The sequence below is a fragment of the Arachis ipaensis genome, chromosome B7, assembly GCF_059453495.1.
Source record: "Arachis ipaensis isolate K30076 ecotype BB chromosome B7, ASM5945349v1, whole genome shotgun sequence".
Taxonomy (NCBI): Eukaryota; Viridiplantae; Streptophyta; class Magnoliopsida; order Fabales; family Fabaceae; genus Arachis; species Arachis ipaensis.
In genome coordinates this window covers 122,826,903-122,898,991 of record NC_142442.1, presented here as the reverse complement: position 1 = coordinate 122,898,991, position 72,089 = coordinate 122,826,903, and the positions used below count along the sequence as shown (strand labels likewise).

The 72,089-nt window shown below is 34.2% G+C and overlaps 4 protein-coding genes across 10 annotated transcripts; 1 reads left to right on the top strand and 3 right to left on the bottom strand.

Moving 5' to 3' along the window:
* Positions 1-18,203: 18,203 nt before the first annotated feature.
* Positions 18,204-20,851, bottom strand: CYP722A1 (cytochrome P450, family 722, subfamily A, polypeptide 1). Its single transcript, XM_016309957.3, has 7 exons — positions 20,176-20,851; positions 19,934-20,083; positions 19,616-19,867; positions 19,378-19,546; positions 18,867-18,973; positions 18,663-18,781; positions 18,204-18,555 (listed from the first exon to the last, which is right to left on the bottom strand). Exons 1-7 carry the CDS (start codon positions 20,758-20,760, stop codon positions 18,447-18,449), a joined length of 1,491 nt encoding a protein of 496 aa, XP_016165443.2. The 5' UTR covers positions 20,761-20,851; the 3' UTR covers positions 18,204-18,446.
* Positions 20,852-30,482: 9,631 nt separating this feature from the next.
* On the top strand, positions 30,483-34,449 carry LOC107610102 (inositol-pentakisphosphate 2-kinase-like). 7 transcript variants are annotated; one of them, XM_021106169.2, is made up of 10 exons: positions 30,483-30,733; positions 30,822-30,952; positions 31,046-31,249; positions 31,340-31,487; positions 32,089-32,129; positions 32,235-32,345; positions 32,509-33,105; positions 33,339-33,538; positions 33,868-34,015; positions 34,096-34,449. In XM_021106169.2, exons 2-8 carry the CDS (start codon positions 30,830-30,832, stop codon positions 33,480-33,482), a joined length of 1,368 nt encoding a protein of 455 aa, XP_020961828.1. In that variant the 5' UTR covers positions 30,483-30,733; positions 30,822-30,829; the 3' UTR covers positions 33,483-33,538; positions 33,868-34,015; positions 34,096-34,449. The 7 variants fall into 7 exon arrangements, with proteins under 7 accessions (XP_020961828.1, XP_088349285.1, XP_088349286.1 ...); XM_088493159.1 differs by having other exon boundaries at positions 30,546-30,733; positions 33,877-34,015; positions 34,116-34,449; XM_088493160.1 differs by having other exon boundaries at positions 30,546-30,733; positions 33,877-34,015.
* On the bottom strand, positions 34,450-38,842 carry LOC107610101 (phosphatidylinositol/phosphatidylcholine transfer protein SFH6). Its single transcript, XM_016312174.3, has 14 exons — positions 38,592-38,842; positions 38,178-38,460; positions 38,001-38,100; positions 37,650-37,916; positions 37,484-37,561; positions 37,284-37,385; positions 36,589-36,638; positions 36,402-36,501; positions 36,211-36,309; positions 35,988-36,101; positions 35,758-35,899; positions 35,166-35,566; positions 34,904-34,978; positions 34,450-34,787 (listed from the first exon to the last, which is right to left on the bottom strand). The coding sequence occupies exons 1-14, from the start codon at positions 38,605-38,607 to the stop codon at positions 34,767-34,769; spliced, it is 1,848 nt and encodes a 615-aa protein (XP_016167660.1). The 5' UTR covers positions 38,608-38,842; the 3' UTR covers positions 34,450-34,766.
* A 29,692-nt stretch (positions 38,843-68,534) lies between these two features.
* Positions 68,535-71,654, bottom strand: LOC107610099 (bifunctional nuclease 1). Its single transcript, XM_016312173.3, has 11 exons — positions 71,155-71,654; positions 70,714-71,045; positions 70,435-70,605; positions 70,262-70,311; positions 70,074-70,130; positions 69,903-69,968; positions 69,728-69,802; positions 69,297-69,415; positions 69,051-69,142; positions 68,794-68,848; positions 68,535-68,718 (listed from the first exon to the last, which is right to left on the bottom strand). The coding sequence occupies exons 2-11, from the start codon at positions 71,012-71,014 to the stop codon at positions 68,703-68,705; spliced, it is 1,002 nt and encodes a 333-aa protein (XP_016167659.1). The 5' UTR covers positions 71,015-71,045; positions 71,155-71,654; the 3' UTR covers positions 68,535-68,702.
* Positions 71,655-72,089: the final 435 nt, after the last annotated feature.

The window sequence follows — 72,089 nt, the reverse complement described above, 5'->3', positions numbered from 1 at the left end:
CAATTTGAGTGGTGAGGTTAGTGGGCAGCATGCAAGCAAAAGTGCGAAACTTTGCTACTATTAGGGTATGTAACGAGGCAGCAGCTTGGTAGACAGAAAGAAATTGCACTTCATTACTACACCACACGAGAGACAGTATGGATTAAATAAACAAGTATGCAGGGTATAGTTGCACGTAACATGCCATATATTTTCATGCCGGCTTGAGCATATGGTATTGTTGTTGTCCAGAAAATTATCCACCTAACAGTTAAAACCTTTGTTAGGTAATGCTCAGAAATGTCTTCCCCGTTTAAGCAAACACAAGATTGACAATGTATCCATTTACTAAAAAAGGCTCACCAATTCTAACTTTTCTCAACTAACTTCAAAACAAAAAATAACAAGCTATACACCATCTGAACCATCGACGTTCAAACCAACGGATCACAAGAACCTACCTGGACACTCCAACAAAGTGCTTTCTCAACAACTATGTTTTCATTACCATGCCTACCAACCTGCTGGTACCCATAGCACCCTCAATTTCCCAAAACCATCAATCATCATGCATATGATCACATTTAATTCTCTATACTTGTTTATGTTTTACTTGTAGAACTTATCCCATGATTTCTTTTCCTCTTCAATCATATTATTTTCTAAACAAAAAAATAATCTTATAATCGGATTCTCTAATTAACTACTACAACAGCAAAAAATTACTTATCTTAACTAACCTTACATGGATTATTTTAACACACATAAACAATGACAAAACAAAGAACAAGAAATCAATTACGTTCCAAAAAAAAAAACTATACATGTTATGTAATCCTACTCTAACAAACCTAGATGGAGATAACCTTCCTGTATCTCTTTTGAAAGGACGCACAATGGACTGTGCCCATGATTAAAGCAGAATAAATGAACATGAGTCAAGGGAGGGGTCAGGAAGCTCGCTACTTATCGGGATGAGGGATCGAAGGACCCCCACTCCAAGCCTGCGACGAGGAATCTGACGCTTGGCGCACTAGGGCAGCACCTTTACCTCGTCGGACCACTTCGACCACAACCAGACCACGCGCCCCACCCACGGCGGCAGTGAGAACACCCGCGGAGGCGTTCCTATAGGCTGAACCCAGGGGTTTTCTTCAATGTTAGGAGAATATTGTAGAGAAGACCCAACTCCTGGCCTCTGTTCTTTTTTTCCCTGGGCCTCACCCAATGGTGTGGTGAATTTGGATCACGCACAACTTGATTGGCAAGTGCACCGGGTCGTCCAAGTAATAACTTATGTGAGTAAGGGTCGAATCTCACGAGAATTGTCGGTTTGAGCAAGCAATGGATATCTTGCAGATCTCAGTCAGGCAATTAGAAAAGATGATTGTTGGTTGAAAGCATAAACAAATAATAAAGCAATTAATAAAGAAGTGATGTGAAATTTAGAATGGAAAACAGTTAAGGTTGCAGAGATGCTCATCCTTCCGGATTAATACTTCTTACCATCTACCTTTAACTATGAATGATTCTTTCTATGGCAAACTATAAGTGATCGAATGCCACGCTAGTGGTCACTCAATTTCCTCTGCTTCAGATCCAACGCCACGCTAATGGTCATCTAATCTGAACGAGGGGGAAGTGCTGGCAAATCAATCTCTGATGATCCTACTCAAAGCGCCACAGTCAAGGTCGGATCTTCTAGATCAGAGAATGATGCTCATGATTTTAGTTTATACCACGAAGGCCCTAATCGCCCCATGCCTCGGCTGAACTGATATCTCGAGAAGTCTCCAACGAAGCTGTGGATTAGCCATCTAAGAGATGTGTCCTCAAGCTCTAGTCCTGATGATCCCGCTAAGGACTCATCAGAACCCATGTAGAAATAGGGGTCATACGCTAGTTCCACCCCAGATTCATTGAGATTACGAACGAGTCACACCTTAGAAATTGAATCAGACATAGATTAAGAGTAGAAAAGTAATAATATTATTCCATAGAGATGAACAGAGCTCCTAACCCCAACTTGGGAGGTTTAGTTGCTTATAGCTTACATAAAATATGATAGAATTCAAAAGTGGGGAAGAAGATCCTAAAACAAGGGTGATCTGCTCCTTTTTATACTAATCTAATAACCTAAAAATTACATAAATGAGATAGACTAGGCTAATGGTGCAGATTTCCACGTTTTGGGCCCACTTAATGAGTGTTTGGGCTGAGCTTTGGGTGAATTCACGAGCTGGGACTCCTTTTGGGACGCTACTGTACGGACAGAATCTCAGTTGGGTCTTTAATGCTCATTTTGGACCCTCAATTCCGAAGAAAAGTATAAACTATTATATATTGCTGGAAAGTCCAAGAAGTTATCTTTCCAATGCCATTGGGAGTGCGTCAATTGGACATCTGTAGCTCTAGAAATTGCAGTTTGAATGCACAGAGGTCAGAATCTGACAGCATTTGCAGTCATTTTTCTGTCTCTGAATTGAGCCTTTTTCTCAATTTGCTAAAATCACCCAAAAATCACCTAAAATCATAAAAAATCACAAAAACTTCAAGTAGCTTCCAAAAAGTGATTTTTTGCACAAAAACCTATTAAAACTTAATAAAACTAAACAAAACATAACAAAAATAATAAGAAAATAGCATTAAAAAGTATATAAAATATCCGCTCATCACCCAACAAGGCCCATCTCGCGAACCTCAAGCAGACGGAACCTGGCACATTCAAAACCCCGTTCGATTTGGCGCCACCAAGTCGGCTCCATCGCTCTTCCCCTGAGCGCCCACAAATCCCTGAGAGCCAGCCACATTCTGCAACATTGGGCAACACGTGTCTACATGAGAAATACAAACAACATATCTCTGTATCTCTGTATGAAGTAACCTCTGTACACTATATATATATATCTTCCCCTTTAATTTACCCATGGGGCAATAAAGTACTATTTATATATGAATTTCGCAAGCTGGAAGCGTAGGAATTTGGACATGGATATATTAGGCATATTAGTATAGGAAGTATAACCGTAAACAATCCAATGAATTTACTAATAAACTCACTTGACATTATATTTTTTTTATTATCTAAACAAGTGAATGTGCTGGACTTCTAACTGAACAAAAGTTACATTAGGCCTTCGCTACTGATATTTGGATAATAGTTTGTGGGCTTAATTCAATTTTTTTGAGTTTCTATTCATTCAACCCAATATAGAACAATATAATGCATGCAGCAGAAGTCTAACATAGATAGCATGAGTTAAACACCAAAGCAGTCCCTGAGATTCACAAAATGCACCGATTTGGTCCCTGACTTTCCAATTGCACTATTTATGTCCTCGACTTTGGAAAAAATACACCTAGTCAGTCCCTCTCCCCTTTTCCGTTGAAACCCCTTGCCGGTGGCAGTGATGTGGTAATTTTTTTGCCATGCTGGAGCAACTAATGGTTACATGACGTGGCCAGTGAAAGTTTGTAATCCAATGTGGTCCTTGAGTCCCTTTTTAACCCTAGCTGCTGATGGAGGAGCGTACGACTTCTTCTTCTTCTTCTTCTTCTTCTTCTTCTTCTTCTTCTTCTTCTTCTTCTTCTTCTTCTTCTTCTCCTTCTTTGTTCGTTTCATTCGTCGTTGCTGTGCTGGGTTTAACCATGGTTGGACGTGCAAATGAGGGAGACGGGAGCTCTATGCAATCGACGACAAGGACGCCTAGTCGCAGCAGAGCCTCACGAGTGCCAGAGCGCTGTGGGTGTGTGAAACGCCCTGTGCTCCGATGGTCTGGAACGGATACCCACCCAGACAAGCCATTCTTCGGATGTCCGAATTACAATTTGAGTTTGAGCCTAAGAGATGTTGTTTCTATTTTTTAATGTCAAAAACTGAATCCCTAAATTTACTGCTTACAATGTAGTGAAAAACGGTGGTGTGGATTTTTCCGATGGGCAGACGTTGTAGAAGATTATAATGGCAATTTTGAAGAAGTTGCAGCATATAACAATGAAGAGATGAGCGTGAGTCTTGCATTGAGGATTGGCAATTTGGAGGCTGAGTTAAGGAGCCAGAAGTATGTAATACAAATGTTAGGATTGTTGGTTTTTTTCTTGTTAGTTGTTGTACTAGTTGTGATTGTAAAAATGTAACAAGTGTGTATTGTTTATGAATAAATGGGCAATCTTTGGATTATTGGTGTGGTCTGTGTAAATAGTTTACAATGGTAATAACAAAACTGAATAAATAGAACAGAACAGAACAAGTAAATTGATCAAACCATATTTTGATTATAATTAAGATATTGTCAAACACTGTCAATGGAGTATCACCTGATAAACACCATAATATGGCACCAAAAAAGAATACAGTAAGAGCTCCAAGTTTAAACGCTTATAACTACCAAAAGTAAAAGTTAACCATTACAATCTGGTTATGTGCTATTCCTAAATGAAAATAACAAAACTAAGGAAACAACTAGTGCCCAAATTTCATTTGTAATCAATCAAACTTCAGCAGCCACAGCATCCAATTACTTAGTGTTTTTCTTCCTTATAGGTTTGAACCCTAGAGTTGGAACAAACTTCAAAAAGTTTGCCAACCTAGAAGACGTTGCTGCACTTGCTCCTTGCATGGGATCAACAGAAGTAGTCACTAGTGTTGGTGAGTTCCTCCTTTTGGTTGGTAATTTATCTGGCCTTTTTGTTGGTGGTGGTGGTGGTGGGGCCTGAGAAAATTTAGGAAAATAGTGTGAAAAAGGAGCAAGTAAAAACATGTCAGAAAATATTATATACCATACATGTACCTCATCTTGTGTTCCACCATAATTTGGTTGGGACAAGTCAATCTCCGTAGCTTCATCTACTTGTGTTCCACCAAGAGGAGCTTCATCTACTTGTGGTGCCACATTGGTGGTGTTCATAGCTTCAGCTGCAGGTGTACTCCCAACTGGGACAGTTTTGGACTTGGCTGCCACCACAGCAGCTGCTGCAGCAGCAAACGCAGCAGCAAGCTCATCAGCTCTTTTCTTTTTACATCCCCTCTTGGTGTGTCCCTTTATTCCACAGTAGGTGCATGTGAACGGCTTCAGCTGTCTCTTTAGACTAACGGTTGCCTTAGGTTTCTTGTTTCCACTAGTACCCTCATCAGCATCCTTTTGTCTTTTGGTTGTTAATTTTCCAGGTCTACGTTTAATGTTAGGAGCTTGGGGCTGATTGTAGACTGATTTTTTCCATAGGGATTGGCCTGGGAGAGGATTGATGTGATGTTCATATGTCTTCCTGTATGAGTCCATGGTGACCAAGGGATGACAGAAGTCCTCGGGTCTCTTGTTCACCTGTGCAAGAGCAGCACAAGCATGAACACAAGGAATGCCTATAATGAATAAACCAAGAAATGATCAACTCCACAGCAGCCAATATAATGAATGAATTAAAGATATTTATATTGAAGAAGAGAATAAAGTTGGTGTGAAGGCATATAATATCACCTGTTAACATCCAGAATTGGCAGGTGCAAAGTCTCTTGCCTAAATCAACAACCATATTAATTGGGTGTCCATGAACCTCAAATTTTTCATATTCTTGGTCTCCAGTCCATATAGAAACCCAATTCTTTGATTCCTTACAAACTTTTTCCAGTCGGCTCTGAATAACAGAGGTAGTTTCCCCACATGGTTGTTCAACTTGACTTTATTCTTTGCAATCGATCGCATAACAAATATTCTTACCTCTTCAAGCAATGTGATGATTGGCTTGCTCCTAGCCTCCTTGATCCGTGCATTGAACACCTCACAGGCATTGTTGCAAATATTATCCAACTTTGACCTGTGGCTAAATTGAGACTCTGTCCATGAATGCCTTGGCCACTTGTTCAGGTATGTTCATACTTCCTCATTGACCCTCTTTATTTTGTCCATATTCTCAATAAAGTCTTGAAATATGGTTGACCTAGCAGCATCCTAGAGGAGTCTCCTTAGCTCAAGATCCTTCCACTGTTTGTTGAAATTTTGCCATAGGTGCCATACACAGAAACGATGATAGACCTGTGGCATGACCTCTTCTACAGCAGAAATCAATCCCTATTTATGACAAACACATGTAGTACAAACCAAACTACTTAAGTAGGATCAACCAGTATGAAATATTCACACAATATCAAGCAATATCCATGAATCAGGAAACTACTTATAAAAGAATGAACCAATCTCATATAGCATCATGTAATCCAAACTACTAAAGTAGGATGAACCAATCTCATATAGAATCATGTAATCCAAACTTCAGTTAATTTATGTTAAATGCAGAATCAAATAGTTTGTAAAGTCCAAATATCTTCAACCAGTATGAAGTATTCACACAATCAAGCAATATCCATCAAACAACTACTTATAATAGTATGTACCAATCTCATACAACCACATACAATCCAGAAAATGAAGACTTTAACAAATGTGTAACTAATTGAATAACACAACATTTTATATTTAGGAATTGCTTACCTTCTGCATGTCAGAAATGAAACACTATCCGTTCGCCTTATAGTCTCCTAAATCATCATGGAGTAGCTCTAGAAATCACTTCCAGTTCTCCTTATTCTCAACATTGACTATAGCCCAAGCAATCACATATATGTGATGATTTGCATCTTGGGCTACAGCTGATAATATCTGGCCTCCAATCTGTGTCTTCAGAAATGCACCATCGAGACCAATTAATGGCCGGCACCCTGATCTGAACCCGTTCTTGCAACCACTCAAGCATACGTACATTTTCTCAAACATGACTTGTCCGTCAGGCAATGGAATCACACCAATCTTCACAGTGGATCTGGGATTCGTCTTCAGAAGTGTTTCAGCATAATCCCTTAACAAGGCATATTGTGCCTTCTTATCGTCATAAACAACATTCCTTGCATCGGCCAAGGCTCTAGCTAGTGAGTTTCTATGCAGAATCAGATCACATTTTGACCTAAAGTACACTGCAGCCTCACATTGCTTGAAATTAGGATACTTTTTAACCTTTTTAACTAACTTAGCAGTCAACCATGCTCTGTCTGTAGCCCTATTTAAATTTTTCCTTGGACATGTATGATCATCATAAAATGTCTTGATCTGCCAGCAACAGTCCTCATGATCTCTTGAGCATACACAACCCATGAGCACTCTTCCACTTGGCAAACTGCCCTACACCTGATATTATCATTCTTAACGAACTTAATCCCCCTTCCCTCCTGTATGGTAAACTCTCTCACAGCATCCCTGAATTCTTGTTTGGTATTGAACTTCATCCCCACTTGAAGTTGCAGCTCACCAAACCTCTGGCCACCTTGAAATATGGGAAATTCATCTGAATCCCCATCGAATTCCAGCTCATCCTCAAAGTTAGGAGGAGTTTTCATCTCCTCCGAGTGCCACGAGTTGGCCCCATCAGATTTTGCACCAGGGTCGAGAGCTTCATACCAAATTCCTTCCCCTGGAGTTCCTTTAAAGCCTATGTCCACCTCTACATCTGAATAATCCTCAACAATTGCATCATCTTCTTGCATTATTTTATCTTTTCCTATCTTCTCCTTCCCTTTAGCCATGCCTGCCTTCTTTTGAACCTTTTTGACCTCTTTCCTAATTGGTTTCGAAACTCTTGCAACCAATTCTTCATCATTGCTAGAGCTGACCTCTTGTACTGGGACATAAGATGTATCTTCTGAGCTGCCATCATCACTTGTTGATTCATTTACAGTTAAATCCACATGAAGAGGTTGCTTGCCTTTGTTAGTACTCCTCCCCTTTGCATGAAATCTAGTAATTCTTTTAGCTGGGTTAAATTTGGGTTTGGGTTTGGGCTTGGAAGTGAAGTTGGACTTGGGCTTTGATTGAGTTTTGTTGGGCTTCAGAAGGTTCTTGGGCTTTGGAGTTGGCTTGTGATTATGTTTCACAATGGGAGCTGGGTTGGGTTTTGTACTGGATTTTGGATTGGGTCTATAATTGGGTTTGGGGTTATCAGGTTCATCCATGGGGTTAGGATCTTCATTGGTATGATTTGTAGTGAGGGGGTCAGCAGCAGGATAGTTTGGAATGGGAGTTGCAATGGAAGGAATTGTGTTTGCAGTTGAGAGGTTTGGAGTTGGGGCTGATTTGTCATCTGGGGTTTGATTTGAGCTATCCACAACTGTTTCTTTGTTAGTCTGTAAGTCTCCATGGCAAACCTCTTCTGCTTCATAATCAAGTAACATCACAACCCCTTTCCCATCCATCAGTTCAGGTGTGGAAACTCCATGTTCAAAATACACATCAACTACTCCATCATTCCTCTCTGCATGGAAGTACATCTCCCTTAGTTCATCATCACTGGTCAGAGCTCTTAGTCCCACCTCCAAGCTCTTTCCGGGAACCAGCCACCAGCACTCAACTACCTTGTCATACCCCAACTCCTTGAAATAGTTTCTTACAAAAAAAACATCTAGGGTATCTTCATCTAAATCTACTAAACAACTTCTATTGTCAGGTGAGTAAACTAATTTACCATCATCATTCTTCTTAAACGTCCCACCATGGTGGAACATAATATCCAGCAATTTTTCCATCTACAGTGAAAAATAGATATAACAATTTATCTAATGTATGCTACTGATAATATAATCAACAAACCACAGTACAGAATAATCCAATGTTATTTAAAATCACATACTTCATCACATTACCATTATAGAAACACCCACATTTCCTATGTGAAAACAGAGCATTCAAAAAATCCAAACCCACACCACCCAGTACCCTAAACCCTACATAATAATATAGCATTCAATGATTTGGCATCAACCAGCACAAAATTTCCAACTCAAACTCACAACAATGGATACCTTAACACTATAAAAGATGAATAAAAAATATTTTATTCACTGCATGCCTACCTCTGTGTCAGGGGGTTCACGAGAAAGCTTTGCTCCTTCCTTCCCCAATTTTGAGCGACTGATGAGCACGTTTCGACCCTCTCCAATTTGCGTCACCACAGAAAATCTCAGCAGGACTAGCGGAACCCAGGGTGTAGAGCTTTCAGTTCAAACGTGATGAAGGAGATGAAGTGGCGAAGTGATCTCTTTGAATATGGGGTTATGACGTTTGGTAACTCCTTCCTTCTTGAAGCGGCGTCGTTTTCATTTTTAGCGCCAAAAGGAGATACAATGCCGTTTGCCTTAGTCCAGCATGGCAAAAAAATTGCCACATCACTGCCGCCAGGAAGGGGTTTCGACGGAAAAGGGGGAGGGACTGACTAGGTGCATTTTTTCCAAAGTCGAGGACATAAATAGTGCAATTGGAAAGTCAGGAGCAAAATTAGTGCATTTTGTGAATCTCAGGGACTACTTTGGTGTTTAACTCTAGATAGCATATCTGTATGTCTCTTTAATGCTACATCCGAGTTCAAGTCCCATTTAAAACTGTAGTTTAAGAATTCATAGTGTGTATGAGTGAAAGGTGTGTGAGTAGTGTATAATAACAAAAAATAAAAAATAAAAAAGAGGTTGAACAAGTTAGAGCTTTGTGAATATGGTTAGCAATCTATTAGTCAACAATAAATCTTTATGTGGAGTGGACAAAAAAAAAGGTATATACAATAACAAAATATATATCTCTTTGAAAAACTCTTTTCTCAATATATATATTTTGGGTTTAAATTATATCCTAATACTTTTTTTCCTTATAAATTTTATATAACTACTTTTTAGTCACAAGTAAAATTTAAATCCAAACACCCGGTGCACTTTTCAGATAAGACACATAAAATATTTTTATATTAAGTTTGGATTTTTTTTTCTATGAAAATAAGATAAGTAATATATTTTAATATTATAATTTTTTATATTTTTTTAAGATTATAAAAGATACAAAAATCAAAGGGTCTGAATTGTGTAACTCGAATTTTTTGAATTTTTTTAAAATAGAAATCAGAGAGTCGAATTTTTGTACCTAAAAAATTAGAAGATTTGATTTTTATACTTCTTAAAAAGTAAAAATCGAAAGATCTAATTTCTGACTCCAAATTAAAAAATTTTATATTTAAAATTAACACCCCAATAATTTACAATAAAAAAATACCATTATCAACACAATATCAAAAATAAAAAGTGCAAGCCTTGCCGTGCTTATCACAATTAATTTCGTGAATCAAAGTTTCGTTTCATGGATTTCATGCCATCATATTGTTTCCTTTTGATCCGTGACTGTTAGTTGTGAAATTGGAGATGTGAAAAGCTTCTTTTTTGGGACATTCATGCAAACGTAGCGTTTCAATTGGATAATTTCACATTCCTGTTGCATTTTGTGCGCTACTTTTAGTCTTTTAGCCTTGTCGGCTCTTCTCTCCATGACTTCAATAATGAATTGCTTTCTTTTTCTCCTACATTGGACTTGGTTTCGAGTTTTTTCTCTTGAAATAGGTCCTTTTTATTAATTACCATTTTACGTACCTTGAATATGCCATAACTAATATCATCATATAAATGGTTAAATGGTAAACGAGCAACGGAAAAAAAATGGTGAAAGGTAATACATGAGTTTTTCAGGTGTATACTTAGAATCCAAAATAAAATTGTAGATTCAATTTAATTTGCACCAAATTATATACTTTGAATTACACAAATTTTCTCTTCAAAATTGATGTAATATATATGTATATTGTTTTAAAAATTACGAAATTTTAACACAATGTTTTATATACCAACAATATGTCATTTTTTAATCAAATCATTAGGCTAAAAAGAGAAAAATAAACAACAGTTGCGTTCACATTTTATTATTTATTTAAAGAATATGAAAATAAATAATTTTTTAAAATATTAAAAACTTACTTTAGAAAGAAAGTTAGCCAAATTCAACACCATAATATCGACAGCAGAGACTTGACCTTTTATTATTTATTTGACTCTTATTTAGAGTTTTGTAGTTCACTCACATTTTCATTTCTAGTTAATATTTTGATGAAAAAGAGAGAAAAAATTTACCATAGTTAAGGCAAGGACTTTATTATATAATGATAATATATAAATGGATAATGCATTAAAAGCGTTATCATAGTTGAAGGCCAAATAAGATTATGAAAAATATATAAATAAAAAATATTATTTACACACTAAAATCAGTTAGTAAAAATAATTATATATATATATATATATATATATATATATATATATAATTAACTTATTTTTAATGTGTATATTATATTTTAATATATATTTTATACTAATAATTAATTTTATTAACTAATTTTAATATATAATTAGTATAGTTAAAAAAATATAATATTTAGCTGCATATTAAAGTTATTATTTTTAGTAAAAAAGAAAAATAAAATTTTTTAGTTTAATACATAAAGGAGTGCTAAGAGGCCGTATGTTTTGTGATTTGTAACCTATCAATTAACCATCATAAGTGTTTTTAATAGTGTGAGATTACAAGAAAGTCTAGAGAGTTAGCACTTTTATTAAAATCTGACCAGTACTTAGCAGCAAGAGAAAAAAATGAGTAATCTCATACTATTAGATGTAATCTCACACTATTAAAAATACTATTGATGGCTACAAATAACAAAACTTGCTAGCCGCCTAGCACCCCTCGTGAGAATATTCATTTTTCTTTTGATGGTTAAGTGTTTGCCAAATTTTAATAAACGGTTCAACTAGGTATCCTTTAAATATGGTACAATTTTCAGCCTTTTCTTACAGTGATTCAAAAAAAAATAAAACTAACACATCTAAAAATTGTAAATAGATTTAGTGTCTTTAAGAATTAAATTCATATTTAAAATTCAAATTAAATCAAACTAACATTTAAAATTTATTATTTAAATTATTGGTTGGATTTTTTCGTTACTTTTCAATGATAACACATCTAATAGTATGATATTATATACAAAATATTTTAAAACACATCTAAAATCGTAAAAATCTATCAGATGTGTTATAATAAAAAAATAACAACACCATTTTAAATTAATTGTTGATTATAATAATTTTGAAAAATAATGATACATTTCACCAATGCAAAATGAGAGAGTGCTTCAGCTGGAAGGTGGTGATAGTCTTCATCAATGAAGACAAGATGAGAATTCAGCTGGCAGCGTCCTTTTCGGTTTGGGATTCACTAATGCGTGTGAATGTTCCGTAAAATAAAGAATTTAAAAAACTGTATCTGTTACGTGAAGTTACGAAAGTAAAGCAAATTCATAGTAACCACCAATAAAGTGGGTGGGTTTTAAAATTTAAATTTAAATTAAAATCTAATTATAGATATGTATCTACAAAATAGGAACATGTTACACTAAAAAAATAATTAAATATTATTTAAATCTGATTAAAGACTGATTAAAAGCTGATTAATATTGTACAACTAGCATTTCTCTTTAATAAAAGTGCAGGTCCTTAGACTTTTTTTAATACATATGTAAAAAATCATTTAAAATTTAAATTTTGTATGAGTTTAAGAAGACATATTAGTTAAAGTTTTTAAAAAATAAGAACAAATTGAATTTAATTATACAAAAACAAAAATATAGGATGTGATAAATGTGAAGGCATTTGGCAAAATTAAAACTTGAATAATGTGCATGGACGAAAATGACCCTGGGCGAGATTGTCTATATAAATGATTTGGTAAGCCATATATTGGTATCGTACATTTACTTGTCTTTGACTTTGCCTTCTTTGTCTCAAATCCGGCCATGGCTTCCATGAAAGTGATGTCCTGGAATAATCGAAATGGTCTGGAAACAGTGTTCCACTTTTTGAACGTGTTAGCCGCTGTGTTCCTGTTATCCCGTTCGTCTCTCTTGTTTTTCACACTCCAAGCATTCTCCTATTCACTCACTCTCTTCAACAACCCTTTCTACGTCTTCCTTCTCTTGAACTCCATCATCCTCTCACTCTACGCACTCTCCAACAACAACAACGACGTCGTCACAACCGCACCGCAGAAAGTTCAAACCGTCACGACGGTCCGTTCCGAAGGGAAACAACCACCAGTGGATTCAAACGGAACCGTGACGACGGTTACTACTACTACTACTACTACAAGGACGATGATGTGTTGCAGGAGCAGGAGCATGAGCGTGAGCAGCACGTGCAGCGGGGTGGAGAAGAATCAGAAGTGTTATCGGAGGGTTCGGTCGGAGCGTTACGAGAGGAGGGTGGTGGCGGTGGGTGGAGGAGGGAGGAAGCAGCAGCAATTGGAAGGGCGCATGTGCCACGTGGAGCATTTGAACAAAGAAGAATTCAACCGCGCCGTTGACGACTTCATCGCCAAGCACAAGAGAATGCTTTGGCAAGAACACACCAAATCATTATCATCATCAGCTTCATCACACTATCTCCCTTTAAAATAGAAACACAATGCAAATATGCCCTTTCATAATATTTTTTTGGTGCAGTGCATGCAGATTTGCAATTAGTAGAAATTAATTAAGGGTTTAGAGAAGGAAAGATATTGTACAGTTACTGATCCCATTATTTCTGAAGAGGGATTATAATTAATAACTTTCATCAAATATGTCTATCTTTTTATTTGTTGGTGTTTTCTTATTAACCAAGCCTTTTAATTTGGCGCCAAATACAAATGTAATTATGTAATTGGATGACCTCAAAAAATATAATAAAATAAATTTTATTAGTAATTTTTTTAAAATAAGACAGATTTTATTTTTAACATATTGATATTTATAGATCTCGAAAAATGGCTAACAATACGAGAGATTCAGCTTAATTTAAAAAAGACTTCAATCTTGTTTAATTTTGAAAAAAGTTTAGGGGGCAACAACTTTGTTAAATTTTGACCAGCATGTAACCAGTAAAGAAAAATAAGTCATTAGATAAAATCTCACACCATTAAAACTAACTATCACTGATGGCTATTTGATGGCTACAAATCACAAAAATTGCTAACCCCTAGCATTCCTCTTGATTTAATTGATGCGTGTAACAGATATTTATATTCTGAAAATTAAAATCACACTTAAGTAGTGTATTCTAATCTTGAACATGACAGATTAAGTAAGAATTATATTAAGTGTATATTAAAATTAGTCACTAAAATTAATTATGAGTACAAAATATATGTCAAAATATAAACGGCTTTATATTATATATCTACTATAATGCTCTTTAGCTATTGGATAAGTGTGTGATGGAGCTCTCATGTACTAATTGTCCATTATTATAATATATATATCTATTATATTTCTGAGACTTGTTCTGTTTTATTTCCTTAACATACGGATCAAGGTTTCCAAGGGAAGAAATACTAGATAAAAATTTAATGTGAAAGGCTGGCAGGTAGTGGTAGGCATATGCAAGAGTTTGTTATGCACTTCATTGCAGAGTGGGGAAAAAACTTACTATCTCTCACAAATTTGTTTCCAATTTCTGTTTCCATGTATGTATGTAGTATCTTTCTTCTTGTGATATTTGCATAGTGCTTTGATTTGGACCCATTAATGGAGAAAAAAAGGGAGATTAATAAAAAATAAACACGTAGAGAGAATATATAAAGAAAGATTAGAATATGCGATAATAGTAGTTGGAAGGAATTAGGAGAACAACAAAATAATGCACCAATTATACTGTAGTATGAGGAAAGCTTAATAACGAGGTAGCTCTCTATTATGAATTATCCATTAGCATAGGAAAGGTTACAACAATAAAAAAGTTTGAGAATTTAGTATATATGGATTTGTTTACTACACCCAACATATTTTCTATTCTGTCTGGTCCCTTAAGGGAACCAATTTATAAGCTTCTATTATTCGCACCATACCAATACTCCACAAGAACAAGTCATAAAATAAGCATTGCATTGTAAATCATTTTGATTAGTGAGCCCCTCCGACCTTACAATACCTCAACTTCACCTACCAATATTTTAAAAATAATCTTATTTTAAATGAGAAAGTCTAGGGGGCAGCAATTTTTATGTTTTGTGGCTAACACTTAACCATCAAAAGAAAAGTGAGTGATCTTCGACCATTAAATATAATCTCACACCATTAAAAATACTATTGATAGCCAATTGATGGTTACAAAATACAAAAATTGCTACCCCCTAGCACTCCTCATTTTAAATACCAGTAAACTTGTAACATAATAGCAACACATATAGTACAACATAATATGAGTCTCGATTGAACCCGTTTTGATTTCAAGGCAGGAAGGAATTTCTTCAGACATTACATATAGCTGATGTGTGCTTTCTTGAATTACAAGTTTTGAATATCATGTTGGATTTTTTTTTTCTTAATTTTTGTTATTTTTATTTTTAATTACAGATGAAGCAAACCCTGGCTCCTGACTCATCCCAGTCGCATGTTTTAATGAGAATTATTGAAAAAAGTGATAGCTTCCCATTTTAATATAATGCTAAGTGTAGAAAAAGTGAAATTAAACTAATCCTAAAATGATGTAAACTAATTTAGAACTCAGAAGTATTATTTTTCTCCTCACTGTATTATTAATTTACAAAGCAGATGTGTTATTCCTCTTGTCTCAGTGTTGTAGTGATTAATCATTACTTTGTCTTGTCGCTTCCCTCTACTACTAACTAGTTGTCATGTAGTCATATATCCAAAATGGGGGCCCATTTCTATATTTCTTTTCTCCAAGTGGGCCGGAAGCCCATTTTTCAGTAGGTAGCAACACCAATATTTTTGGCAGATAATAAAAAAATAACAAAATTAATTTACTACAATTTAAATTTATTAATCAACGTTATATGACAAATTAGTTATTAATCAACTGGTTAGCAGATATTGTGAAAAATAAAAATTAAAATACCAAACCACAGGCAACTGCTCCATCAAATTTCAGTGTGTCCTATTTCTTATGTGCAACAGCCAACAAGTGATTCTCCTCCACCAACCTCACATAATTTATACTTTATTTTATTTTTTAATGAGGATTTTTTTGCTTTTTCATATATTATTACTATTTTTCTTCTCCCACTGTACTATGAACACTATAACAAGAAATCCATTTAGAAATTAGAAGTTGAGAAGAGCATCACTTGTTAGATTATTGTAGGCAGGTGAGGGAGCTATAAGGTCAACATCCTATCCTATAGAGTGACTACTCTGGAGAAATATAATATCCCAATTTGCAACAAATTTTTCATAAAACATACTATATTAGTGTTAATTAATTTGTCCCCACATATATATTTTTTATTTTTTTGCTATCAATTTAATCAAATATGCCGATTCTTGAATGATGCTTTACGTTTTTCGAGTATATATCCATTTGTTCATATGATTTATGTTGTCTGTTTTTCTAATATTGTTTACAATCTGTAGTTTTGTTTGAAATAAATTTCACGGTCACAAAACTGTTGAAGCCTTGAAGACATCGTGACGGAAAGAGACATGATGGAGAAATTTCAAAGAGCTTCGTTGAACGATTTAGCATATCTGAAGAAAAAAGATAGGTGGTCCAAGACCTGCATGCTGACGAGTAGCGACACAGTAATATATATGGGAATTGTATCTTTCTATTTTTCTATTTACGTTGTTGTGTTTAGTTAATCATTTCTGTCTAATTTTTTGACAACTATATGTATTTTTATAGTGAGTATATGAAAGCTGCACTGGATTATGTTATGTTAATCTTTTATCCATTTGACAAATATCTTGATTATTATAAAATAACATAACAAACAGATCAGATTATATTATGGGCTCTTTGGTGTTTATCAAAATTTTGCTTCAATTATCTAAAAGTAAAGATAAGGTAAGGTGAGATTCATCCTTTTATTTTTAAATTTTATAAATATAATTCAGATACTAAAAAATAAAAGACTTTATATTTGCTAAGAATTTAGGCTGAAGCAAAAGCGAAATAATAAAGGATTTTGTTAGGTAGACAATGAATAATGTGGCTTGTTATTTTTTATGTGGGAGAGAGAGAAGTGTATAACAAGAAGCTGTGAGCAGAAGTGTGTTTCACATTGGTATGGGATGTACAAATCGGATGCACCAATTTGTTTGTTTTATTTTTTTTTTCAAACAAACAATCACAAATCGGACGGTCCTATTTGTGAATTCGAAAATAAAAAAAATTTTAATGTTAAAATCGGACCGTCCGATTTTTATTTTAAAAAATAAAAAATGCAAAACGGACCCTCCGATTTGTAGTTTATTTTTTTCTCCAAACAAATTGGACCCTCCAATTTGTAATTTATTTTTCTCTTCAAACAAATCGGACCGTCCGATTTGAATAAAACACCATATAAAAAAAAACACCTAATCTTCCAATAATGATGTATTACACATATATTTAAACAATATAAAAAAAAATTAGCCGAATAATGTGAATGAGGAATGCTAGGGGTTAACAATTTTGGTGTTTTGTAACTATCAATTGGCCATTAATAGCGTTTTTAATGATGTGAGATTAAATGTAAGAGGAGTATTAGGGGAACAATGAAAATTTTGAACAACATGAACAACCACCAATCAAATGAAAATACACTACACTCTAATTTAATACTATTAATTAAATTTACTCTTTTAACCCTATTAATTCACATTATTTACACATTGTTCAAAAATCTTGTTAGTTACTTATACTTTTCCTAAATGTAATGATAAAAAATCACTCACTTTTGTTTTGATAGTTAAGTGCTGACCAACAAACACAAAAATTGCTACCCCATAAACTTTTTTTTTAATGTGAATAATGAACTCTAAAATTGACCCAATAAAGTAAAAACACACTACACTCTCAAATTACTCACCTAAATCTTAATATTAGGATAACCATCCAGTGAATTGAACATTCTATAAATTTATTGTTCACATTATTTAGTATTTTCATTGTCTACCTATACTTTTTCAATAATAAAATAACACAAGTAAAATTAATGTGGTTTAGCTTAGCAGTTATATCTACTTATAAAGGCGACAAATAATTGTGTTATTATGAAATACGAATTAGATATAAAATTGTGATAACTCTATCTAAACCAAAATCTCTAATTTATAAATTATTTTTAAAATAGCTCTTTTTACCCATTATAACACATTTATATTAGAAAAACTAATTCTAAGACTCCAAACTATCAAACCGATTTTGGTTTTGTTAATCGATTTTTAATTTTTTTACTGATTATAATTTATAAATTATTTTTAAAAACCGATTATTTAAAATTTGGTTACAATTTTTTAACCAATTAACTAACTTATGATTTTTTTTATGAACAGCCCTAAAATTTGTAGCTTAACCTTAGCTTGTAATCTCTTATATATTTTATTTTATTTTATTTTATTTTGATATAATGGCAGGCAATATTATTGCACTATAAACTATATAAACTCTGTTACGTTGGTTTCCATCAACTTACATTAGCATAGACCATGACTTTGCTAGACAATTACCCAACGGTTAATTTACAAAGAAAGCCTTAATTATTAATTATCATATATCATGTAATATATTATTACATAATTTTTGTTTAGTTTGAGTGCTGTTTCAGAGATGTCAAACGAACAGGACAGCCACTCTTGAGCTTTGAGAAAAGCGCCCATTTCTGAATACTTGAGTCTGAATCAATCACCTTCCACCTGAATTACATACATACATGCATGAAGCCAAACATTTCATAATTTCATTACTTCAATTAATCAAACACACATAATCAGATTAAAAGATATAAAATAGTCTCACACACTTGTAAGTGGTGATGAGACGGTGGAGGAACACCAGCATCATGGCTCTAGCCATGTTCTTCCCAAGGCACGTCCTTCCTCCCATCCCAAAAGCTAGGAAGCTGTATGGTTTAAACTCATCCTGTTTGAATTCAATCAAACACTTTGATTGTGATGTTTGAATCAAGGGGAAAATCAATCAAGTGCGTATAGATTATTACACTTACAGCAAATCTAGAAGGATTGAATACATGTGGATCATTGTATATAGTTGGATCAAAGTGTATGAATTTAGCATCAATATCAACGTTCCACCCTTTCTTGATTTTAAATCCTGTGCAAGTAACCATATGTTAGTTAATTAAGTAATTATATTATTAGATCGAGTTTAATTTTGATGCGCTAACACCGTAAATCATTTTATACTATCACGCAATTACATCCGTTCTTTTGGATGATTATTTTTTACAACGTAATTGGATGCACGTATAAAACTACTTTACACTGACAGTGCATTAAAATTAAATTCTTATTATATATCTATGAGAGGAGAATAAGAATTTAATTTTGATAATGTAAAGTAATTTTATACGTGCATTTTACTTTTTATATTGATTGCGTAAATGTTCATGTGAGAGAACGGATGTGATTGTAGGACAATGTAAAACACTTTATTAAAATTAAACTCAAGAAAATAATCACATAAAATATATGATATAATATAATGGAAGTAAAAACCTTGAATCTCACAATCTTGGAGTGCTACCCTGGGAAGCCACTGTACCACAGATGCCATCCTTAACGCTTCTGTCACAACCTTAGAAGCATATTGCATCTCATTGAGATCCTCTAATGTAAGATTATCCCTTCTTGTTCTGCCATTTTTCTCAATTTGTAGTTGCTCCTTCTGTTTAATCAATACCAAGAAAATTAAAACAACAGCAAATAGAAACATTAAATTATATCATTCACTGACCTTAAGCGTGTTAAGGACCTCTTGATTCTCGTCCACAAATTTGACCATCCATGTCATTGCATTAGCGATTGTGTCCTGTCCTGCAATCATCATAGTTAAGATGTTGTCTTTGATCTCTTCATCGTTTAATTTGTTATCATCATCTTCTTCTATAAGTTGTTGGAGAAAATCTACTTTCTCATTAGTTCTTCTTATTCCACTTCTTCTTTCACTAATCTCCTTCTCCAATATTTCCATAATTGTTTTCCGAGCCTGCAATTCCATTTCATTCAGTGGAGATCCATCGGGAAAGAAAGAAAGAAAGTATTACATATTTACCTGTAGGCCATTGGAGAATCTAGTCCATGGCAACCTCAAGGGTAATGCAAGCATTGCTTCACATAAATGAGCAATGCTCTTCTGCATGATCACTAGTTCATAGCCATTCTCCATGCTTATCAGCATTTTACACATTGCCTTACATGCTAGCTGCGTTATACACAGACATATATAAGAAACATCTGTCGTGAAACCACTTGTTCCAAAAGTTTAAATTGATAAGAGGAAGTAAATAGTAATACCTTGAATGCTTCATGTTGGATGAGAAGAACGGGTCCACAAGGCCAGGTACTCATGGCTTCAAGAACGAGGACATCGAACATTTGAACAAAGGAGGACAAAGCATCCGTTGAGAACAGAGTGAGGAGACGGCCACGAATGAGCTTGTGATGGTGGTGATCAGCACAGAGCAAGCTATGGTGTCCCAAAAGCTCTGATATAGATTTTATGTACCTCTTTGAGAATCTGCCTCCCTCGTTGTTTAGAATTGCTTTGGCTGAATCTGTGCTAGAAACAAAAACATGTGTTTCTCCGAACAAGTTGGTCTTGAAGCAACTGCCATGCCAGAGGTGGCGGAGTCGGACAAATTCATATACTCCTTTGGTGCTATTGATGGCAGCCATGAACTGCAGTGTCTCTCCCACAAATGGCAATCCTCCGTTACCCGGAGGGATCCCGTCACCGGTCTTCTTGTTTCTGCTCCAATGCCATGATAATAATAGCAGTAACAAGAAGAGAGCCGCACAACAGTAACAACTAGTGTATCCATTTTCAAGCTTTACCATTTGAGAGATCATTTTAATTTGGTTCATTTGTTCAACCAACATACATTTATAATAATATAATTAAGATTAGCGTGTATCCCCACACGCACTAACACCCATTCTCCAGGGTTGCTTCCACTTGGAATTTGAAGTGTCATGATTACTGGGCACATATTTCAAACTTAATGTGATGCAATGGTTAACCTTAGTGAGTCATGCTCATGAGTGATTATATTGACTCAGAAGCTTAGCCTACTAGAATCATCGCTAATCTGTATTTATTGGGTTCAAGGTATGTAACAGTGTTTTTGGATATTCTCTATTATTCTATTTCTAGTTGATAGCGATATGTTATTTGACGGTTCAAGTCGTTTGTTGGTGGGCGGATGGTTGATTTCTTGTTCATGGCAACAGTTCATTCCAAATCCGCTCACTCCACTCGTCACACCAATTGTATTGCAAGTAAATATCATCATTATTAGAGATCTATTATTTTTTATTTTTTGCGGACTCGTAGTGATGATTATACTAATAAAACAGAATCTTAGATGATCAACATTTTTAATAAAAAGAAAACAAAAGTATTATCTAAATATAAAAGATAGGTCACTAATATTGAAAACGAAAAATGTGAGAGTACTATTAGAATTTGTTATTTTTTGTTATTAATATTTAAAAATATGAGATAAAATATACTGATAAATTATTAGACTAAAAAAATTAAACTAAAAATTTACTTTGTGAGCTTATAAATTTTTTTTTTAGTTTTTTTAAAAAATTTTATAGAAAAGTAAAAGTAATTTTATGTTTGGATATCTCATAAAAAATTTTTTTTTTTATCTATCAATTATGTTTGAATATAATAATATAAAAATATTTTTTGTTTATTTATTATGTGAAAGATATATATATTTTTTTTAAAAAAATATCTTTTAAAAAAGATTTAAATTGTAGTTTTTTGAAAAAATATTTTTAGTGTTTTAGTATTTTAACTTTTATTACTAAAAATTTATCAAATACGGTAAAAAATAAAAAAATCATTGTAAAAATATCCCTTTTATTAATTTAATGATACGCCCATACAAGCACTAAATAGATTAAATTGATGGCTAAGTAATGACTAATAATAATAAATTCTGATGGCCTCCTAACATTTTAAAGTAGGGGCATCAGAATTTATCATTTTTGACCACTAGTTAGCCATCAACTCAATTCATTTAGTCTAATAATCCAACAACATATTTTATTCCATACTTTTAAATATTATGGCTAACTGATGGCCAAAAATAATAAATTATGATAGCCCTCTAGCATTCTTCCAATGTATTTATGTGTAAATTTATATTACTAGTGTTTTTGTCCGTAATAACATTACGGGAATATAAATCTTTTGAAATTACATCGACTTTGTCCTGACATTATAGATTATGGCAAAAGCAGATTTATAGAATCAAAATATTTCTACAAAAAGGTTGTAAGGGACAAAAGTTTCCGTCAGCTAAGAAGATCAGGGTCTTCCTAGATAAAAACAATTCAAATAATAAACTTTTTAGTTATTATTTTCACGTGAAAGGAGTTTAATTTTTTTTACTAATAATTAATTTTAGCATTCATTATCCAAAACTTAAAAGAATTTAATGTATATACTTTTACATTTGATTAGGTGTTAAGTTTATTGTACAAATAAAAATAATTAATTTTTATGCTTGTTATTTAAAAATAATATTTTATCTCTCTCTCTAAAATTATAATTAGATATTAGTATAAAAAAAATTATATTAATAGTTATAAAATTTTTATACTTGTGCACGATATGGGCATGATAAATCGTTGTGCATGGAGAAGGAGTCCTTGGAAGGAAACGGGAATTCCTTTGGTGATGAAAAAAATAATGAAGCCCCGACACTAGTGCCACACAACAATCATGAGATTCAACAAGAGGCTGAATCAGAAGTTCGTGATTTGGGTGAGAATCCTCGTAATTTGGGTGAGAAATTAGGAGTTGTTAAAGGGAAGGATGTGGTTACGAAATCATTGGCTCCTCACGTGCCTGATGGTCATGTTAATGAGGCATGCATGGATGATGGAGAGGGCTGGCAACAAGTGCTCCGTAAGGGAAAATTCACAATGGGCCAGTCATCAGGTTTGAAGGACCAAGATGGAAAGCAACACAAGTTTGGTTCGAGAAGGGTTCCAAGACCCAATTTGCATGGTGATGGAGGTAAATCAATTGGCATTAGGATGGGGAAGCGAGAAAAACATGAAATTACGCCATCTCCATCACGCAGAACTCCTGCACGTCGTGGAATTTCTCTACGGAAGCGTCCTCGGCCTTCCTCCTTGCAGAACTCGCCAGTTGATAAAAATGGTGGCACAATGGAGGAAACCTTAGTAGATGGAAGCATGGCAGGTGCAGTGTCAGGAGGTCCGAAGGTGGCAATTATTGAGGATCAGAGTGTGCCAGTACCGCAGGACAAACCACCTATTGAGGTTGGTGATTCTGTTTAGAGTTTTATGTTCTTATTTATTCTGTCCCTATTATTTATGGATAGTTTAAATATGATTGTTTGGAATATTAGGGGTGCTTCTAATAAGTTAGCCCGTGTGCATTGCAAGGAACTTGTTAGGAAATTTAGACCTGTTTTCTTTATTGTGGTTGAAACTCACTCCCCTTTTCAGCATTTAAAATTATTCTGGGAAAGATTGGGGTATCACTCTGTTGGTATAGTAGAAGCAGAGGGGCATAAGGGAGGTATTTGGTTTCTATCCTCTATGAAGGGTGTTTGTTGTAAGTTCATTGATGCTTTTGATCAGGGTGTTACTGTTGAGGTTCACTTTGATAATTTAATTTGGAGGTGTAGTGGTATTTATGGCAGTCCTCAATTTAATAAAAGGGTTCTACTTTGGGATTATCTTGTTGCACAATCCATGGTTTTTCAAGGACCTTGAATTGTTCTTGGTGATTTTAATGAAATCAAATTTTCTCATGAATCTAAGGGCTATCAGTTTTCTCATCAAAGAGCAGACATGTTTGCTACTTCATTAGGGGATAGTGGTTTGTTTGATCTGAAGACTATTGGGAGGCAGTTTTCTTGGTACAGGAGGGTGAAAAATTATGTTGACGTGGCAAAAAAGCTTGATCGAGTCTGTATAAATAATAGTTGGTTATCTATCTTTCCAGAGGTTTATGCAGAAATTTTAAATAGGCTTCAGTCTGATCATTGCCCTATTCTGATGCGTTGTAAAGGTCGTCCTCAGCCTAAAGGGAATCGACCTTTCCGATTTGTTGCTGCTTGGGCTACTCATCCTGGGTATAAGGATATTGTGAACCAGTCATGGTGGTCTGGTAATAGAGGAATTCATGGCAAGCTTTCGGAAGTACAGAAGAATTCACTAGAGTTTAACTCGAAGGTATTTGGTAACATTTTTGTTAAGAAATGTGAATTAGAGCAGCATATTAATTATTACAAAAGCGTTTGGAAGTGGTGGATAGTATTTATTTGCGTCAGAAAGAGCGACAGTTGCTTGATGATTATAATAATACTCTAGTGCAAGAAGAGCTCCTATGGTTCCAAAAGTCCAGAGAGCAGTGGGTAAGGTTCGGGGATAGGAATACAAGATTCTTTCATATTCAAACTCTTGCACGAAGGAAGCATAATAAGATTCATGGCCTTTTTCTCAAGGATGGAGTGTGGGAAACTGATCCAGAGGTTCTGAGTCAAGAAGCAGAGTCTTTCTATAAAAGCTTATTCTGTCATTTGGATGATGTTGATTTGGGTTGCCTTGGTGATGTGCCTCTTCCTTCTCTAAATGAGGAAGCTTGCAATAACCTTACGGCACCAGTTACTATAGAGGAAGTCAAAGCAGCGGTTTTTCACATGAACTCTTTTAAAGCTCCAGGTCCTGATGGGTTTCAAGCTTTCTTCTTCAAAGAATATTGGGAGATCATTGGTCTTGATGTTTGGAAGATGGTTAAGCAGGCATTCTCCGGTGTTCCTCTTGATCCGAGAATGTTGGAGACTTTACTAGTTCTCATTCCAAAGGTTGAATCACCAGTATCTATGAAAGATTTCAGGCCGATTAGTCTCTGCAATGTAGTTTACAAGATCATCACGAAGGTCCTTGTTAATAGGCTTCGTCCTCATCTTGCGGAGATTGTTGGCCCGTTTCAAGGAGGATTTATTCCGGGACGAGGAACTCCTGACAACATCATTATTGCCCAAGAAGTCCTTCACTTTATGAAGAAGACTAAATCAAAGAAAGGCACACTGGCATTTAAGATTGATCTGGAGAAAGCTTATGATAGAGTTGACTGGAGGTTTTTAGCTCATACCCTTAAAAGCTTTGGTTTTCCTATTCTTACACTTAATTTGATTATGAATTGTGTCACTGCTTCTTCCTTGTCTATTCTTTGGAATGGGAGTCGTTTGAATGGCTTTACTCCTAGCCGAGGTCTTAGACAAGGAGACCCTATGTCACCCTATCTTTTTGTGTTGTGTATGGAGCGATTGGCATGCTTTATTAGTCATCAGGTTGATTTGGGCTTGTGGGAACCGGTTGCTATTTCTAGAGGAGGACCAAGAATATCCCACTTAATGTTTGCGGATGACTTGCTTCTATTCTGTAAAGCTACAAAGAGACAAGTGCAAAATGTGATGTTGGTTTTAGAGACTTTTTGCAAAGCATCTGGGATGAAGATTAATGTGGAGAAGTCTAAAGCGCTTTGCTCCAAGAATGTCTCTGCAACAAGGAAAGAGGTTTTCACTAGGGTATCCTCTATCAGATTTGTCCAGGACTTGGGCAAGTATCTTGGAGTTACCCTTAGCCATTCTAGGGTGACTCGTTCAGCTTTCAATGGTGTCCTGGATAAGATTCGGAGTAGGCTAGCAAGCTGGAAAGGAAGTTTACTCAATCGGGCTGGTAGACTTTGCTTGGTTAATTCTGTTGTCGCTGCTATTCCCACGTACCAGATGCATGTCTCTATTTTTCCCAAAGAAATCATTAGTAAATTGGAATCTATGATGAGGAATTTTCTTTGGAAAGGACAAGTTGATGGAAGAGGATTGAATCTTGTTAGTTGGAAGGTACTGGTTACTCCAAAAAAAATGGAGGTTTAGGGATTAGAGATCCTTATTGTGTAAATATTGCTCTTCTTGGGAAGCTAGTTTGGACTTTCTTCCAGCAGCCAAACAAGCTATGGGTCCAATTGTTGGATGCCAAATACCGATCATCTCTATATGACTGTTTTAGTTATCCTAAGAACAAGGACTCTCCCATTTGGAGGTGTCTTTGCAAGGCTTGGGAAGTGTTGAAGGATGGGTTTGCTTGGTGTATTGGAGATTTGAACAAGAATTTTTGGTTTTCTAGCTGGAGGAAAGAAGGATGGTTATCTAATGAGATCGATTATGTTCACATTTTTTATTTGAATCTCCGGATACAGGATATTTGGTCGGTTGGTAGGTGGCATTTGGATACTCTTTATTCTCCTTTATCTCAAAATCTGAAAGATAATATTCTTTCTTACAATCCAGATGAACAAGCAGGTCCGGAAGTGGGTTGGTATTGGAGTGGGTCTGCTGCCAAAGTCTATAACTCTCGCAATGGTTACTTGTGGTTGTGTAAGCAACTGTTTGGTTGGGAGGAGCGGGAGAATTGGCTTTGGCTTTGGCGCCAGCTTGTTCCGGAAAAGCATAAATTTTTGGCTTGGTTGTGTCTTAAGGAGGCTCTTCCTACTGCAAGTTTTCGCTTTAGAAGAGGGATGTCGTCATCGGATAAGTGTCCAAGATGTCTTTCTAGCCAGAAATCGGTTTTACATTGTATTCGGGATTGTCCCAAAGCTCAGCTTGTCTGACATAGGTTGGATATTTCTTGTCATCCTTTGGATTTGAAGAACTGGTTCTTGTATCATAGCAGAGAGCATCCGTTCAAGTTCTTTTCGGGACTTTGGTGGATATGGCGAGCAAGAAATAATGACATCTTTAATCCCGATGAAACTTGGCCTCCGAAAAAAGTGATTTGTCTGGCATTAACTTCAGAAAAGGAGCTTAGGAATATCTTTGAATTACAACGTATGTCCCTTCCCTCTACTCTAAATGGTTTTTGGAATCCCCCATCCATTGGTACTTTTAAGATTAATTGTGATGCTAGTTATTTTGGTTCGGGTGATAGTGTTGGTTTTGCTTGTGTTATTAGAGATTGTAATGGGAGCTGGCAAATGGGGTGTTTGGGAATGATTGAGAGTAATAGTATTCTTCAAGGAGAATTGTTTGCTATTTGGAGAGGATATCTCTTAGCTTGGGATGTAGGTCAACGAGATGTTATTTGTGAGACGGATTGTGTGGAAGCATTTAATCTTGTTACTCAAGATGGTTTTGGGTTTATTGATCCACTGGTGCTCAAAATAAGAGATATCATGCATTGGAATTGGCGGGTTGACTTTCGTTTGATTATGAGAGATGCAAACACGATGACAGATACTATGGCAAAGATGGCGATGAAGTTACAACTTTCGCATGTGGAGCTTCTTTCACCTTGGGAGGAGTTTAAGAGTAGTCTTAAACGGGACTATCCCTCTATTTAGGCAGTTCCTTGTTTTGTTTGTTTTGTTTTTCTTTGTTTAATTTATTTCAGTCACCAAAAAATTATATGTAATAAAAATTTGAATGAAGAGAGATAAAAATATAAATTAAAAAGATAAGTAATAAAAATTTTAAATTAAATAAAAAAATTAAAAAATATGTATATAATTATGATATTTTTTTATGTGAATAATATTATAAAATTAGTTTTTAATTATAATTATATTATTTTATTAATTTTACTTTTTGTATAATAGAAAGGTTGAGAGAGGCCGAGAACGAGAGAGAAAAGGGAGAGAAAAAGATAAAGTAGAAAGAGAAATAAAGTTTGTTAATTTTGGAGAAAAAGATTGTATTTTAATTGTAATAAAAGAATATCTTTGTGACACGTTATGTTTTGTCAAATTAGTAATATAAAATATAAATTATAAGTTATATATAGAGTGTGAAAGGTAAAGAGAAATAAAGAAGGACAGAGAGGTAGATAAGAGGTTGAAAGAAGGAGGTTTATTAATTTTGAAGGAAAATATTTTATCTTAATTTTAATGAAAGAGTGTCATGTGACACATTTTGATTGTTAAATTAATAATATAGTTATATTTTAATTTCAATTTTAATATTTTAATTTTAATTTTAATTGTAATTAGAGAATGTCATGTTGCACATTTTGATTGACAAATTTGTAATTAATCATTGGTAATGATATATAAGAGAAATAGAATGAGTGAAGAAATGAGAGAGAGGAGGAGAGAATATTTTAATTTTGGAGAAAAATATTTAATTTTAATGGCAATGAGAGAGTGACATGTGGTACGTTTTAGTTGTAAAATTAGTAAGATAAGATATAATTTAATTTTAATTGTAATTAGAGAATGTCATATTACATATTTTGATTGACAAATTTGTGTTCATTGATAATAATATATAAAAGAGATATAGTGGGTAAAGGAATGCAAGAGAGAAGTAGAGAATTCTTTTATTTTGAAAGAAAAAAATTGATTTTAATTGCAATGAGAAAATGACGTGTGACACATTTTAGTTGTAAAATTAGTAAGTAAAAATTAGTCATTAATATTAATAATGATATATAAGAGTCTAAGAGAAATAGAGTAGGTGAAGGAATTAGAGAGAAGATGAAAGAGCTATTTAATTTTGGAGAAAATTATTTGATTTTAATTACAATGAGAGAGTGACATGTGACACATTTTAGTTGTAAAATTATTAAGATATAATAGATATAATACAAATACATAATAGATTTAATTTATTTTTATTTTGTATTTTATATTTTAATATATAATTTATATGAGTTTAACTTTGATGCACTGAGAGTGTAAAACATTTTACACAGTCGTATAAATACGGGTGGCAAACGGGCTAGTCTGCCCCGCCAAAAGCCCGCTATTTGGTGGGCTGGTCTGCCCTGCCCCGCCTAGTGAGGCGGTCCCAAATTTCTCCTCCGTCCCGCCTAACGGCGGGTTGGTAGGCTAAACCTGCCAATTCTCTTTTTTATTTTATTTATTTATTTATTAATAAACTATTAAATATTAAATAATATATATAATTTTACAATTATTTCAATAAGTTTATAATTTCTACATACATAAAATATTATAATTTCAAAATTCATAAATATTAAAAGTCTTTATAATTCTAAATATATAATAAATATAATTATCAACCAAGTTTTTTGAAACAAAATAATAAAATTAATACTGTAAAACATAAAATAAACATTGTCCAAAACATATAATTACACATTTTCAAGTCTCTAATTAATCAAAGGAAAAGTCTAGGAGGTTAGCAACTTTTCTAAATTCTGGCCAGCATGTAACCAACAAGGAAAAGTGAGCCATTAGATGAAATCTCACACTAATCTCACACCATTAAAATCATCATTGATGGCTATTTGATGGCTACAAATACCAAAATTTGCTGGTCCCCTAGCACTCCTCTTAATCAAATATATAACATTATTCAAATTATAACTTAGAACATTTTCGATTATCATTTTCAATTAAAAAAGAAAACGATGGGCGCGTCGGAGAAGTCCGTCCTGCCTTGCCGAAACCCGCTAAAGTCTACGGATTAGGCGGTGCGGATTAGGTGGATTTTTTAATTATGGCGATTTTACATTTTTGAAAATAGTTATTTTTTTTCAAAATTAGGAGTGAGACTCGAATCTACGACTTCTAGGTGAGTATGAAAAGACTATACCATTTAGTTATAACTTGTTAACTAAAAATAATTATTTTTGTTAATACAATGTTACATAATTAAATACACGTATAAAATATTTTTACACGTAATATAATTAAAAAAATTAATTAATATTAACTTTTTTTTGGTCATGGACTAAGCCCAAAAACCTTACTCAAATCCCAACCCAACCGTCCACCCAATTCCCAAATTCATTCTCTCCCTTACGGGAGTTATGCTGTGAGCCTCCTTCCATGGCCTCCACGAGAAGATTATGGCTATCCACTCTGAAATGCTCCAAAATTTGGAATTAAGTTACAAATTTGTTGTTGAGGTTTGAATCAGGTTTTTTTGTTGGCTTCACTTCAGTATAAAATTTCACCGCAAAAATTAAGGATACTTCCTTCAGGTTGATACCATGCTTGACCGCCCAGAAGAAGATATTGATGCTTCACTTCAGTATAAAATTTCACCGCAAAAATTAAGGATACTTCCTTCAGGTTGATACCATGCTTGACCGCCCAGAAGAAGATATTGATGCTTCTTTTCGAAAAATGCCTGCAACGGTACGTGGTATTTAATTATAATAAAAAATGTTGGTTATCTCATAAACAAGATGTAATGGTATAGCTAACAACATTTTCCATGGCTAGTGAGGTGTAAGCAATAAACTCAATATTTTTGAAAATGGATGTTTTTAATTGTTAAAAAAAATTAAAATAATAAAATATAATTTTTAATTTTTTAATATGTTTTATATTTTTTTATCTTATTTATAAAATTAATAATAAAAAATTACATTTTATTTTTTTAATTATTAAAAAAAAATAAAAAATCACACTTTATTTTTTTAATTGTTAAAAAAATTAAGAAGATCATTTTCAATTTTTTCTTCATTTGGGCTCATATAAGTTCATTTTGTTTCAGCCGGATTCAATTGTTCTCAGACCAAAGCGAACACAAAATATTGCTACAACTTAAAAAGTGATGCCGTGACAAAAAAGTGTTGATAATCCATTAATCCAAATCAACAATCAAAGTATTCTATGACCCAAAAAAAAAATCACTAATATTCTTCAAAAAAAAAAAAAAAGTAAGAAAAAATCGTGAACCATTGTATTACACTATTACATTACTGTTTCCTAAAGCGTGACCGTAACATGCAAAAGCAACAGAAAAACGTGATCGTTCAAGGATCAAAATTTACCAAGGGCACGAGGACGAAGGATCTGACCGCAATTAAGAAGACGACGAACCTAGTTAGGTTTTACCATGATATAGTGTTTTATTATATTTGGAATGCCCTGATAGTGTTTGATGAAATGCTTGACTGGGCGTTTATTATAGGTAAATAAATGTACGAAACCGATTGTTGGATGGATGTGACTTTAACAAAGAAGGACGCTGCTGGGTGGGTTTACAGAGGCGAAGGAGCTGCCAACATTGTTCTCGCTTACGTTGGATCATATCCTCCTTTTGTGCGTGCATTACTTCATTCTCTTTCTCTTTTTTCATTCAAATTTATGTGTGTTCTGACCCCAACAAATGAAAATTCATGTTGATGAGCTCAGATTGGGAAAGTGATGCGCTTGCGCAAGGCTCCAAGGAACTGTGCTCTTGCTATGAGGAGCCCCTCTGCTTTGAACGCGCACGAACACCTTCTCTGGAAAGACATTGATCAACTCATAGGATCTTCCGACAGCGAACTTGCATGCCATCTATTTGTCGAGCACGTTATGAAGCCATTGCTTGGTTCCCAATATGTTGATGCTGGGGTATGTAGGATAAACTTGTATGTTAACATTTTACTCATAATGATGATGATCTGTACTCTTATCTATATTTTGTTATTACCTCGTTGTTAGATGCATGTCATGGTGTTGAAGGAGTTTCTTGAGGCAGTTGAAAAGGACGTTATTTCTAAGCGTCCTATTTGGCGAGTTGATAATGCCAAGATTGACACGCTTTGTGAATCTGTGCTACTCATGTCCGATTATTCGCTCTTTACTCATGGTACTCACATATCTCCATATGAAATTACTTTTACCACTTTCTGTTAAGGATTTGCTTGCTTCAATATGGTTTTACTTAGATAATTTTCCATCTGAAGTTGGAGAAGTTGGTATTCAATAGTATTGCCTGTATTACTTTGTCTCCCTTGAGTTGCAATACAAACTAGAGAAAATGTCAACTGGGGAATGACCCAAATTAAATATTGCTTTGGGTAGAACCCAACTTGCCATTGATCATTCAAGTATTGATGAGCTGCTTATTCAACTGCAAGGACATAATTAAGCCTCATTTACATCCCGTGGGATTTAAATTTGACTAATGTTATATGCACTATTTTTGTTTACATTACTCTTGTACACTTTTCGTTTTTTAGTATCAAATGTGATTTATAAGAAGTGAGAGATGATAAAATGTTTGTCTTTTATACCATAAACGAAAAAGCGTATAAGAAACATGTATGAAAAGAGTGGTTCAAATATTATTTCTATTTTTCTGTTTACCCCTGTAATATTAATTTGGTAAGATGATTTTAGTCATCCCGCTTACCTATTTGTAAAATATTTGAAATTTCTGTTGCAATCTCCCTTTCATTCCATTTCAGGGGCCCTAGAATCTAGATCTTGCATATCTGTTGAGATAAAGGTACCTGGTCCACAACTTTAACTTGATTGTCTCACCTGCTTCCTTTCTATTTCTCTTTCTCTTTCATTTGGTTGTAACATTTGAAGTCTTCTTCAAAAAATGTAGCCCAAATGCGGATTTCTTCCTCTGTCAAGATTCATATCTGAAGGAACTGCAATCAAAAGAACGATAACACGTTTTGCAATGCACCAAGCCCTGAAATTGCATCAAGGAGAGGTACCTCATCAATGTAATTTGACGTTTGCTGGTATCTTGGTTGCTGCATTGTGCATTCTTCTTCATGTTCTCACATTATGTAGTGACAACATTTTTTTTATTAACCTTATATTTTCTTCTCTTACCTTAAAATTTGAGATACATATTTTTCGAATCATTGTAGATAGCACTGATAAGTGAATATAATCCACTTGATCTGTTCTCTGGATGCAAGGAAAGAATTTATAAAGCTATTGTGGACCTTTTTACTACCCCTCAGAACAATTTCCGGGTATTTTTGAATGGCTATCTCATATTTGGTGGATTGGGTTGTGGAGCAAAAGATACAAATGTTTCTATTGCGAAAGCATTTGAGGATTCACTTAAGTCTGTCATTGTAGCTGATGCTGGTAAATGTACAGAGAACTTAGTCACTCTTGTTGCTGAGGCCGTGCAAAAGTCAAGGGTACTAGATCGGCTCTTGGAGGTTCAGAAGCTTGATAGTGTTGACATTGAAGGAGCCATTCATGCATACTATGAAATTACTTGTCAACAGTGCTTGGTTTGTAAAGAATTGAGTGACGAGCAAGCAAAAAGATTTTCTGTTTTTCATTCTGCTTCTTTGGATGAAAGCTTGAGAATTGTGAAAGACTATTTGATAGCAGCAACTGCAAAAGACTGTAGTTTGATGATATGCTTTAGACCAAGAAGAGAGGGAGATTCTGGATCTGAATACAATAACGTATGTCTTAAGTCAACTAACCAAACCTTTGATTTTAAGGTAGCAGCTCATTGCATCTTATTATTTGTTTAAATTTCTTTGATGAGATAAACATTGGACAGTGCATCACATTATTTATTTATTTATTTTATTTCAGCAGCAAATTAGTAATTTTAGGCCCCATTCTTGGTGATTCTATTATCAGTTTCTTTATCTATGATGTGACAAGAATTATACTTGTAATGCTTGTTATTCCATGCATCTTAGCTTGGTTGCAATTTGTTCTTTGTCAGGTTCATTTTCTCGACCTGGATTTGAAACGTTTGAGTAAAATGGAAGAACATTATGAATTAGACAAGAAGATCGTGAGCTGCTACACCGAAATGATTGAGGGGGATGAAAAAAGAAAGAAAGTCACAAACTTGCAACCTTCATAAAGTGCAAACTGGATTTAATGGATTGTTATAGCTGAGACTTGACAAAGATTGCAGTGGTATGCACGCATAACTAATTTGATTAACATTCTTATTTCCCTCAATGTCTTTTATGTATCTTTTGGTCGAACCCATTAGACCATTATATAAATATACATGGCCCATGCTTGGATCAAATGGTCATGTGAAGGTTGCAGTTCTGGTCAATTGAGACTATGGAATTTTTTATCTGTGCATATATGACTTCTAGGTGCATATAGAATGGATAATGGTATTGAATTTTTTCCCCCTGAAAAAAAGAAGAAACTTTTAAATAATTTGCATTTCCTCCATGATTAGAATTTAGCTTGGCAAACTTCATGATCATAATTAGCAGCTAACTTCCCAGTGTATGCAGTAAAGGGTAATGAGGATTTGACAAAACCCAGCTTATAGGCCGTGTCTTCAGCTCAGATCTGGTTTTTACTTTGTCAGCGTAATTTGGCCATTGCGTGGCTGATGATCTGTGTGCCAATGAGTTTATGAGCTGTTACAAGGTTTTCTCTCTCTCTCTCTCTCTCTCTCTCTCTCTCTGAGACACAAACTAGGATGTATTTATTATCTCATGTTTGAGTAGTACAAAATGGACATATGTAGGTTGAATTTGCAGAAGCAGCTCATACTTTCTCCATTCTGCTGGCACATTCAAATTAAAGCTCATACTGGGATAGTGTTTATTTGAAGCTCTCATTTTCTTTCTTTACGAATTACAACCTTGGAGAGAGCAGTTATGTGTAAAATACCATTGTATCATAAATGTGATAAAACATGATTAGTTTTGGCAAATGTTCATATAGAAATTACTTGATATTGATAGATGAAAATGCTACAGCTCATTTGTAGTTTTGGCATACTTGTTTCCAGAATTCGTTAACATTAAGTCCCTCAACATCTCATCTCACTTTCTTATATTGGAAAATCTCTTTATACATTTTGTTGAATGCGTATCTCATTGATCTGATTATCATATTTACAGGCCAATTCAAATTCCAAGAAAACCGTTCTATTGGGAAAATACATATTTTCTTGCTCCTATAATTTATAGTACTAGTACCACAGATACTTCAAATTGTTGGAATACGTAGAAAACTAGAAATCTGTGACCCGTAAAGAGAAATTTAGATACAAGACCAGTGTGGCAGGTAGAAGAACAATATTCTTTGCTGCAAGTTTAAATATTATTACACTCAAACTGACAAGAAATAACGTGTTACCCACAAAACAAGCTCCTTTGGGTGCAGTATCTCTTCAACAGCAAACCTTTTTCCACTGTAAGTACGGACAGATGGAACATATTTTTAGAGTTTCCTATATCGTGGAGGATGGTAACCAACATCTGTTTTGTAAAATAATATATATATATGGTACAAATATCTTTGACTTACCATGCTTTTGTGTTTGTCCTGTCTTTCTATGTATTCCATTAATTCTTCTTGTTTTATCAAAGCTTCGTATAGAGCCTGTTTAGGAAGCGAATTAAACAGTTTAAAAATACACCTTAAACTAGATGATATAGTGGACTAGCCAATTTGATGGCAAATCATACGTTATAATGTTTCTCTTCAAAATTTGAGAGTAAAGCAGCAGGAGATGCTGCCTTTCAGCTGGAAGAAAAGAATGTGATTTCACAAAACAAACTGCAGTTACCTTCTTTGTAGCAATCAACTCTGATTCCAATGCATCAACTCGATAAACTGCAGCATTCAGCTGCTCCTCTTTCTCATATGTCATCACATTAGATTTTGATTGTAGCATGTTAACTTTCTCTTCAAGCTCGCCAAGGCGTTTCAAGGCTGATGCGGGGAGGTTTGTCTCTGTGAACTCAGGAGCAGGTGAAGGAGTACCAGATTCTTCCATAGACACTGAATCAACAGTCATGCTTGTTATACTTTGAGAAGAATTAGATTCATGCCTCAGTATTCCTTTAACACCACCAAATGCTATCGAACGGGCAAAAGTAACGAGGGCTAAGAAGAAGCTCATTATGACAGTCCAGATATATGCTCGGTTTCCATCAGGACATTTTTCATTACTCGATAGAAATTTTTCTGCAATGAGCACCAATGTGTTAACAGGAATACTAGTCTTGGATGCCAAGAATTTGGATCACTTAAAGCATATTGACCTTGAAAAGATGTATGCAGCTTAGAATGACAAATACTTTTGAATTATCAATTTTCGGTTAAGTATGGCATATCAAAACACTAGAAAATTAAGGAAAGATGTACAACTAAATAACCTGTTGTTGAGGCAGATGAGTTTTGAGATGTTGCTTGCTTTTCCTTCCAGCCAACATCCACAGCCTTGTCAACCATTGGTATATACTCATCATGCTCAGAGAAACCCTTAGCAGCATGATTAGCCTTTCCAACCAGTCTTGCCTGCAAAAACACAAATCAAATTCTTCTTAATTTATTGCAGTGCAGAAATTTATTCTTTTGGAACCTCAAGCTCATGCTGCTAACTTACTTCTTCATGCACTGGAGTCAAGATAGGGTTTATATGATTCCCACTTGCTTTGGGAGATGTAATTTCGTCAACTTCAGACCCTGACTCTCCTGTAGGTGTATCACAACTTCTTATCTGTCCTCTCAGAAACAGAAAATTCAAAGAAAGATCTAATCAATTCTCAACTCTGTATTCTCATTCATGCAATGAATGTCTAAGATTAAGATGATGTTAGAAACTGTACCATTGGATAAGATGTCCTATCGCATTCGAATGCGGTCGCCTTATCGTTAGTATCTGTTACTATTTGTCTAGAGCAATGTACTTCACCATTGAGAACCATCTACATGCCCGGAATGGTTCTAGTTGAGTTACTGTTAGAAGTAAAGCACAATGAAAAACCAGACAACAACATTTACATGATATACAGCAAACCTTTATAATGTTTGGGTCTTGCCATGGCCCTTTATCAGATCTCATACAACCATCCCGATCAGCACAAGTGCAAGTACCACCAAGAAATTCTGGCAGCTCACTGAAAAGTTTCAGTTAATCAGAATTTTCCTAAAAACAATACAAGTTGACTGAGTTAATTAACTAATAGAGTTGAATATAGAGTTACCTCGCATCAATAACTTCAAGTAATTTACTCTGGAACTTGTTTCCGAGAACCTATGCAACATTCATCAATTAATCATACACTGAAAACCGTAGAAAGTAATTACTTCAGTGAAATCCTTAGAAGAATGATCTTAAACGAGTTAATCCCTAAAATAATCTCTGAGATTGGCCGCTTGCATTGAAAAGGTCCCCGAGATTCTAATTGCGTCATAAACACCCGCAAGCCGCAAGATTAAAACAATTGTACTATGTAAGTTCTTCACTCTTTCCATCAAGTTACTCCTCACACTACGAGTAACCTAACACATCTCTTTCACACTAGACTAGACGAAACAATGTCATTTTAGTTTTGGTGCTAAATACCTGATAAAATGATATTGTTTAACCTAAATGGTCATACTATTTTTTTTTTGGCATAAGACGTTTTGTGGTTCATTAAGGTTAAATGACGTCTTTTCATCATACTTTTAGCGTCAAGACGAAACAACGCTGTTGTCTAGTCCAACGTGGAAGGGTATGTGTCAGATCACCCATGGCGTGACCAGCAACTCGACAAAAAGGGAACGAGACCAATATGGTGCAATTTTTTTAATTTCAAGATTTTTAGGGTGCAATCGCAATCTTAAAAATCTTTTCCGTGCAAGGGGTTTATTTCAGCGATCACTTTGGAGTTTAACTAAGAAAGGAAACACGTACTTGAATTTTTGACGTGGTTTTGGGATCTAGGAATGTTTTCACCGTGTTCCAAAGCATCTTGAAACCAGGGCCAGCATTGATGATAAACATTTGGTAGAGTGTCTGCACAGTATCATTTAAAGGTGTGAACTTAGAAGCACCATAAGACATTCAGAAGCCATGAAAAAAAAAAAAAATCGGTGATGTCTAAACAGACATACTTCTGGATAGTAATCACCATCAATCTTCTGCAGGCGCGTGATGAGTTCCCGTGCAGACTTGGTTAGATTTTTGAAACCCTAGAAAACAAAAGAAACAAAGTAATGCGAACTCTGGTTTTAATTGAAGCCATTTTGAGTGACCATTTAGACAGACAACAATGCATACCAGGCCTTGAACATCCAATATGGTTGTGCTTGAATCTATATGTCTCTTAGCAGCTATTGAGCAAGCTGGAAACTTAACAGCAAATGTTTTCTCAAAACCCTGCACATGGTATCTCAAGTACCTTTCAATATTAGTTACTTGCATAAGTTTGCTGGGATCAACTTTGCCTAGTCTTTCAATATAAACAGGTCTTCCTTCCTTATCTACGCCATGATTACCGTGTGGATAGTACTGCTGGACTTCATGCAATTCCTTGAACTCAAAATCCTGCAGAGTGAAAACAACAGTAATATAATGTTCTGATTGTGCAATCAAAGGCTTAGGTATTTTGTTTTGAACAAGGTGTCTCACCTCTATAATTGTATCTGTACCATAGTCTTTCCTCCATTGTATCATGTTGGCCCACATGTGTTTTGCTTTCTCAATGTCAAACTTCCTGGCTTTCAAGAATCTGCAAACATCAATTTAGTTTTTAACAGAATCAAAGTGTACCAAATATAAAAGGAGTGAATGTGTGAGTTGTGTAACCTCAATAACGTGTGATAATCATCGTGTTTGGCGGGAAGCAAGTTATCAGATATAAGTGCCTGTCGAAATACATCGACTGATTGAAGCTCCTTTGCGTCTCGAACATCCTCAATGGACAGGGAATTACTCCGGCTGGCACTCTTTTTGCTTCTTTTCTTCTTAAAAGAATGCCTCAACTTGTTCGATGCATTTATTGCCTTCTTTTTCAGACTGTATATTGCTGTCTTTCTTTCATCCTCTGAATGCTCTCTTCTTTCATCCTGCCCTGCTACTTCTTCAATACCTACCAAATAAAAAGTTTCAGCATAGCCCAATCAGAGGCCACTTCGAGATATGATTGAAATAGTAATAAACAGAATCATGGCATGATACAGTGGCATGCAAAGCCAAAGAGACTTTAAAGGAATCACTTACAAAGGCGCCCTGACATGTTAAGAGTGCTAATAGAACAGCTGCAGAGTGAAGCATCAAATTCACAATTATGTACCCTCAAATCAACTCCATTTTTATATATATGATACCATCATATTGGAATTGTCGGCAGGGAGACGAGAGAGAATCACATGAACTGAATTTGGAATTTATGAAATGTAGTGGTCATGAAATTATGAGCATATTCTCGGGCGACAAAGAATTTAAAAACTAGTACTAGTCTTCAAGATAATGTTTAAGTCTCCATAAATATAGGTGATATGGTATGAAATGATTGGTTGAAATTGTGCTAGATACATAAAAATGAGATATTATATAAACGCAGATAATTATACCTATCAAATAATCATTGTTACTTATATTCTAAAAAAATCAGTGATCAAATTTAGTTACCAATATAAAAATATATATTGAAATATAAATATATATTAATAAATTAAATCACATAGGTATTAACTAATGAATTATAACTCAAATGACATAATCTTTCTATATTTACTTAAAAGTTACGGATTCGAATATCTTATCTTTAATAAAAAAAAATTGGTGTACGAATAATATTTTAATAACCATATTAATTACTATACCAAACTAAAAAAAGATATTTAGATATTTTATGTAAAAATAATAATTTAAATTTATTAAATAAATTTGATAATTTAATTATTTAATATAATATACGTTAATATTTTAGTTATTATTTTCATGAAAAAAAGTGAGTAATCAAATTTAAACAAATGGTCATATTTGATATAAATAAAATACAAATGATATAATATTTTATATTTCAGTGTACTGATCAATTATATTTTAATTTGGTCTCGAGGAAAGATGTACATATGAAATTTCATTGCGGTGGGGGACATCGGACAAGTTGCCACATAGTGCGTTGCTGGGACCCAGTACATTGTCATTAGAGTTTACCACTATTTGATACTTAAAATATTCAAGCGATAACAATTTTTTTTTTAAAAAAATATTATCATAAAAAAAAGTTTTTTTTGAATAATTTAAAAATATGATAAAAATAATTAATATAGATAAAAAATAATTTTTATATTTAACAAAAAGTTTATTTATTTAATTCAAATTTTTGTTATAATATTTAGATAAATATTTAAAAGATATATAAAAAAATTTGAAACAAAATTTAATTTTTAATTTTTTTACTTTTAAAATTTTTGGTCATTGATAATTTTTTAAAAAAAATTCATTTGACATAAAATTATTAAATTTAAAAAATAAAAAATATTATTCCTCTAATAATATTTACAAAAAATTATATTAAAATTTAATTTTTACAATTTTTTAATACATATATATTTAATAAATATTTTTTATCGTAATTTTAATTTTTTTTCAAAATTTATTTTTTGTTAAAATTTTTTAAAATTATTTTTAATGATTTATTCATGATATTATTAACCGAAGTTGGCTTTGGCGGGAATCTGCCCTGCGTCGTACGTTTCATTGTTGGTCCTACGCCATCACTTTCAACGGTTTCTTCTTCTTTTATTTTATTTTCAATTTGATTTCAAGTTCCTATAAGGCTATAAAAAATTTAATTTATCATAAAATTAAAAATAAAAAATATGAAAAAATAATTTTAATTAATCAATATTAATTAATTTTAAAATTATAAATTTATAATTTAAAATTTAAATTTAAAATAAATAAAATAATTGATATTAACGAAAAGAATAATAATTTTTACTCGTTAATTGAAAAAACTGAGTAGTGAGGATGGTTTCGTAAGGGTAACTCCCATTTACATTGGTTTTGCTTTATTAAATTTAAGCATCACTTTTAACCTTAAGTCAAAGAGTTGCAAGAACTCCAAACCTTATAAGCCAAGGCACCCTACCACCGATCATAACACAACAAATATCACCTTTCTCATCATCGCAAAAGTTAGTGTTCGCTTTAATTTATTTTTAAAATGTTACATACTTCTAAATACGATAGCCAGTATAATTATAAAACCACGTAAACGATTTGAGTAGCTGAAATGACGTGTTTTTACATCTAAATATCTATTATCTATTATACATTACTAATTTTACTATTAAAATATATTATATATCACTTTTTTTTTTTTTTTTTCTTATTTCTTCACCCACTCTATTTCTCTTATATATTATTATCAATAACTAATTACAAATTTAACAATCAAAATATACAACATGACATCATTACATAACAGCCCAAACCACCCGCTAGCACGATATTGTCCGCTTTGGCACACAAAGCCTCACGGTTTTGCCTTTGATGATAGGGATGATAGCCGAAGCCCCCCACACTCACTCGTCAAAACGCGTCATGCTAGAGAGAGTTATCCACACCCTTATAAGGCATGCTTCGTTCCCCTCTCCAACCGATGTGGGACCTTACACTCTCTTATTAAATTAAGAGAAAATATTTTCCTTCGAAATTAATAAACTCCTATCATAGGTTCTCTCATCTACCTCTCTTTTTCTATTTCTTTCCATCATTCCCACTCTATATATATTTTATATTTTATATTAATAATTTGACAAAATAAAATATGTCAACAGTCACCCAAATTTTTTCTTCTAAAATTAACAAAATCTCTCTCTCATTCTTCTTTTTATCTTTCTCTCTCTTTTCTCTCATTCTCTATTTTCTCTATCTTTTTATTCTACAAAAAATAAAATTAACAAAATAATATAATTTAAATAAAAATTATTATTATTATTATTATTTTTTAATTTTTTTATTTACTTTTAAATTTTTACCGCTTATGATTAAACTATATTTTCACTTCATTTCCTTCAAATATTTATTACATATAATTTGGAGAGAATACTAATATTATAATTAAAAGTTAGAATCAAGATTTAATTGTTTAATAAAAATTGATTTTGAGTTAATTTTATAATTATCGATATAAATTTTTTTATGCTATTATCTAATAATATTTTTATATATATATAGAGAAGAAATATTATTTTTAAATAGCAAGCATACAAATTATTATTTTTATTCGTGTAATAGGCTTAACACTTAATCAAATATAAATGTATACACGTTAAATTGTTTTAATTTTAGATAAAAAATATTAAAATTAATTATTAGTAAAAAAATTAAACTCTTTCACATGAAAATAATAACAAAAAATCTTATTATTTGATTTTTTTTATTAACGGAGACCCTAGTCTTCTTAGTCGACAGAGACTTTTGTCTTTTACGACCTTTTTATAAAAGTAATTTTGATTCTATAGATATTTTATGCCATAATCTATAATATTAGAACAAAATTGACATAATTTTAAAAGATTCATATTTTTATAATGTTATTACAGATAAAAATAGTAGTTGAATACTAAATTCAACTATTATTTATTGGTCAATTCTATATGTTGAGTTTGGAAAACTTATATTTAATGAAATGATGATCAAACATTATTAAAATGTAATTAAGAAATTATTAAAATTATTATTAAGTAACTTTTAATGGGTTGTTTGATATTTTTATTAGTGTGCAGGAAGAAAAATAAAATTGTTATCTTAGCTCAAGTGATGAAAGTCCAGTTTGGTTACTAAACATGCTTAGCCCAATAATAGTTGTTCTCTTGAAGTGGCTGAATATTAAAAGAGAAAGGAAACCAAAGGAGCCCAAGTCTCTCAAAGCCCAATATTAATTGTTCACTTCATGTGGCTAAAAGGCAAAGAAACTCAAAGTGCCCAAGAATTTCAAAAGCATGCTTCATTGCTCCTTGCCTTGGTTATTTTCAACTCAATTAACTTTATTCTTTGGTACCAAAAGTCTTATACATAACTTTATGCCTTGGTAACCGAAAATCAATTCAAATCAATTTATTTGTATTGAAAGCTCCACAGTTACCTACTACATTGTGGAATGGAATTCAAAATTCAAATTGATTAAATGCATGCATAAATAATTGGAAGTAAGAATTCAATTTTTAATTTCATTTATTGCTTTCAAAGTCTTTTCTCTTTTCTCTCTCCTCTCTCTTTGTATTCTGTCACATCCATCAGAGGAAGAAAAAGCAAAAGCAAGTTATCAGAGATACAATGAAGCTATGAAGAAGAAAAAAGCTAAGTTGATGATGGCCTTTACAAAAGAAAGATCTGAAGCATGGTGTGGCTAAGATCTTTGCCATTGAAGGCAAGATTTCAAGAAGAAGCTTCAAGATCTTCATGCCAAAAACAGAAAGGATCGGTCTCGGTCAAAGAGAAAGATCTCTGTGGCTAAAGCTCATTTCCATTTTTGATTCATCCAAGAGAGATGGTAGCTATTGGAGCTACGAAGAAGAAGAAAATATGGAATTATGAAAAGGAAGGAGCTGTCAAGGATCAAAGAATCATCAAGGGTTGAAATTCATTCTTGGGGTCAAAGTCAAGATGGAAGGCTCAGATTGAAGAAGCTTGATGAGAAGGGTTGAGAGAGGTACATGCATGTTGATTTGATTTGATTTCGGTTTTTCCTCTCTCTTCTCTGTCTGAACCGGCTATGTGTTGGAGAAGATGTTGGTGGCTTGGTTGAACCGGTTTCAACCTTGGAAACTTCCCCTTCTATAATAAGGGTGAACGGCCAAGCGTTGAGACAAGGAGAGAAAGCACAGAGTTCTCATAGCTACCCTAAACTTACAGAGTTCTTCTCCTTCAATGGGTTTTATTTTGTTTTCTTTTCTTTAGTTTTGTCTGTCTGTGTCTCATGGTGAAAAAGACAAACAGAATGAGGTTTGTAAGAAAAAGCCAGTGAGAGAAAAAAGACAGTGAACAAAATTAAAGAAAAATTCATAGATGTCTAGGAGTTCATTTGTACATCTATTTGTTGTGTTTCATGATCCTGTGGGGATTTCCTTGCAAGTTGGTAGCACTTTGCGGTTGAAAGCTTGGTAGGTGTCCAAGTCAAGTTCAGATTTGGTGATAGAATCTGGATTCGTCCCAGATAGGAATGGGTAGTTCCTAGGGAAAAATTGGTGTATGTAATCTGATGATTATAGTGAAATTCTACCACAATTGTGATGGAGACTGGATGTAGGCTGCATTGTACTTAGCAGCTGAACCAGGATACTTCTGGGTGTGATTCTCTCTTTCTCTTCTACTCATATTCTGTTTCTGTTGCGAAGGAGACAAAAATAAAAAATATCTCCTAACCAGTTACGAGACAAAAAGAAAAGGTCTCTTGACTAGTTACGAGATAAAAAAACAAAAATATCTCCTAAAGTTTTTTTGAAAAAGCAGCAATCAATACTCAGCAAAAGAGGGACTAAGATTCAACCCCCACTTCTCTTAGCCACTGATTACCATCAATTGGTATCAGAGCCTGGTCTCAAAGAGATCAAGCTTTGCAGCTTGGAGAGAAGATCCTGATGGTGGCTAACAGTGGCTCAAATTTTGTTGCCTATACTCTGACAGAAGGGCAGTCAAGAAATAGACCACCATTCTTTAATGAAAAGAACTACAGTTACTGGAAAGAAAGAATGAAGATATTTGTTCAATCAGTAGATTACAGACTTTGGAAGATAATCCTGGAAGGTCCACAATTTTCAACCACTACAGGAGCTGATGGTGTGGTTACTCTCAAAGGTGAAGCTGATTGGAATGAGGAAGATAGAAAGAAAGTAGAGCTCAACGTCAAAGCAGTCAACTTGCTCAACTGTGCGGTCTGCTTCGAGGAATACTGACGAGTATCAAGATGCACAACAGCAAAGAAAATCTGGGATAAACTTCAAATCACTCATGAAGGTACAACTCAAGTCAAGAGATCCAGAATAGACATGCTGAATAGAGAATACGAAATGTTCTCAATGAAGGAAGGAGAGACGATATATGAATTGTTTAAAAGATTCAACATCATCGTCACTGACTTAGATGCTATGGGGATCACATATTCTGAATCTGTTCTTGTGAGGAGAATATTGAGATGTCTCACAAAAAAGTGGGAAACCAAAGCAATAGTGATAGCTGAGAGTAGTAACCTTGATACTATGACCTATGATGATTTGAGAGAAAATTTACTTGCCTTTGAAAACACATATTTGAAAAAAGATACAAAAAAGAAAGAAATTGCTCTCAAATCTGTTACTGAACCTCTGGATGATGAATCCAGTAATAACTCATCTGAAAAAGAATTTGTTTTGTTTGCTAAGAAATTCAGAAAAATGGTGAAGCTGAAGGAACGAAACAAAGGAGGCAGCTCAAGGAAGCCAAAGAGGGATCTCAGCAAAGTGATCTGTTATAACTGTAAAGAAGCTGGGCACTTCAAGTCGGATTCTCCAAAACTGAAGAAGGAGGACAAGCCAAAAAAGAGGAAAGAAGAAAGGTCTCATGGCATCTTGGAAAGACTTGAAAAATGACTCTGATGAAGATGAAGAATCAGAAACCAAGTCTCAAACCTGTCTCATGACCGATCACATAGAGCAGGTACTATTTCTTGATCCTTCCACTGAAGACCTTCATCTTATGATTGATCATCTTTCTAAAAAGATTAAATGTTTCTTAAATGAAAACCAAGATCTTGAGTCTCAAATAGAAATACTAAAAACTGAAAATGGTTTTCTTAAAGATAAATTAAGGGAAGCCGAAACTGCTGTTGATCTTGTTAAAGAAAACAAGCGGTTAAAAGCTGAACTTAAGAGTTGTGAATATCATCATTCTATGACTGCAAATCTAAACTATTTTGAGGAAAATGAGTGGCTGCATAAAGAGATAAAAAGACTTAAAGAGGACTTAGCCAACTTTGCTCAAAGTTCTAAAAATTTAAATCAACTCTTGGCAAGTTAAAAACCTCTTTATGATAAAGCTGGTTTGGATTTTTAAAAATCTGAAAAATTCATTGAAAAATCTTCTTTTACCAACATGGCATCCTCCTCAAATGACATAAGGTTTCAAAACCCAACAAGCTTTAGAAAAACAGCAACTCATAAATTTTGTAGATTATGCAATCGGAATGGACATTTTCGTATTCAGTGTTTCATAAGAGAAATGATGATTGGAGATAAAGTTTACAAAATTGTTTGTGATTATAATGGTTTGGGACAAAGAAGAAGGTTTAACATCAAAGGATCCAAAAAGATTTGGATACCTAAGGTTACTTAAGCTTGTTTTGTAGGTTTGCCTAGCATCCAAGAGAAAAGACAACATGTGGTATATGGATAGTGTAACACTCTAATTATCTTAAGCCTTATCTCGTGTCGTAAAGTAAAGGTTAATCAAAGATTACGACAGTTTTAAGCTCATACATATAATATATAGAAATAATTAATATAGTCTAGAAGCCCGATGAAGGATATAGCTCAAAATAGGATTTGAAAAGCGCAAAACGTACAGACGAAGCTACTGACTTAACGCACAAGACATAGATATAATATAACAAAAGATAAGAGTATAATAGCATAAGAATCTAGCCATGGCTCACGGAGTTTAAGCCGGCTAGCTATATACAGACAATATAGAAACCTGATAGTTAAAACAGCTTATACAAGTTTTTTTCCCTCAAAATAAGCCTATAGGCAAAAGTAAAATACAAAGTGAGAGATATAAACAAAATAATCAAAATACTCCCAAAACATATCCATGATCCTCCGCTCTGTCACCATCGAAGCAACTCACCGAGGTGGGTTGCGACCTACATCTGAAAAATAACAATAGAATATGGTATGAGAACCGGAGGTTCTTAGTATGGTAACAGCACCCAGTGATGTAAGATATAGGACCTCGGGATACCAGAGGCAATCCTAAAACTTTATATCCATCACAAGATTCATCTTAAAGCATAACTAAAACATTAAAGAATAAATTAAACCTTAACATAATAAAAGGGGTAGTCTATCTTAAAGGATTTTCTAATCTAACAGTTCTCCGCTGTCCCACAGCCTTCACCAACCTATCCTCCATGCGATCCCATCGCCACCACCTTCTGAACCTCCTCAATCCCAGTAGAAAACACAATTAATATCAATGCAAGTAAAACACAAGTATAGGCATATATGGCAAGTAATTCAAGTAGGCAATTAGGCATGTTATACAAATAGGCAAGCAATTACAAGTAGGCAAAGCAAACAAACAAATAGAAGATGCACATGACGAATGCCTGTCCTATAGGCTGTGATATCACATTATCGGTTCAACTGCCAACCCGACACATCTCCATGGAGATGTCGCTCTTCGGAATCATAATTGGGAACCCCCGAGATATGGTGCTCGGAATACTGTCCAGGATTTTGTGCATGTACACTCTATTGATTCGAAGGGATGCGAGCGGGATATTCTTGCCATGGACCTCACATCTCAAAGCAAGCAGGACAAACCACTGCCCTTACGCTGTTGCCGCTACCTCGACAGGCGGGATCCAACCGCCGTCCCTGCCGGGTGCATAGCGTCTCAACAATCTCAGTATAAAACAGTAATTCAGTGGTTTTCAGAAAACATTTTTCAGTGTATCATGGATCCATCATTTCATTCCGAGTCCTCGACTCATCACCACCACTGTCAATTCAACATTTCTATTCTGAACTCATTAGTTCATATGTTTCTCAATTCATATACCATTCTTCTTTCTCACTCTACCAAACCCATCCTCAGTACACCAGAAACCTAAGCCTCCGTTCTCTAACTTTTCAAAATAATACTAAATCAAATCTCCTAGGACCTTTCCCATGTTCTAATGCCCGATAATAAGCCCAAGAGTCTTAATTAGGTGTCACAGAAGTATACAAGCTTGTTGGGAAGGTGAAATATTTTAAAAACAAAGTTTTAGTTCAAAAACAGGGCATGCGTGTACGCACAGGGGTGTGCGTGCGCACGCCTAAGGAGATTTTCAAAAAGTGTGTGTATGCATAGAGGTGTGCATACGCACAAGTGCAAAATTTTACAATTTTGTTCGCTCGCATAAGGTGTGCTAGCGCCCTCAATAGAATGCACCTTCCAACGTGTGCGTACACACACGGGTGTGCGTGCACACAGCTTGCAGAACTTCGTTCATTATGTTCGCGCACAGAGCGTGCTAGCGCTCCCATCAGTAGCCATGTCCCCGTGTGTGCGTGCGCACAGGTTTTAAAATTCAAGGGGTGTGTGTGCGCACAAGGCTGTGCGTGCGCACACAAACTAGAAATCATAAAATTCTACAACATTGCAAAATTCAGATTTTGACACCAAACTTTGAATGATCATAACTTCCTCTACAAAAATTCAAATTTTACAAATTTATATCAATTTGAAGATTTTTCAATGAACTTTAATTTCAAACAAATTTCAACAAATTTTGAAAACTGAGGCATAAGTTATGACCCGTCAAAATTCACAAAAAACCAGTTTTTACCAAAACTCACAAGATTCTCAATTTTCCAACTTTCACAACCCAAACCAACCAAAACCACATTAACTCCATCCCATATCATATTTTACCATTTTTCATACCTCAATTCACCACTCCACCATATGCAATCATCAATTTCCATTATCAAACACATAATAATGCACTCATATTTCCACCAACACATTAAACAAATATCATTTCACCTTTACCAACAATCATTATAAGCAATTTCAATCTCAATCTCCAATATCATGCTATCAACATCAATATTGCAATTCATCAACCCAAATCAACAAATTATCATACATCATCATACAACAATTCTAACAACCAATTTAATTCAATCATATCCTATGGGTCACTTGCCTAAGTGTTCAGAAATATTATATACTACATAGAGAAAACCGAAACCATACCTTGGCCAATTCCTAATATGCCAAAAACCCAAATTTGAGTGCAATTTAAGCTTCCAACCACAAGCAAGCCACCAGTTCAACTCCAACAAGCATCAACAATCACCAACAAGCTCCAATAATTGCCAATAATCACAACTTCAAGCTATAATACACATAATTCATAACCAATCAACCTAGGGTTCCACTTAATCACAATTTCACAAGGGTTCAAGAACAACTCACCTTATCCAACAGTTTTAGAAGCCAAACCCAATGGTAATCAAAAGCTAGAGTGTACCTAAACACCCAGAATCACAAAATTTCACTTAACACAAAGCCCTAAAATTTCGAAATTTTGGAAGGAAGAAATGAGAAGGATGTCGCTATTTTCTTACCAGTTTCTTGAGTGGGTTTTGTAGAGATCTTTGCGATCGCGTGGCCGTAAACAGTGCGGCGATCGGAGCTCCGTAGCTCAAGTTATGAGCTTGAGAAGTTGATGATGAATAGTGTTAATGAGGGTTTCTCCTCTCTTCTCTTCTCTTCTCAGTTGTGTGGGTGTGTTTATGAGAGTGTTGTGGGCTAAATGAGTTCATTTAATGAACTTATATATGTTGGGCTTGGGCCCAACTTGGGCCCGGTCCAACCTGTTAGTGTTTTTATCCTGTTTGGCCCAATTTTGGGCCAAACCTTTAAAATTAATGCCCGGTTTTTTACTTTAATTATTTTTCTAAGGTTTTCTACTGTTTTTACTTTTTCTCGCACAGTACCAGGCAGACCTAAACCGGTTCGACTGGTTCGGCTGCTGGTTTACGGTTTTTCTCAGTTTTTCACAGAAAATACATTTTCTGACTTAGAAAAATCTACTGAGTCCAAAAATCATATTTAAATTGCTTAATTCTCATGCTAAATTTTCGGAACCTAATTTGGGCAATATTAATTATTTAATTAGACGATTAATTAGTCTCGATTCTTACAGATAGTGGGTGCTCTAGGCTTTTGACCGAAAAGTCAACATTCTTCATCAAGCTTGATGAGTTTGATGGAGGCTTTGTTACTTTTGGTGACAATAGAAAAAGAAAAATAGTGGCCATAGGTAAAGTGGATAAGAATTTCTCTTCTTTCATTAATGATGTTTTACTTGTTGATGGATTAAAGCACAATCTACTAAGCATTAGCCAATTATGTGATCTTGGTTATGAAGTTATTTTTAGAAAATTGGATTGCTTGGTTATTTGTGAAAAATCTGATGAAATTTTGTTTGAAGCAAAAAGATGTAATAATGTATATGGATTAACTCTAGAGGATTTAAAAGATAAAAAAGTAACATGTTTTACTTCTCTTGAATCTAAAAAATGGCTTTGGCATAAGAAATTGGGTCATGCAAGCATGTACCAAATTTCTAAGTTTATTAAGAAAAACTTGGTTAGAGGAATTTCTAATATTAAATTTGATAAGGATATTACTTGTGATGCTTGTCAACTAGGCAAACAAGTAAGATCCTCTTTTAAACCAAAAGATGGAATTTCCACTAAAAAGCTATTAGAAATGTTGCATATTAATTTTTTGGTCCAACTAGAATTCAAAGTTTGGGTGGTAAACACTATGGTTTGGTGGTGGTGGATGATTACTCTAGATTCGGTTAGGTTCTTTTATTAGCTCACAAGAATGATGCATTTCATGCTTTTTTCTCTCTTTGTAAAAAGATTCAAAATGAAAAAGATTTGAAAATTGCTCACTTGAGACATGATCATGGAAAGGAGTTTGAAAATCAAGATTTTGAAAAATTTTGTGATGAATTTGGTATTGCTAATAACTTTTCATGTCCTAGAACTCCTCAACAAAATGGGGTAGTGGAAAGAAGGAATAGAAGTCTTCAAGAAATGACTAGGGCAATGCTTTGTGAAAATGATGTACCAAAATTTTTGTGGGCTGGAGCTGTAAACACAGCTTGCTATATTCTTAATAGAACCATCTTTAGAAAAGGTTTAAAGAAAACTCCATATGAGCTTTGGAAAGGAACCCCACCTAATCTTAAGCATGGTTCTGAAAACCGAACCAGACCGGCCAGTTGAATCGGTCCGACCGGGAACCAGCACTGTGAATGGTTTGGTTCATCACTAAAAACCGTTCATGATAGAACCGAAAAAAACCGCTGAACCGGCTGGGAACCGGTCAGTTTGACCGGATCGGTAATCGGCCGGTTCGCCTAATGCGACGTCATTTTGAGGGGGAAAAGAATAACGCGTTGCTGCTTGCTGGTCTCTCTCCTCTCTTTTGTTACTTTCATTCATTCCTTCATTCAAAGAAAACAAAAAGGAAAAACCCTAGCTAGCCTCCACCGCCGCCGAACGGAGTGACCCATTGCTTCCATCCGTGGCTGTCCGAGGAGTCTCTCTTTGTACTGTCGGTGTTATCCAAGTCAAATTCCCTGTTCGATGTCTTCTTCCTCACTTGGCGCCGATCCTCCATCGGATTCATCCTCCTCGCGGTCGTCTTGTCGCCGTTGTCTCGTCGCCGTCGTCTCGTCATCATTGTCTCGAAGGTAAGTGGCTTTGCTGTGCACCTGTTCTTCGATTTTCATTTTATTCTCTGAATCTCTGTTCTGAATCAACAAATTATTGAATGATTATAGGGTTTTGTGTTTTGTTGAAATCGTTGAATGATTATTTGATTTTTGGTTCTGGCTCTGCTGTGCTGCTGCTGCTTTGTGTTTTTGTAAAATTTGTAGATGATTATTTGATTATTCAGCTCAGGATTGTGTGTTTTGTGTTTAGATTACATAGAAAAAAACCAATTACTTGAAACACTTGCACACAAACATGCCCAGAAAAAACAACTGCAATATTGAACAAATTGTTGTTGTGTTATGTAATTTTGTGACTTAATTATGCTCAGATTTTGTGACAAAATCTTTCCTACTCATCCCTTTTGTCCTCATCAGAATGCACAACATGTTTCCTGTACATAGTGTTTTTAGTCCTCTAACCTAAGTGCCTAGCTTTGGCACTGCTTCCCTAAATAGAGTATTTGGTGATCAATTTGTATGTGTGGAATTCGAGCCACCTTGTACCACTCCTTCCCACTATTTGGTTTAAAAGTCTTGGAGTAAGCAAAGGGCATTCTTGGACACAAAGTTGATTAAGGGTGAAAGAAAGTTCTTCATCAGGCAAGGAATAAAGGACATCACAGCAATGAATTTCAAGTGTATGAAGAGCATTCAGATATTGGAACCTCTGTAGTTTAGCTTCTTGAGACACTTCAATGTGTTTATGCGCAGTGAGCTTATATTGGGAGGAAGTATCATGTCCTCTGAAAATGAATCCACGATCGGCATGATTTCTGAATCAAAATCCCAACTCTCTCAGCGAATTGAATCGAATCAACCAGGCCTTCCTCTTCTTTTTCTTTTAGTTGATTCTTAATTTTTCTAATAGATGTAACTTTCTAAATCAAGTGGATTAGATCATGTACCTTTTTTTATTTGGGATATTTTAGGAGACGCATTAGAAGAGCTATTTTGTTATTATGTTTGCTATAATAATATTCACATGTTGTGTATGCTTGTGATTGTTTGGTGTTTACATTTTCTTTCCAAATCACTTGCTGTGGTTGTTCTTTTATGTAAGGCTTTGTATTTATGTTTGTATTTGTGTGTGAGAGAATATGTGATAATGTTGAATACTATTGCATCTAATAGGAGTTCTTGGAATATCCTCATCTTTGGTCCGTTATAATTTATTTATTATTTTATTTTAAAACGGTTTTTCCGGTTGGACCACCGGCTAAACCGGTTGAACCAATGAACCAGTGAACCAGTGACTAGAGCGATTTGATGACCGGTCCGATTTTCGGAACCTTGATCTTAAGTACTTTCATATTTTTGGATGCAAATGTTTTGTGCTTAATAATAAAGAAAATCATGGAAAGTTTGATCCAAAATCTTATGAAGGAATGTTTGTTGGATACTCCACCACTAGCAAAGCATTTAGGGTTTACCTCAAAGAACATAGAACAATAGAGGAATCCATACATGTATCTTTTTGTGATTCTAACTCTATTCCAAGTGCTGTGTTAGATGATGATGCAGGAAGTGAATCTGATGTAAATCAACAAGCCAGTCAAGAAAATCCCAAGTATGTCCCAGCTGTTAAACCTTTCTATCCAAAAATGTCTCGTCAGAATGAAGGAGACATTTCTGTTTTGTCTCCTGAACAAGCTAGAGAATCCAAAACAGAGTTGTCTACTGAAACTCATCAAGGCAAAACCTTTTCTCAAAGGCCACGAGAATGGAAGTTCTTGAAGGGTTACCCTCTTGAATTCATCATTGGTGATCCTTCACAAGGCATAACCACTAGATCCTCAAGCAAGAAGCAAGTGGAACCAAGCAATGTTGCCTTCTTGTTCCAATTAGAACATCTCAATGTGAAGAAAGCTCTTGAAGACCCCTCATGGGTTAAAGCCATGGAAGAAGAGCTAGCACAATTTAAAAAGAATGAGGTTTAGACTCTTGTACCAAATCCAAATGGTAAAAAGGTAACCGGACAAAATGGATTTTCAAAAATAAATTAGGTAAGGATGGTAGTGTTGTTCGTAACAAGGCTAGATTAGTGGCCCAAGGTTACGATCAAGAGGAAGGAATTGATTTTGATGAGTCATTTGCTCCGGTAGCTAGAATGGAAGCAATTAGGTTACTTCTTGCCTATGCTGCCCACAAGGGTTTTAAAATATTTCAAATGGATGTCAAATGTGCTTTTCTTATTGGTTTTTATAGATAGGGAAGTATTTGTGGCTCAACCCCCCAATTTTGAAAGCAAAGAGTTTCCAAATCATGTTTTTAAACTCTCAAAGACTCTTTATGGCCTTAGGCAAGCTCCAAGAGCTTGGTATGAAAGGCTTAGTACCTTCTTGTTAGAAAATAATTTTTAAAGGGGTACCACCAATACTACTTTGTTTATAAAAGAATCTAATGATGATATCTTGCTTGTTCAATCTTAAGTGGATGATATTGTGTTTGGTTCGGCCAATGAAGCCTTGTGTGAAGAGTTTGGAAAACTTATGACTAGTGAGTTTGAAATGAGTTTAATGGGTGAATTAACCTTCTTTCTTGGTCTTCAAATTAAACAAACTCTTAGTGGTATTTTTGTTCACCAAGGTAAATATGCCAAAGAGTTAATCAAGAAATTTGGTCTTGAAAATTCCAAACCAATGGGAACTCCCATGCATCCAAACACAAAACTTGATAAGGATGAAATGGAAAAGATGTGGATGAAACAAAGTATAGAGGAATGATAGGATCCCTCATGTATTTTACATCCTCTAAGCCGGATATTGTTCAAAGTGTGGGTGTGTGCTCAAGGTTTCAATCTCACCCAAAAGAATCCCATCTTTTGGCCGTTAAAAGAATCATTAGATACATTAAAGGCAAATGTGATCTTGGCTTGTGGTATCCTAAATCTAATGAATTTTGTGTAGTAGGTTTCTGTGATGCAGATTATGCGGGTGATCGAGTGGATAGAAGAAGCACTTCCGGAATGTGTTGCTTCCTTGGAAGCTCACTCAACATATGGTCAAGCAAGAAACAAGCCACTGTTGCACTATCCACGGCTGAAGCTGAATATATATCTGCCGCAGCTTGTTGCTCACAATTAATTTAGTTAAAAACTCAATTAGAAGATTACAAATTGAAAATCAATAGTATACCTCTGTTTTGTGATAACATGAGTGCAATAAACATTTCAAAAAATCTTGTACTGCACTCTAGAACCAAGCACATAAGGTTCGATATCACTTTATTAGGGAACATGTACAAAAGGGTACTATTGATATCCAATTTGTAAAATTTGAACAGCAACTTGCTGACATATTCACTAAACCTCTATGTGAAGATAGGTTTTGCTCATTAAGGAACAGTTTGGGGATGATGGATTTGAGTTTTATTGAAAAAATGTAATTTTTATGTCTCTGTTTATTTTTTGTCTCGTAGGCAGCAGGGAGACAAATATGGGTAAGTGATGAACTCTTCAAAGGAAGACTTGTATAAAGCCCAGAAAATTTGTGGATTAAAAATGAAGAACTGTGCCCTATTGCCCAGCATGTTGTAACCACCTTGTGGGCCTATGTAAGACAAACTTTGTTCACATGATATGGGCTCATTATCTTTAAATCATAAAACTCTTTTAATTTTTGAAATTAATTTTTCAACATGCCATCACTTTACTCCATTTCAAGTCATGTCAGTTTTAATCTTTTGTCATTTCTCATGACTTGTATTTTCAGTTTTATATTAATAATTTGACAAAGTAAAATGTGTCAACAGTCATCCAAATTTTTTTCTTTTAAAATTAACAAAATCTCTCTCATTCTTCTTCTTTTTATCTTTCTCTCTCTTTTCTCTCATTCTCTATTTTTTTCTATCTTTTTATTCTACAAAAAATAAAATTAACAAAAAAATAAAATTCAAATAAAAATTATTATTATTATTATTATTATTATTATTATTATTATTATATTTTTTTAGTTTTTTTTATTTAGTTTTAAATTTTTACCACTTATGATTAAACTATATTTTCACTTTTCTTCCTTTAAATATTTATTACATATAATTTGGAGAGAATACTAATATTATAATTAAAAGTTAGAATTAAGATTAATTGTATAAAAAAATTGATTTTGAGTTAATTTTATAACTATCAATATAAATTTTTTATGCTAATATCTAATAATATTTTTATATATGGAGAGAGAAAAAATATTATTTTTAAATAGCAAGTATAAAAATTATTTATTTCTATTTATGTAATAGATTTAACACTTAATCAAATGTAAAAGTATACATGTTAAATTGTTTTAATTTTAAATAAAAAATATTAAAATTAATTATTAGTAAAAAATTAAACTCTTTCACGTGAAAATAATAACAAAAAATCTTATTATTTTATTTTTTAATTAACGGAGACCCTAGTCTTCTTAGCCGATAGAGACTTTTGTCTTTTACGACCTTTTTATAAAAGTAATTTTGATTCAATAAATATTTTGTGCCATAATCTATAATATTAGAACAAAATTGACATAATTTTAAAAGATTCATGTTTTTATAATGTTATTATAGATAAAAATAGTAGTTGAATACTAAATTCAACTATTATTTATTGGTCAATTATATGTGTGAGTTTGGAAAACTTATATTTAATGAAATGATAATCAAACATTATTAAAATGTAATTAGGAAATTATTAAAATTATTATTAAGTAACTTCTAATGGGTTGTTTGATATTTTGTTAGTGTGCAGGAAGAAAAATAAAATTGTTATATTGGCCCAAGTGATGAAAGCCCAGTTTGGTTACTAAACATGCTTAGCCCAATAATATTTGTTCTCTTGAAGTGGCTGAATATTAAAAGAGAAAGGAAACCAAGGGGGCCCAAGTCTCTCAAAGCCCAATATTAATTGTTCACTTCATGTGGCTAAAAGGCAAAGAAACTCAAAGTGGCCCAAGGATTTCAAAAGTATGCTTCGTTGCTCCTTGCCTTGGTTACTTTCAACTCAATTAACTTTATTCCTTGGTAACCAAAAGTCTCACACGTGACTTTATGCCTTGGTAATCGAAAATCAATTCAAATCAATTTATTTGTATTGAAAGCTCCACGGTTACCTACTACATTGTGGAATGGAATTCAAAATTCAAATTGATTAAATGCATGCATAAATAACTGGAAGTAAGAATTCAATTAGGTTTAATTCCATTTATTGCTTCTAAAGTCTTTTCTCTCTTCTCTCTCCTCTCTCTTTGCATTCGGTCACATCCATCAGAGGAAGAAGAAGCAAAAGCAAGTTATCAGAGATACAGTGAAGCTATGAAGAAGAAAAAGGCTAAGTTAATGATGACCTTTGCAAAAGAAAGATCTGAAGCATGGTGTGGCTAAGATCTTTGCCATTGAAGGCAAGATTTCAAGAAGAAGCTTCAAGATCTTCATGCCAAAAATAGAAAGGATCGGTCTCGGTCAAAGAGGAAGATCTCTGTGGCTAAAGCTCATTTCCATTTTTTATTCATCCAAGAGAGATGGTAGCTATTGGAGCTATGAAGAAGAAGAAGAAAATATGGAATTATGGAAAGGAAGGAGCTGTCAAGGATCAAAGAATCATCAAGGGTTGAAATTCATTCTTGGGGCCAAAGTCAAGATGGAAGGCTAAGATTGAAGAAGCTTGATGAGAAGGGTTGAAAGAGGTACATGCATGTTGATTTGATTTCGGTTTTTCCTCTCTCTTCTCTGTCCGAACCGGCTATGTGTTGGAGAAGATGTTGGTGGCTTGGTTGAACCGATTTCAACCTTGGAAGCTTCCCCTTCTATAATAAGGGTGAACGGCCAAGGGTTGAGACAAGGAAAGAAAGCACATGGTTCTCATAGCTATCCTAAGCTTACAGAGTTCTTCTCCTTCAATGAGTTTTATTTTGTTTTCTTTTCTTTAGTTTTGTCTGTCTGTGTCTCATGGTGAAAAAGGCAAATAGAGTGAGGTTTGTAAGAAAAAGCCAGTGAGAGGAAAAAGACAGTGAGCAAAATTAAAAAAAAAATCCATAGATGTGTAGGAGTTTCTTTGTACATCTATTTTTTGTGTTTCATGATCCTGTGGGGATTCCCTTACAAGTTGGGTTAGCACTTTGCGGTTGAAAGCTTGGTAGGTGTCCAAGTCAACTTCAGATTTGGGGATAGAATCTGGATTTGTCCCATATAGGAATGGGTAGTTCCTAGGGAAGAATTGGTGTATGTAATCAGATGATTATAGTGAAATTCTATCACAGTTGTGATGGAGACTGGATGTAGGCTGCATTGCACTTAGTAGCTGAACCAGGATACTTCTGGGTGTGATTCTCTCTTTCTCTTCTACTCCTCTTCTGTTTTTGTTGCGAAGGAGACAAAAATGAAAAATATCTCCTAACCAGTTACGAGACAAAAAGAAAAAGTCTCTTGACTAGTTACGAGACAAAAGCAGAAATATCTCCTAAAGTTTCTTTGAATAAGCAACAATCAATACTCAGCAAAAGAGGGGCTAAGATTCAACTCCCCTTCTTTTAGCCACTGATTACCATCACTATAATATTTAAAGATGGTTTATTTTTATATTTTTTAAAATTAAATATTAATTTTTATATTTTTTTACAAATTAAATACTTTTTAAATACCATAATAAACACCTTATTTGTTATAGCTTATACTTCATCGTTTTTGGACATTGACCGATCTTAGGAACGTCGCCTCTCAATTTTATTGAATCCAGTATCCAAAAATCTTATTACATATATACAAAGCACAAAAGATATATTTTGGTCAGTCATTTATCCATAATATCTCCCGAGCAATCAAAATGGCAGGAAACTTAACATCATTGTTCGAAGGAAATGAACTCACCTTTTTACAAATTTGGTACCTCAGAAGTTGTTTGTTAAATCAAGAAAGCAGGAAGGGTTGTATTTACAAAGACATTCTGATATCTAAATAAATAATAGATCAATTTTTAAAAAATGGTCAGTATAAAAAGAATACACCTCCCTTTCGACCTCTGGTTCTCCTTTATAGTATAATTTATGTATAACAACTATGCACTTTTTAATTGTCATTAATGAGCATTGAATAGCATTTGATATTTAATTTTGATTATTTGTGCATTTTTTCTTGATTTCTAGGATTGTACTTTAATGTCTTGGATCTTGAGTTAAAGAGACAATCTTCTAAGATACGGGTCATTTGATTGCCTTATGGGCTTTGGTGAGAAAAATTTATGTTCCAGAGCCATTTGGTGAGCTTAGTGACTAAATCCCCAAAATGGTTCTTCAGATTGGGCCCCTGCACCAATTTCACCCCTGAGTTTCCAATTGCACTATTTTAGTCCTTGACATTGAACTCCGGACTTCATAAAAGTCTCCAAGCCCATTTCCGGCTCGAATCAGCAAATTGGAGTGCTGATCTGGCAAATCACTGCTACGGTGGATGTTCTATACAGCGTCGTTTAGGGTTTTGGCACCTAAGGAGAGTAAAATGTCACCGTTTTACATGAATAAAAAAAACATTGGAGGCATATGTGTTTTGATCACTCACAGTCTTCTCCTTCCTTTCTACAACACCGAACTCTTAGACTCCCTCTTCCTTTGACAATGGTGAAGGCTTAGTGCGGTGGTTTAGGGTTTGCGAGTTCGACAGTTTTGCGGGGCTGCTAGTTTCGCCGTGGAGTTCATAGTGCCGTTATTGAAGAAGCACCATTGTTGTTATTAAGGTGAGTACACAACGCCCTTATTTATTTATTTTTTTTTGGCAATCATAGCTTGATTTTCAAGGGTTTAGTTGGCTTTCTGTTTGTTTGTGGTAGGGGTGTTTTCATCGTTGATAAAGGTTTAGGATTTCATATATTGTTCTGTTAGGATATGGGTTTTAAAAATGCTCTGTTTTTGCTTGATCAAACAGGGGCAAATTTTTTTTACCAGACATGAAATGCAATTTGTTGATTTTCGGGTTTTGACCATGGTCATTGAGTTAACTTGTATAATTTTTATTTCTGATACAGATGAAAATCTAATTGATATTATGTTCCATCATGGGAGTAGATTTGAAAAAAATGAAGTAAAGATTGTTTATTCTCCTGATAAGAAAAGTTGTTTGGGTGATTTTGATAAAGATACATTAGATATTTTTTATATTAGGAATTACCATAAAGAGCTTGGGTACGACAAGATGAAGGAATGTTGGTGGCTTGTTCCAGGTAGAAGTCTAGAGGTTGGACTCAGGAGATTAAACAATGATGGAGAGTTAAGGAAGATGTGTTTCTTTGCTAAGAAAAACAATTGTCTTGTTGATGTGTTCATTGAGCAAGAAGATATGTTTAATTTTTGGTTACTGATTTATTTTTGTTGTTAGTGGTATATTAGTTAAATAATAATAATATTAATAACAATAGATACATTCCATTTAAACATTTGAAATTTATGGGTCTAATTTGAGATGTGCGTGTTAAATTTGAAGTCAAAGCTTTTAGCATGTGCTTCTATGACTACACAAAGCTATAGAATCTAGTATACAAAAAGCTTTAAATCTATGCGTATATTTTTCATGCTTCATCTGTTTTCAATCTGATGCTAAGCTTATACTTATTAAATACATTGATGCAAAGAGTCTAATGATTGTACTTCTACTGTTATGCTTATACTTCATGTATGCTGGACTTCTATTGCTTTGTCTCCACACTTGAAAGATTATTGATTTGATTTTGTATGTGTGTGAGTAACATTGGTTAATGATGATGATATATTGATTATTGATTCTTGAAATCAGGAAGTCTGCATAATAGCATAAGCAAACATTTATGAATTGTTCTTGAAATCAGTTTGGTGAATTTTATTTGGGTTGAATATGAACTGATTCTACAAAATTGGAATGGGACTATTTTGTTTGCACGATGTAAATGTTAGGGTCTATTATGGTGTATCATTGTCAAAGTCAGGGACTGTTATAGTACATTTTTAAAAGTCAGGGTCTATTATGGTGCATGGGATGAAATTATAGGGGTCATTATGTGTATTTTATGGGGTCAATATTTTCACTCAATATGGTTATGCTGTCTCAATTTCTGTTGCAGGGTCTGATTCTAGCCATGAGGGAGGCTATGCCAAGTTTGCAAGGCCTAATGTGTGGCATTTGTGGCATTTGTGCCTAATGTGTATTCCAGCCAACAAGACCTACAAAGCTGACAACTAGAAGAAGATCATCTTCTCCAGCAACTTTTGCAAACTCAAGACCTTAAAGATATGCATACTATGGTATTTTGATAAATTATATATATGGCAGTATTTTAATTATTGACCATATGGTTGTCCTGTCTTCAATATTCACATCAAATGCTAAAACACAACATGCCAAAATTTTTCATTCAATTATGTCCAAATTTTTTCATTCATGATAGTTATAATAAAAAATACACTTGTATAATCCATGTCATGCTCAAATTTTGAATAACATTAACACAAAAATAATAACTAACAACAACACTAAACACATGGCATGGATTAACACTTTCTGAGTTCTCACAATTGCTTCCAGTTTTTCTAGCCTCCAGGCCAAGTTCATTTTCAGTTCACCCTCCTTATTATCAGCTTTCCAAGTCTCATCTTCTTGTCCAGAATTTGTCCAAACAAATAATCCACACCATCTCTTTCCGTTAGTCTGCAATAATCCAGAAAATGGTCATACCAATTTGGAATGCAAACACAGCAACTATACATAAATGAGCTTAACCCACTTACATACATTATAATTAGGACATCAAAAAAAGGACTTGTTAGAATGCGTTTTAGTCCCTGACCACCTAAGGATGGGGAGACATCCACATCCACACCATTCCGGTACCTTTTTGGGCTTAGTTCGTACTGATGTTTTGTCCAGTTTTCGGTTGAAGAGGAGTGGCTCGAAGTCCCTACTGTGTGACTAGCACCACCCATAATTTGACACAAGTTTCATTGCGAGCAATACTACACTTGGAAGAAAAAGAAGAAGAAGAAGTAGTAGAAATAGAAGCAGAAGACAGAAGCGGAAGAAGAAAATGAAGAAGATGGGGTTCATGTTGGGTTTAGGGTTTATAAATGGGGGTAGGAACTACATTGGAGCATGGTCACCACATGTCCACGTCATATAGCCGTTTCCACATCCACCGTGGCAATGATTTGCCAGATCAACATTTGATTTGCTTACTCAGGCCGGAAATAGACTTGGAGACTTTTATGGAGCTCGGAGTTCAATCTCGAGGACCAAAATGGTGCAATTAGAAACTCAGGGGTGAAATTGGTGCAAGGGCCCAATCTGAAAGACCATTTTGGGGATTTAGTCGAGCTTAGCAATGAATCAAATAAGAGACGGTGAAGAACGTAACAGAGAGGATAAGAGAAAGAGAGAAGAGAAAAAGAGCTTTTTGAAATAGTGATGGCTTGATTAAAACTAACTTTAATTACAACATCTACTAAGCTTATATATAATACTTGTCTAACCAACTATCTATTGTTAACTCATCTAATTACCTAACTAACATAGCATATGAATAATACAGTTTCTCTAACTTAGCAAATAAATACTATCAATATGGCCTCTCAAGTTGGTGATGATGCACTCATGCCAACTTGCCACAGGACCAAAGCAACCAAGTAAAATTTACCATCCAAAGCTTTTTTTCCCTAGTCTTGTTGATCGGAAGCAAAGACGGACCTACGTACTTCAATGGGGTCACTTCACTTGCCCCCACTCCAATTTCAATTTTTTTAATATATATAATATGTCTCTATTTTAAATTTTAAATGATTCCACTACAAATAAACTAAACTCAATTATTTAAAACTCCCAATATTTTATCTTTCTATTATTTTGACTATTAGTTAACCTAATAAAATTTAGTCTTCTCTCATTCTCAAATTCCAGCCATCACCACTCTTTTATTCTCTTAAACTTTCTTCTTAATTTCATATCTTCAACCTTCTTCTTTTATTCCTTTTTTAGTGGTCATCTTCTTTTCATCAAAAGGTAAATTTTAAATTTTTTATTTTTTTATATAACTCTTTATGACTCTATGTATCTTTCAATTTTATTGTTTCTTTTTTTTGATATTTTTAATTGTAAATTTTAATTCAAGCAATTATAGTTTAACTATTAATATAATTTTTTATTCTCTTTATAAATTTATATATTTTATTTTATTCTCAATTTACTGATCCTTATTATTTATTTGTTTATCTTTCGTTCTATTTTATTATATATAATTATGTTGCATATAAATTTCTAAAGTCAATTGATCAATTTACTAATTAGAATATATATTTTTTATTTTTAAAAATAATAATAGAAAAATATTTTAAAAATATCTTTCGTCTTATTTTATTATATATAATTTTTAGTTTTTTTTTTGTATTCGAATAATTAATGTGCACTTTTATTTTTTTAAATTTAGATTAATATATCTTTTGATAATAATGTATATTATTTTTGCCCCCCTAACATAATTTTTTTGGGTCTGTCTCTGATCGGAAGCACTACATTAGTTAAGGGAAGATTGGCCAAAGTAATGTTCTTATCAAACTCTATTGTATGGGTTCTAAGAAGTAACAAACTTGGGATCTTCTTCTTCCCAATCTCATTGATCGAAAGCATTGAATTTGAGTAAAGAAAAAAAGTGCCTTTGACAAACTTAGTGTTTTCATCAATCTCTATTGTATGGGTTTAAAGGAAGAAGGACTAAGAATAGTTCTAAGGAAGAAGGAAGAAGGACTAAGAACATAACCTTACATAAAAGACTTATGGCTGCAGGTGTTTAACAAACCAAATCGGTTGAAATCCTTGGAGAATAAAGCTGGAAAGAGTAAGAATGTCAGCATACAGCTCACGGGTAGAGACAGGCAGCAACTTTACCAAGCAAGACTGAACCTGTTCTCTTACTACATGGCAATCAATCTCGATGTATTTTGTTCTCTCGTGAAAACTAGGGTTTGGCAGTAATGTACATGGCAGAACGACTATCACAATTCATAGGAATGGGCTTGGAAAGTGGAAAACTAAAATCCTTGAGAATGAAGGATAACCATTAAGCTTCACAAACTGTCAGTGAAAGAGCCCGGTATTCAACCTCTGAAGAAGAACTAGCAACATTGGGTTATTTATTGCTATTCTAGAAGATGAGTGAAGTGCCAAGATAAAAGCAATAACCAGAGATCGATCGGTGGGTATCTGGACAGAAGCCCAATCATCATCTGAGTAGCCAGATAATGACAAATCAAAAGTGGCTGAAAAGAACAAACTGGTGGCAGGTGAGGATTTGAGGTATTTAAGCACCCTCATAGCAGCTTGATGATGTGCTAGTGTTGGGCAATCCAAGTATTAACTGAGTTTTTCAATGGCAAAGAAAATGTACAGTCTAGTACTAGTGAGATAGACCAATCTACCAATGAGTCTGCGATAAGCTGAGACATCCTCATAAGCTAGACCAGAATCTTTTCCAAGCTTGATAAAATATTCCATGGGAGTGGTAATCGGCTTGGCATTATTCATCTCATAATCTTCGAGAAGATCCAAGGCACATTTCCTCTGATTAACAACAATGCCCTTGTGGCTTCAAAAAATTTCAAACCCAAGAAGTATTTAAGTTCCCCTATATCTTTGATCTTGAAGGCATCATCCAATTGTTGCTTGACAAAATCAATTTTTTTTTGCATACAATTTCATGTCAAAATCAGATCATCAACGTAGACTAGAACCAGAGTAACTTCAGTCTCACAAAACTTAGTGAAGAGTGAGTAATCATGTTTGGATTGAGTGTAACCAAGCTGAATGAGCGTAGCAGTGAATCGTGCATTGTCTGCTCGCTTGCTTGAGATCATAAAGTGATTTTTGCAATTTGCAAACCAAAATAGTAGTGGAAACATCTAAACCTAGCAGCAGCTACATGTAAACATCCTTATCAAGCTCACCATGAAGGAAAGCGGTGTTAATGCCCAATTGGTGAAGGTACCATGTTAGATAGCATCTAAACACAAAAGAATATGCAGTGTCGCCATCTTTGCCACAGGGTTGTATGTATCAAAGAAATCAAATCCTGGAGTCCAGGTATAATCTTTAGTGACGAGCCTGGCTTTATGCCACTCAATACTCCCATCCGGGTTGTATTTAATTTTGAATATACACTTGCACCCAATAGCCTTCTTGCTAGTGGGTAAAACAATGAGTTTCCAAGTCTTATTCACATCCAAGGCGTACAATTCGGTAGAGATGGCATCTCTCCAGCAATCATGAGCAATTGCCTCATCATAGTGTGTCGGTTTAGTTATTGATGATACAACTAATGAAATTTTTTATATGCATAAGACAAGTTGCCATATGAGATGTAATGTGATATTGGATACCTTAAAGAAGAGTTAGAAGCATTAGAAACATGAGAATATTACATACAATACTTGTAAATGTGGCGGCGGCCTCCGAAGTCTATTAGATCTTCGAAGGGGGTGTAATGGGCTGCTTGTTTGTGTGAGAAGAGATGTGATTCAAAGGAGATAAGAGATTTTCTGGTGTAATACTAGAATATTGTGGCTATGTGTAATGAATTTAATAACGTGCTAGGGGCAGATACATGAGGAAAAAGTATTTCCACTTTTTCAAAGAAAATAGCGATACAGTTTCGAGTCAAAGGCTCGTATTCTATTATTAAATATATAGAAGTGGTCGTAATATTCTCACTATCAGAGTGGCGCAGCCAAAAGTGTGATATTCTGATAGTGAGAGTGTTACATTATGGTATCAGTGTTTCCTGTAGAGCCTGAGAAATGGACTGACTATACTTCAGTTACATCTAGGGTTTCGACTTTCCCGTTCTTCCTCTTTCCCGAGTTGTCTCCTAGGGGTATGACATGATGGACAAACTCATTCAATTTACTTTCGCAAATGGCCTGCTCCAAGACATCCTTCAAGTAAAAACAATCTTCTATGCGATGCCCATGGGTTTTGCGATAGTCATAAAACAGGTTCCAATTTAGGTTTGGCCTGGGCTTGATCGTTCGAGTCTTTTGTAAGATTCTTCTTTGAGAAATTTGTTGGTAAACCTTTGACATAATGGCTATTAAGGGTGTATAGTTGTTAAACTTACTAACTCAGGGAGCCTATTGCTGAGGTGTTGAATTTGGGGATCCTCCTATAACATTCTTTCTATTTGAGGCAACAAATCTGCTCACATCCTTATCTCATTTATTCCAAGGCAACTTGTTGGATTTCTTCCATGGAGGTTAAGTCCTTAGAAGTTAGGTGTCGCCTAAAATCACCTTGTAACCCAGCTATAAGACACAAGCTAATCACCTCGAGATCTTGGGTATTCACTTCGAGTAAGGCTTTGTTAAAGTGATCTAAATATTCTAGATTGTTTCACTTTGTTGTTGTTCAATACCGTATAGGAATATTGGATGCTTGACTTGTGTCCTTCACATGGTAAAGTGCGCTAAGAACTTTGTAGAAATATCTGGAAACTGACTTATGGATCTCGAAGGCAAATGATTAAACCACTACATCGCAGAGTTAGATAAAGTAACTAGAAACGCTTTGCAACAAATTGCATCCTCTACACCTCCCAGATTCATTTTGGCTTTGAATGCAGTAAGGTGTTCTTGAGGATCAGTTATTTCATCATATTTCATGTCAGTGGGCTTATCAAAATTTTTTGGCAGGCGGACTCGCAAGACCCTAGTTGCAAAGAGTCTTGCTTATCATTACGGGATCGTAATGACCTCATCGTCTTTTTGAGTCCTTGTTTCCTGAGGAGACTGACTTATCCCTTTTATGGGGGGGGGGGGGAAGGATTAAGATATTGCTTTTGATCTTCTCGCATATGCTTTGTGTCGTCCTCCATCCTCTTTGGGGGTGACCTACCTCGTCTTTAGGCATGTTGAGATGCTGGATTCTCCCTCAATCTTGATTCAGCTTCTTAACTTCTCGCTCTTTGGGTTCATTAAGTACGAGACCTCTAATTTTCTTACTCTTGGCTTTCTGAGCATTTAATTTTGTGAGCTGTGTCTTGTATTTTCCTAGCATTAATTTCAAACTAAGTTTGTCGAGGTCTTCCTCCAGCATGGTGTGTTCCCGAAGTCACTAGAGGTTGATTTTTATTGTTGCTGACATTCTAAACATCTGTGTTTCTTGGGGGCGGGCATGTCCAACCCCTTAAATCAAAAGTTTACTAAAAGTCATTATACTCATACCCAAGAGTAACTTTAGTATGGTGAATGCTGGGTTATCCTATTTTGCCATGATTTTGAAATTGTTGATTATCTTGATTAGGTTGACCTATCAAATGCATGAGTAGAGTGTGGAGAGAATTTTGTAGGTTGTCAACATTCTTCCTTGGGTCCCTATTTGCATCAGTCATTCCTCGTGACACCACTGATGAGTGCTAAAGACCGGTTTAGAAAATTCATAAGTTTAAAACTCAAGATTCGTTGTAACTCTAAATCGGCATTCAGCATTTTTCAAAGTTTAGTTAAAAATGTCACAATTCAAAACAATAACCCGAAGTTTAATCCCGGATCATTCTTCTTAAGAATCGCAACATAGTGCTCAATCATTGGCTATGAAGATCGGGAGTTTGTTCGTAATTAATAACAATTTAATAGCAAAAAATTAAAAGAGCAACCAATGAGTAAATGTCAAGAGAATTTAAACTATGAGAAATTAAGACAATTAATTAGTATATGAAAGTAAATTTAAATGATAAAAGGATCTTGACAAGAGTTGAGGATCTAAAATTGCTATCCTTGTTACTAATCATAACATGATAATTACAAAGAGAAAACTCAATTCGTCAACCTCTACAAATTAAGAAAAGTCAATTAGGCTTAATTAACCATAATCCATAACTCCTAACGAACTTATTGCTTGAATTAGTAAAAGATTTGCGTTAGCGAAAACAAAATTAATTAATATCTCAAAAGTATCAATTAACTTGGACACTAATGATCCAAGGTCACCTAATTTCTCAATTCCAAGCCAAGAGAAAGAGAAAAATCTACTCCATAACTAATGTAAATATTTTATCAAACATTTGGTGTACATAAAAACAAAGCATTATAAATTGCAAGAATAATAAAAACTATAACTATTCAATTTAAAAAAGCAACAATAATATCTTAAGTAAGCAAAAATAAAGCATAATTCATTAAAGAGAATTAAAAATTTAACAAGGATTCAAGGACTCAAAATAACAAAATAGACAAAGTAACAAAAAATTCTAAGACACTAGAGTAGCAAAATAAGAAATTATGAGCTAAAGAACTACAATTAAACAAACTAAAATTTAAAAACACAAAAGTTCATAAGAAAACCTTGAATCCTATAGAGAAGTTGGAGCTTCTCTTTTTAGAATTCAAGATTCTAAAATTTGAAAAAAAGGGAAAATAAGTGTGTGAATATGTTATAATGTGTCATCCCCCTCAAAGCTTGTTTCGAATGACTTAAAAATTGGTTTAATGGGTCAAAATAGCCCCCAAATCGCAAGTTACGTACTATTTTAAACGAGTCACGCGCTGGATATAGTGCATACGCATACATGATGCACATGCACATCAAGCATACACACAAATAATGCCTACGCAGCTTTGCCAATTTTTTACTTTTTTTTTTTTTTTTTATAAAACCTCCACTTTTACATGCTTTTCTTTTATCCTTCCAAATTATTCTTACCTCCTAAGCCTTAAACAACTCAAACAAACGTATTATGACATCGAGTGAAAAAAAATGAATTTCAGGATTTAAAAAACCTAAAGAACATGTTTCAATCAATTAATCACAAATAAAAGATAAATTCATAAAAACATGCATCTTTAAGAAACAACTGTAAGTTAAATTGATAATTTTACTCTTTTCAATTCAAAAATTATCACAAATTACGAGTTTATCAACCATAATTCTTCAGTCCCCGTAGACTACGCCAATATTCCAAAAGAAATGAACTCACCTTCTCGCAAACTTAGGACCTTAGAAGTTGTTCATTGAACGGCAAAAATTTGTGTTTACTTAGATATTGCAATGTCTAAATGTGTAATAAATCAATTTTTAAAGGATAGTCAATATAAAAATAATGTACCTCCCTTTCGACCTCCGACTGTCATTTATAGTATAATTTTTGTATAACAACTATGCACCCTTTAATTGTCATTGATCAACATTAAATAGCTTTTGATATGGTTTTAATTTTAATTATTCGTGCATTTTCCTTGATTTTCTAGATTGTACTTTTTAATGTCTCATATTCTGAGTTAAAGAGACGATCTTCCGAGTGACAGATCATTTGATTGCTTTATGGACCTTAGGCTTAGTACAGAACAATCATATTAATATTAACTAAATCAACTTGAGTTGGTCGAGTAGTCAGCTCATTCGTCCGCTTAAGCAAGTGTCGAGAGTTTAAATTCCGCCTTGTGCATACAACAATCCATTGGCCAGCGACAGACCCTTAAATGAAGCTTTGATCCGCGACGGATTAATCTTTTTCCTGTCGGGTTAAAGGATACCATGGACAACCAAAAAAAAAATATATTAATATTAACCATTCATTGAGTTACCATTTAAAGTTTGAATAATCACTAAAGATAGTACTTGGGTTACTCATAGTGGCAATTATCCACAAATCACAATACATACTAACAGTCATAACGATTGAAAGAAGTAGCGGTGAAGTTCTGATGTTGCATTAACATTAATGTTTATTATTTATATATATAGTATGTACAAATATTTACAAAGATATTAAACTTGTGTCGGCAGAAGATTGGATAGGTACTTCAACCATGTGCTCTATCAATTGCATTGCCATTCTAATGTTGGATTGAATATACAATTTAAAGTGTCCAGGATCTGCAACAAAACTAGTTAGTCAACGTATATCAGAGGTTGCCAACGTATATATGTCACATGAAATAAGCTTCATACCTTTTATTTGTGTTTTTCCCAGCCCTAAGTTGATTAAGTTTGTCCCTCCATAAAGCTGCAGTTGCACCAGAAACATGAAATGTAATAGAAACATTAGAGTAAGTATAACCACCAGCCGTTGTACATAAAGAAATGTGACCTTGTCAATCTGATGCATGTAGTGTACCATCGCGAAATTACCTAACTATAGAACCTAACTGGATTCACAGAGCATTTTAAACTTTAGGGATAGAGAAATAATAAGACAAGACATTTACCAGCATCCTGATAGCGCTCTTCAACAACAGCTTTCAACATGTTGTGCAAAAGATTGAATTCTTTGGTTTCAGTACAAGGCTTACCACTTGGCCTGCAATTATGTTGCTTTTAGTTAATACTCGTCTTCTATAATGGAGTGTGTTAGAAATGTGAACTATTTTAAGGTTTCTTGACAGAAATTCTACATATTATAGACAAGTTATAAGCCCAATTTTCCTTATAATTAATCGTCTTCACAAACCTACCGGTCCAGTTCAGTAAACAATGGGCCATCTGAACCAGGGGACTGTGTTGATAGTTTGCCTGATTCGATTACTCTCATCCCATCACTGTATGCCAAGTACTTGTTGACTTGTATTGGCACCTACAATATTTATGGAATGGTGAAATCTCTAATAAATAAGTTTAAATAAGGCACAAACTAATATAACTTTAACACTTCCAGGTTTAACAATGGGCAGCGTGTACCACTTCACTCTAACAGCAAATCCTGGTCATATGATGAAACTTGGTTCGACAACTATGCTACTTTCAGAAATAAATTTTCAACCTTTCCAGAAAGATACTAAGTTTTTCACCAAGGCAAAAAAAATGAACTACAACAAGCAATGCTTAGGAGAATACCGAATGTTACAGATGATGATTTATTCATATGATTAAATTTATAAACATTTACCTTGCATCTCACAGCAATGTTGATAGCATCTGAAGGTCGAAGGTCAAAGCTCGTACATTCTGAATCATTTCCAACCTATACCAAATATAAGTCATATTGTCATGCAATACTTTCAGGTGGATGTATTCCCCCTCTCCTTTTTTTTATTGTGTGTGTGCGTGGTCTTTTAAAATACCTTGGAAATATATAACTGAGCAAAATATGCCTCATGAACTCTCTTAGTAACTCTAACAGCTCTAACCTGCATTAAGCAAAAAATTATACTTCGTGAGAACCTGATAAAAATATCATAATATAACCAGATTAGGATTTAAGAATGAGAGACAGAGTTCAAAGACAATCATACTTCGTATCCCATCTTGTCAATCATCTCCTTCACTACTTGATATAAAGTAGGTCTAGCCTGAAAAACCAACCAAAGAACCAGTATTAATGCGTATATATCACATACAAGCAAAATGTTGGTTAATAACACATCATGAACAAGTATGGATGGAGGCAAAGTAACAAATATAACTGACAAAGACGACATACTATATGAACATTGCGTAAGGCTGCCATTAGCAAGACACTTGGCATCTCCACTGCAAACAAAGATGTACCATATAACACATTTACAATGGGATAGACATAAAATCATCAAGAATCAATAAATAAGCGTATATGACACAATAGACACATAAGATCATAAGGAGTAAGAGGCATACAAACAATAATAGGAAGAAGTAAACCAGTCCCATCCTCCATCTTCAACACAATAGCAGGATGAGGGGCATAATCTGGAAGAAGCCCTCCATGAGGACTGTTATGGATGCATCTTAAGTGCCTACCATCCCTCATTTTGATCATGAAACCATCTGCTCCACTCCTCACCTCAACTACACATAAAATTCACAGAACAAATCTATCTCACAAAAGCAAAACAAGAAACAATGTTTGACCACACAACGCATCATCATATATTGAATCAGCTAAGCTGAACATACCAGCTTCAACCACGCTAGAGTTAACATAATCTTCATCCTTTTCATCAAAATTCTCAGCCGTACTTCCGCTCCCATTTGAAGGTGAGTTGAAACTGCAATGCACAGTCTTGCTCTTGCACTTTCGCATGTTTATATGGAAAGAAAGAACAGTGGCCTTATCTCTGCTACACCTGAGTCCCCAAAATTCAGTTCGAATACACTTAGCCTTCATTGCTCCAATTAAAGGAACACTGCAGAGCCCTGCTACTTTGGCACGAACAGTGGGGATCACAACCGGTCCCTTCAGATTCAAAGAACCCATTCTACCTTTATAATATATATATTCTCACAACCTTCACCAAAAAATTCACAAACTTTTTTAGCCATCATGATCTAAAACTTGCATAACCCGTTTATAAGCATGTTGAATTATTATTAATTAAATTTAAAAGCAAAACGCACCTCGAACTCGAAGTCTGAAGTGTGAAGCTTTAGGATCAAACGATGATCCAGTCACCGATCAACGCAAGAAGAATGAAGAATCAGGTTAAATAGGTTTGTGAATTCAGAAGGGGAAATTATTTATTTGTCTATTATTAGTACATGTCTGATCAGATCAAGGTGGAAAGTGAAAAGACGAATTGAGATCTGAGAGTGAAAAGAAGGAAAGGAATTGAATTGAATCGAATTGAAGTGATGAATAGGGCTCAGAAAAAAAGGGGATATAAGAGAGGATAAGAGATTCTTCTTCGTGTGTGTTGAGGGAGAGTGAGAGAAGGATCCCAAATCAATAATCAATAAATAAATCTTACTAAGCAAGCATGGATCCACCGCATGCATCAGCTTCAGCATCATCTCATAGTAAAATATGAAATCACTATTCTACCCTCCTACGTCATTTTCCTCTCTCTCTCTCCCGTCTTAACTGAACTGTCTTGTCTTCTAGTAGTTCGCGCCAACCTCGAATTTTCTGCGCCCAACTCTCTATGAGTAGTTTTTATTTTTCAATTTGCTTTTACGGATAAAATTTTACATTATGGGGATGATTGGATTACAATGAATGGCTAAGTGTGTGTTTGGATTGTGGTTGGTCAGGAGTTTGAATAAAAATGATTTTATAAAATTGATTTTAGGTAGAAGTAAATTTGTGTCAATATAATTTATGTTTGGTAATTTTATATTAAAATTATTTTGATAAAATAAATATTGTTTGAATAATATTAATTAAAATCACTTTTACATAAATAATTATTAAAAAGAACATAATATTAAATTATAATATTATTTTTTTATATATATTTAATTTTTTTATTTTTTTATATATTTTTATATAGTATATTTTTAGTATTTTTAATACTTTTTTTTAGTATGTTATAATTTTTTACTATTATTATTAT

Bases quoted from the DNA above. Each gene is read 5' to 3' on its own strand.
- CYP722A1 (XM_016309957.3), bottom strand. From the start codon at position 20,760: ATGTTGGTTGAACAAATGAACCAAATTAAAATGATCTCTCAAATGGTA. The intron at 20,084-20,175 runs GTATTACTATTT...TGTATAACGCAG, and splicing joins TCCAACATGAAGCATTCAAG to CTAGCATGTAAGGCAATGTG. The intron at 18,782-18,866 runs GTAAGTGTAATA...GAATTCAAACAG, and splicing joins TCAATCCTTCTAGATTTGCT to GATGAGTTTAAACCATACAG.
- LOC107610102 (XM_021106169.2), top strand. From the start codon at position 30,830: ATGTACGAAACCGATTGTTGGATGGATGTGACTTTAACAAAGAAGGAC. The intron at 32,130-32,234 runs GTACCTGGTCCA...CAAAAAATGTAG, and splicing joins GCATATCTGTTGAGATAAAG to CCCAAATGCGGATTTCTTCC. The intron at 32,346-32,508 runs GTACCTCATCAA...GAATCATTGTAG, and splicing joins TGAAATTGCATCAAGGAGAG to ATAGCACTGATAAGTGAATA.
- LOC107610101 (XM_016312174.3), bottom strand. The intron at 38,101-38,177 runs GTTACACAACTC...TGATGTTTGCAG, and splicing joins GATTATCACACGTTATTGAG to ATTCTTGAAAGCCAGGAAGT. The intron at 37,386-37,483 runs GTATGTCTGTTT...GATACTGTGCAG, and splicing joins ATGGTGATTACTATCCAGAA to ACACTCTACCAAATGTTTAT.
- LOC107610099 (XM_016312173.3), bottom strand. From the start codon at position 71,014: ATGGGTTCTTTGAATCTGAAGGGACCGGTTGTGATCCCCACTGTTCGT. The intron at 70,606-70,713 runs GTATGTTCAGCT...TTTTATGTGTAG, and splicing joins CTCTAGCGTGGTTGAAGCTG to TTGAGGTGAGGAGTGGAGCA. The intron at 69,143-69,296 runs GTAGGTTTGTGA...ACATAATTGCAG, and splicing joins TTGTTTACTGAACTGGACCG to GCCAAGTGGTAAGCCTTGTA.